The sequence below is a fragment of the Cetorhinus maximus genome, chromosome 1, assembly GCF_964194155.1.
Source record: "Cetorhinus maximus chromosome 1, sCetMax3.hap1.1, whole genome shotgun sequence".
Taxonomy (NCBI): Eukaryota; Metazoa; Chordata; class Chondrichthyes; order Lamniformes; family Cetorhinidae; genus Cetorhinus; species Cetorhinus maximus.
In genome coordinates, this window is record NC_135879.1 from 67,020,103 (window position 1) to 67,092,191 (window position 72,089).

Genomic DNA, 72,089 nt, shown 5'->3' on the forward strand with positions numbered 1-72,089 from the left:
TGACTGTGATAAAAGCAAAATCCTGCAGATGCTGAAAATCTGAAATAAAAACAGAAATTGCTGGAAAAACTCATCAGGTCTGACAGAATCTGTGGAGAGAGAAACAGAGTTAATGTTTTGAGTCCGTTTGACTCTTCTTCAGCATTTTCTGTTCTTAGTTCTGTCTGACTGTGTGAGTCTGTGCATACCAGTGTGTATATCTGCCATTCTGTGTGCTCGCCTTTGTGTGTTTGTGGACACGATTTCTCTCTGTGGACTGTGTGCGCACGTGTCTCGCTCTATGTGTCCTGTGAGTGAGAGTGGACTCTCTGTGAATGAGTCTCACACTATCTGTGTGTCTCTCAGTTTGTATATGCCGCTATTTCTCTATCTCTCTGTCTCGTGTGTCTCTATGGATTTCTGTGTCATTGTGTGTTACTGTGTGTGTCTCTGTATTTCTATCTGTCTCTGAGCCTCTCTTGCATGCTCTCTCTCTCTCAGTGTTTCTCTGTGCCTCTGTATGTTTCTCTCCCTTCACTGTTTTTCTGTCTGAGATGATTGACCTCCAACAATTACAAGCATCTTCCCATACCTAGCACAAAGGAAGGTGGTTGTGGTTGTTGGAGGTCAATCATCTCAGTTCCAGGACATTGCTGCAGGAGTTCCTCAGGGTAGTGTCATCGGCAGAACCATCTTCAGCTGCTTCATCAATGACCTTCCTTCCATCATAAGGTCAGAAGTGGGGATGTTCGCTGATGATTGCACGATGTTCAGCACCATTCGCGACTCCTCATATACTGAAGCAGGCCATTTCCAAATGCAGCAAGATCTGGACAATGTCCGCGGCTTGGGCTGACAAGTGGCAAGTAACATTCGTGCCATACAAGTGCCAGGTAACATCCCTCTCCAGCAAGAGAGAATCCAACCATCACCCCTTACATTCAATGGCATTACCAATGCTGAATCCCCCACTATCAACATCCTGTGGGTTACCATTGACCAGAAACTGAACTGGACTAGCCATATAAATACAGTAGCTACAAGAGCAGGTCAAAGGCTGGGAATCCAATGGTGAATAACTCACCTCCTGACTCCCCAAAGCCTATCCACATCTACAAGGCGCAAGTCAGGAGTGTGATGGAATACTCCCCACTTGCCTGGATGAGTGCAGCTGCAACAACACTCAAGAAGCTCGACACCATCCAGGACAAAGCAGCCCGCTTGATTGGCACCCCATCCACAAACATTCACTCCCTCCACCACTGATGCACAGTAGCAACAGTGTGTACCATCTACAAGATGCACTGCAGCAACTCACCAAGCATACTTAGACGGCACCTTCCAAACCCACAACCACTACCATCTAGAAGGACAAGGCAGCAGACACGTGGGAGCACCACCACCTGTAAATTCCCCTCCAAGCCACTCAGTATCCTGACTTGGAACTATATCGCCGTTCCTTCAGTGTCGCTGGGTCAAAATCCTGGAACTCCCTCCCTAACAGCACTGTGGGTGTACCTACACTACATGGACTGTAGCGGTTCAAGAAGGCAGCTCATCACCATATTCTCAGGGACAATTAGGGATGGGCAACAAATGCTGGCCTAGTCAGTGATGCCCCCATCCCAGCAATGAATTAAAAAAATGTCCGTCTCTGTTTGTGTCTCTCTCAAGGGATGTCTATGTCTTATGGTCTTATCGGGGAGAAGGCGGGAAAATGGGGTTGAGAAACCTATCAGCCATAATTGAATGGCGGAGCAGACTCGATGGGCTGAATGGCCTAATTTCTGCTCCTATGTCTTATGGTCTTATGGATGGACTCCCTGAGTGAATGTCTCTTTCTCTGTCTCTTTGAATGTGAATAGACTCTTTCTCCCTGTGTGTGTCCTTGTGTTTCTCTGTGTCTCTGAGTGTGTGTTTCCCTCTCCCCATGTGTGTATGTCTCACCGGGCTGAATTATCCCCCCATCGGGGGGGGAGTTGAATGGCAGGCGGGCGTTCCGATCGGCGCCCCGGAGCCATTTTACGTGGGCGGGTCAGTTAAGGCCCACCCAATGACGTCCGCACAGAAGCACTATGCGCCCCCTGTGCGGGCGGGAGGGAATCCCAAAATCGAGAGTGCGCTCTTTCGTGCATGCGCACGAAAGAGCGCACTCATCTCCCTGAGGCTGCACTTAGCCTCAGGGAGATCAGCTGTAAATGTCAAAAACCTTAAAATAGAAAAATAAAATTTCCCTAACATGTCCCCTCTTGTGACAATCAGTTGGGACATGTCCATAATTTTCAAAAAAATTATTTATTAAAATTTTTTAAAAGCTACATGAAATCTCATCCCGCCCATGGATGAGGTTTCATGCTTTTTCTAGTTGCTGCCGGGGCTCCTGGCCTGCCCGCCAACCTTAGGGTTGTACGGGTAGGTCCTTTATTACTTAATTAACCCTATCAATGGCCTCAATTGGTCATTGACAGGTCGGCGGGCGTGCAGCTGATTTCGCTGCACCCCCGCCTTCCTGAAAATTTAAATGGGGCACGGTGATGTCGGGAGTTCCCCCCAACTTTACCGCACATCATTTCACGCATAGGCGAGCGGGCCCCGCCCCCGCTCGCCGACACATCTGAGTGTGGTTGGACTCCCTGTCTGTTTATGTCTCTCTCTTTGTCGAGGGACTCTGCCTCTTCGTGTTTTTGTGTGTGTGTGTATCTCACAGGATCACAGAATTTTAACAGCACAGTAGGAGGCCATTTGGTCCATCGTGTCTGCACCAGCTCTCCAAATGAGCATTATGACCTAGTGCATTTTCCCCGTACCTCTGCACATTGGATGATTATTTGAATAGAAACAATGCCCTCTTGAATGCCTTGATTGAACCTGCCTCCACCACACTTTCAGGCAGTGCATTCCAGACTCGAACCACTTGCTGAGTGAGAAAGTTTTTTCTCACGTCACATTTGCTTCTTTTGCAAATCAATTTAAAACTGTGCCCTCTCATTCTTGATCCTTTTATGAGCAGGAACAGCTTCTCCCTATCTACTCTGTCCAGCCCCCTCATGATTTTGAACACGTCTATCAAATCCTCTCTCAGCCTTCTCTCTCCAAGGAGAACAGTCCCAACCTCTCCAATCTATCTTCGTAACTGAAGTTTCTCATCTCTTGAACCATTCTTGGAAATCTCTTCTGCACTCTCTCCAATGTGTTCACATCCTTCCTATAATGTGGCACCCAGAACTGGACACAATACTCCAGCTGAGGTCTAACAAGTGTCTTATATAAATTCACCGTAACCTCCTTGCTCTTGTACTCTATGCCACTATTAATAAAGCCCAGGATACTATATGCTTCATTAACTGCTCTCTACCTGTCCTGCCACCTTCAATGATCTATGCACACATACACCCAGGTCATTCCTTTCAAAATTTCACCCCTTATTTTATATTGTATCTCCATGTTCTTCCTACTAAAATGCATCACCTCACACTTCTCCACATTGAACTTCATCTGCCACCTATCTGCCCACTCCACCAACTTGTCTATGTCCTCTTGAAGTTCTACACTGTTCTGCTCACATTTGACAAGACTCCTAAGCTTCGTATCATCCGCAAACTTTGAAATTGTCCCCTATACACCAAGGTCAAGATCATTAATATATCTCAGGAAAAGCAAGTGTCCCAATACCGACCCTGGGGAACTCCACCACAAACCTTCCTCCAGTCCGAAAAACATACATTGACCATTACTCGCTGCTTCCAATTTTTCAGCCAATTTTGTATCCATGTTGCTACTGTCCCTTTTATTCCATGAGCAATAACTTTTCCCACAAATCTGCTGTGTTGCACTATATCAAATGCCTTTTGAAAGTCCATGTACACCACATCAACAACATTACCCTCATCGACCTTTTCTGTTACCTCTTCAAAAAACTCCAGCAAGTTAGTCAAACACAATTTCCCTTTTAGAAATCCATGCTGGCTCTTCCTTATCAACCCGTACTTTTCCATGTGACTACTAATTCTATCCTGAATAATTGTTTCTAGAATCATGCCCACTACTGAAGTTAAACTAACTGGTCTGTAATTGCTGGGCTTATCCTTACAACCTTTTTTGAACATAGGCATAATGTTTGCAATTCTCCAGTCCTCTGGCACCTTCCCTGAGTCTAGGGAAGACTGAAAAATTATGGCCAGTGCCCCTGCAATTTCTACTCTCACTTCCTTCAATATCCTTGGACACATCTCGTCAGTACTTAAAGCCTTGTCAGCTTTAGGTACTGACAGTATATTCGACACATCCTCCTTATCAATTTTGAACCCTTCCAATGACAGAGTTTCCTCGTCTGTCACCATGGCCTGGGTAGCATCTACCTCCTTGATAAAGACGGATGCAAAGTATTAATTTAATACCTCAGCCATAGCCCCTTCGTCCATGTGTAAATTTCCTTTTAGGTCCCTAATTGGCCCTACTCCTCCTCCTACCCCCCTTTTACTATTTATATGCCTATAGAAGACTTTAGGATTCCCCTTTATGTTGGCTGCCAGTCTTTTCTCATAATCCCTCTTCGCTTCCCAATATGCTTTTTCACCTTCCCTCTGAGCCTTCAGTATTCCTCTTGGTTCTCAATTGTATTTTCTATCTGACACCTGTTATAAGCTCACTTTTTCTTCTTAATTTCTATCTCCTTTTTCACCCAGGGAGCTCTGGATTTGTTTGCCCTATCTTCCCCTTTCGATGGAATGTACCTTGACTGTGCCTGAACCAATTCTTTTTTGAAGGTAGCCCATTGTTCAACCACAGTTTTTCCTGCCAATCTTTCATTCCAGTCTACCTGGCCCAATCCTGTTCTTACCCCATTGAAGTCAGCTCTCGTCCAGTTAATTATTCTTACTCTGAATTGCTTCTGGTCCTTTTCTATCATCACCATAAATACAATACAATAATCACTGTCTCCTAAATGTTCCCCCACTGACACTTGATTTACTTGGCCCACCTCATTTCCAAGAACCAGGTCCAACTGTGTGTCTTTTCTTGTTGGATTGGACACATACTGCTGTAGAAAATTTTCCTGAACACAATCTAGGAACTTTTGCCCCTCTCCACCCTTTATACTATCACTGTCCCAGTCTACATTCAGATAATTAAAGTCACCCGTTATAACTACTCTATAATGCTTGCATCTCTCCATAATTTCCCTGCAGATTTGTTCATCCATGTCCTTCTCACTAGTTGGCAGTCTATAGACTACACCGAGCAATGTCATTGCATCCTTTTTGTTCCTTAGCTCCAGCCAAATTGATTCTGTCTTTGAACCCACTGGGACATCCTCTTTCTCCGGCACTGCAATGCTCTTCTTAACCAATACTACCATCCCTCCTCCTTTCCTTCCTTTCCTATCTTTTCTGAACAGCTTGTACCCGGGAATATTTAACACCCAGTTCTGTCCTTCCTTGAGCCAGGTCTCTGTTATCGCCACAACTTCATGGCCTGAATTTTTCAGGCTGCGGGCGGGGTCGGCGAGTGTGGTCGCGGAGCCGATCACCGCCCGCGATTGGCTCCACACCGCCATTTTACGCGGGCAGGCCAATTAAGGTCCGCCCTGCGTAAGAGGTGAGCCATAGCGCTCAGCGCTACCTGTGCAGGAGGGAGAGTCGCATGTACGCGAAGGCGCGCTTCAATCTCCCTGAGGCAGGGAGCTGCCTCAGGGAGATTGAATCACTATTGTAATTAATGAATAAATGGTTTAAAAATGTATTTAAACATGTCCCCTCATGTGATTGTATCACATTAGATAGGATATGTTTTTATATTTAGGAAAATTTATTTATTTACTTAATTAAAGCTTCAGGAAACCTCATCCCACTCGTGAATGAGGTTTCCTAAAAAATATGAAGGCTGCTTGGTCTTTTCGACTGCCCACCAACCTTAAGGTTGGACAGGCAGCATTAACAATTACATTAATCACTTCCTTAATGGATCGTTTACATGTTGGTGGGTGCACAGCCAACTCCAGCGCGCGCACGCCGAACGAAACATCGCGAGATAGCGCAATGATGTTGGGACGCACGCCCGACGTCATCGCGCATCATTTTATGCGTCGACTTGTCGGGCCCGCCCCCGCACACCGACTGAAAACTCCTGCCCCATATTTCCACATGGCAATCTGCACTTGTAACTCTCCAATATTATTTACTATACTCTGTGCATTCACATACATGCACAGTAACCCTGATTTGGGTTTTGTTACTTTCTACCTCATCCCGACTCCACCTATGATCTTACTATTCTCTATACTAGTGCTATCTGTCGCTCCCAGTATTTTGTGCACCCTGGTATTCATCTCTAATATTTTCCCTTGGTTCCTACACCCCTGCTGAATTAGTTTAAAGCCCTCCCAACAGCACTAGCAAAACGCCCCGCAAGGTACTCAGTCCCAGCTCTGTTCAGGTACAACCCATCCGGCTTGTACGGTTGCCATCTCCCCCAGAGCCAGTCCCAACGTCCCAGGAAACTAAAGTCCTCCCCTCCTGCACCATCTTTGCAGCCACGTATTTATCTGCCTTATCCTCCTATTTCTGTACTCACTGGCATGGGGCACTGGGAGTAAGCCGGAGATTACTATATTTGAGGTCCTGCTTGCTAACTTTCTACCTAGCTCCCTAAATTCTATCTGCAGGACCACATCCCCCTTCCTACCTAAGTCAATGGTACCAATGTGGATCACGACCTCTGGCTGTTCACCATCCCTCAGAAGAATGTCCTGCAGCTGCCCTGTGAAATCCTTGACCCTGGCACCAGGGATGCAACATACCATCCTGGAGTCAGGTCTACAGCCACAGAAACGCCTGTCTGTTCCCCTGACCAAAGAATCCCCTATCATTATTACTCCTTCTTCCTCCCGTCCTGTACAGCTGAGCCGCTTGTGGTGCCACAAACTTGGCTCTGACTGCACTCCTCTGAAGAACCAACACCCTCACCAGCTTCCAAAATGGAAAACCGATTTGCAAGCAGGACCCCAGAGGACTCCTGCACTACCTGCCTATTTGTCTTAGACTGCCTGGTGGTCACCCATTCCCTCTCTGTCTCCAGGCCCCTTAAGCTGTGGTGTGACCACCTCTCTGAACATGCTATCCACATAGCTCTCAGCCTCGCATCACGGTGACTCCAGCTGCTGCTCGAGCTCTGAAACCTGGAGCTCAAGTTTCTGCAGCTGACGGCGCTTCCTGCACATGTGGTTGTCTAGGACACCGGTAGTGTCCATGAATTGGCATATATTACAGGACAAGCATTCCACTCGACTGAGCTGCCCAGCTATGTCTTAACTCTACTTCCCTTGTGTTAACTTTATTCTACTTGGGGTTATCTATATTGCTTTATTATATTGAACCTAAATTTCCCTTATTCCTGGCAATTCTCAGTTAAATCCAAGTACAGCAACTTGTTTAAAAATATTACACTTTTCTAACTTGCTCACTAGGTCCTGCTTACTGAGGCTGCCGCTCTTCTTTCTGAGGAAAGGTAGAAAAGGACAGGAGCACCTCCTTCCTCCTCACCGGACTCCCTCAGTCACCTCTGTTCTTGAACTCCCGCCACATCTCGCGCTGTTTTTATAGCTCTTCTGCTCTCCTCTAAGCGCTGCTGACTGCCTGTCCCAGGGTCCTCCTCTCACATTCTCCACTAGGTGCTGCTGACTACCCTGTCGGAGGGTCCTCCTCTCATACTCTCCTCTAGGTGCTGCTGACTACCCTGTCGGAGGATCCTCCTCTCACACCCTCCTCTAGGTGTTCCTGTCTACCCTGTCGGAGGGTCCTCCTTTCATACTCTCCTCTAGGTGCTGCTGACTACCCTGTCGGAGGCTCCTCCTCTCACACTCTCCCCTAGGTGCTGCTGACTACCCTGTCGGAGGGTCCTCCTTTCCTATTCTCCTCTAGGTGCTGCTGACTACCCTGTTGCAGGGTCCTCCTCTAGCACTTTCCTCTCAGTATCTCTCTATATGGATGGAGTTTCTCCGTGTCTCTGTGTGAATGGGCTCTCTCTGTCTCTCTCTGTGAGGATGAACTCTCTCTGTGCCTCTCTGTGTGAATGGACACTCTCTCTGTGTGTCTCTCTCTGTGAGGATGGACTCTCTCTCTGTATCTTTCTACATGGATGGACTCTCTCTTTCTCTCTCTGTGAGGATGGACTCCCTCTGTTTCTCTCTTTGTGAGGATGTACTCTTGCTGTGAAGATGGACTTTCTATGTGTTTCTCTGTGTGAATGGACCCTCCGTCTGGATGGACACTCTCTGTGTCTCTCTGTCTGGATGGGCTCTCTCTGTGTCTCTCTGTGAGGATGGACTCTCTCTGTTTCTTTCTGTGTGAATGGACTCTCTCCATGTCTCTCTGTGAGGATGAACTCTCTCTGTGAGGATGGGCTCTCCCTGTGTCTCTCTCTGTAAGGATGGGCTCTCTCTGTGTCTCTCTCTGTGAATGGACTCTCCCTGTGTCTCTCTCTGTGAATGGACCCTGTGTCTCTCTATGAGGATGGACAGTCTCTGTGAGGATGGACTCTCTCTGTGTCTCTCTATGAGGATGGACAGTCTCTGTGAGGATGGACTCTCTCTGTGTCTCTCTGTGTGAATGGACTCTCTCCGTGTCTCTCTGTGAGGATGAACTCTCTCTGTTTCTCCCTCTTTGAGGATGGGCTCTCTATGTGTCTCTCTCTGTGAATGGACTCTGTGTCACTCTGTGAGGATGGACAGTCTCTGTGAGGATAGACTCTCTCTGTGTCTCTCTATGAGGATGGACAGTCTCTATGAGGATGGACTCTCTCTGTGTCTCTCTATGAGGATGGACAGTCTCTGTGAGGATGGACTCTCTCTGTGTCTCTCTATGAGGATGGACAGTCTCTGTGAGGATGGACTCTCTCTGTGTCTCTCTGTGTGAATGGACTCTCTCCATGTCTCTCTGTGAGGATGAACTCTCTCTGTTTCTCCCTCTTTGAGGATGGGCTCTCTATGTGTCTCTCTCTGTGAATGGACTCTGTGTCACTCTGTGAGGATGGACAGTCTCTGTGAGGATGGACTCTCTCTGTGTCTCTCTATGAGGATGGACAGTCTCTATGAGGATGGACTCTCTCTGTGTCTCTCTATGAGGATGGACAGTCTCTATGAGGATGGACTCTCTCTGTGTCTCTCTATGAGGATGGACAGTCTCTATGAGGATGGACTCTCTCTGTGTCTCTCTGTGAGGATGGACAGTCTCTGTGAGGATGGACTCTCTCTGTGTCTCTCTATGAGGATGGACAGTCTCTATGAGGATGGACTCTCGCTGTATCTCTCTATGAGGATGGACAGTCTCTGTGAGGATGGACTCTCTCTGTGTCTCTCTATGAGGATGGACAGTCTCTATGAGGATGGACTCTCTCTGTGTTTCTCTATGAGGATGGACAGTCTCTATGAGGATGGACTCTCTCTGTATCTCTCTATGAGGATGGACAGTCTCTGTGAGGATGGACTCTCTCTGTGTCTCTCTGTGAGGAAGCATGAAATCAATTTCTTTTTGTACTTGTGATAACTTTGCCGGATTTAATCCAAAAGAATGTTGCCTTATTGAAGATGACATTTCTATATGTAAAGCTAAATTTGTCTTTCCCAGCTTATTTCTACCAATCAGGTTTTGTGACTGCAATAGCTTTTCCAAATCACTTTGACACTTGCTTGGAAGGTAACTCAATATTTCATTTAAAATTTCAAGCACCCCCTCATTATCCAATTTGATTAGACGAAAATCAATTTCAGAGTCCAGCACTGCTACCTCTTTCTCCTCATCCACTAACACTATTACCTCTTTTTGTTCCTCTTCCCTGTCAAAATACTTTTTAAGCATATTTACATGACACACCCTCTGCTTCTTTCTTCTATCTGGAGTATTTATCAAATAATTTACTTCACTCAACTTCTTTTCAATCCTGCAAGGCCCACTAAATTTTGCATTTAATGAATCACCTAGAACTGGTAACAAAACTAGTACTTTCTCTCCAGAAACAAACTGCGAGTTTTAGCTTTCTTATCTGCTTTCACTTTCGTCACTTGCTGTGATATTTTTAAATGTTCCCCAGCCAACTCACATGCTTTATTCAATATTTACCTGAAATTTGATAGGTAATCCAGGAAAGTAGTTTTTGAACTTTGACCCACCAATTCTCATGAATCAACTTCAGTAGTCCCCTTACCTCATGACCATAAACTAGTTCAAAAGAGTTAAAACCAGTCATTGCATTAGGAGCGTCTCTAATAGCAAATAACAAGAATGGAATTCCTGTATCCCAATCCTGTGCATAATCCTGACAGTATGCTTTCATCATAGTTTTTAAAGTTTGATGCCATTTTTCCAAAGCTCCTTGTGACTCTGGATGATAAGCTGTTGACTTAAACTGTTCTATCCCCAAACTGTTCATTACTTCCTTCAACAACACGGACATGAAACTTGACCCCTGAGCTGATTGTATTTCCTTATTTAAAGCATATCTTGTAAAAAATTTAATTAACCCCTCCACAATCTTCTTAGTTGTAATATTTCTTAAAGGTATCACTTCAGGGAACCTGGTAGACACATCCATTATTGTCAATAAATATTGATTTCCACTTTTAGTCTTAGGAAGGGGTCCTACATAGTCAATCATGACCCTGGTAAAAAGGTTCTTCAAATGCTGTTATTGGGATTAAAGGACCCGGCTTAATCACTGCTTGTGGTTTTCCTGTTATTTGACATGTATAATAGGTTTTACAGAATTTGACTACATCCCTATGCAATCCTGGCCAAAGAAAAAACCCCTGTATCTTTTTCTGTGTTTTCCTAATTCCTAAATGTCCCCCCATTGAAATTTCATGAGCAATCCTCAGAATCTCATTTCTATTCCCTAATGGGATAACAATCTGATGCGCCTCCCTCCAGCTTTCATTTGCTGAGACATGATCCAACCACCACTTTCTCATCAAAATACTTTCTGGAAGATAATAACATACTGGAATATATTTTGCTTCTGTTTCTGAATAAGCTTTCTGCTATAACTGTTTTAATTGCAAATCATTTTTTCTGTAATTCCACTAACCTCTTTGAGTTAAACACTTCAGCTGAATTGTCCTGCATTCCTTCCTCCTGAACAATGTTATCAAATACAATGCCAGCTAATTGGATTTTGACACCTTCTTCTTGCTCCTGAACTGCCTGCTTATCATGCTTGTCTTGTTCTTCCCTATGAGCCTTTGATCTCATTACGACACAATCAGGAAACACTCCAGGATATTCCTTCTGTAACACCTCTGTTCAAAATGCTTCTACAGGCTGCGAAACTACCATAGGCATCACCCACGTTTGAGATCCAGCTATATCATTACCCAGAATAAATTGAATCCCTGCAATGGGAAATTGTTCCACCACTCCAACTATAACTTCACCTGTCTTCCATTTGCTCTTTAAATTTCCCTTCCACAATGGAATAGATTTAGCATCTCCATGAACCCCACTTCTCCTTCAATACTCCCTTTGAACAACAAATATCACTATCCCACAACATTAAGGATTGACTAGCTCCTGTGTCTCTTAAAATTTTAACTTCTTTACCTACTCCACCCTGTACACATAAAAGACTTTCCCTTCACATACAAAGTCTTTAAACATTTCTGCAACCTGTTCTTCAGAATTCTCTTGAGTAAACTGTGAACACATTCCCACTTCTTCACCTTTCACTGATTCTTCCTGTTTCACCTGTACACAAACCACTGGTTTCTCCTGTGCCTGAACCTCAGAACCCACAGTACTTTTACTTCCAGAGCTTTTCTGTACCCCAACAGTTCCAACAAATTTTTCCTGCAATCTCCAACACACTGACTTTGTGTGCCCCACTTTATTACAATGAAAACACCTCAATTTTCGAATGTCACTTCTACCTTCAGCTCCTTCCTTTTTATTCTGAGAAAAAACTTCCTGGGAACTTCCAGCTACTCCTTCTCTTCCCTGACAACCTACCCTCCTTTCGCCTTCCCATTTTTTATCCTTTTCCGATTTGAAAGGGTGACGAAAAAGGTTTAGCTCTATGAACTAACTCATAATCATCAGCTATCTCTGCTGCTTGTCTTACAGAATCAACCCTCTGTTCTTCCACAAGTTCTCACTACCGAAGCGATTAAATCTTTAAATTCTTCCAAAATAATTACTTCCCTGAGAGCTGCATAGGTTGTCTATTTTTAACACTTGGATCCACCAGTCAAAATTATTTTGTTTTACTCTTTCAAATTCAATCTAAGTTTGCTCGGGCTGTTTTCTCATATTACTACATTTCTGCCTATATGCTTCAGGGATCAAATCATATGCACTCAAAATCATCACATCATAATTCACTGACATTTCTTCTGAAAGCAAAGCATATAACTCAAGCACCTGACCTAACAACTTAGACTGTAATAATAACATCCAATTTTCCTGTGGCCATTTCATCTCTTTAGCTAGCTCCTCAAATGAAATACAGAATGCTTCAATATTTTTTTCCTCGAACTTTGGAAGAGCTTATACAAATTTAAGCATCTCCTCACTGGGTTCTACTCTAGAAATAAATCCTTCCTCAACTACTGGCATCTCTTTTTTAACTGCTAACAGTTTCAGTTGGAATTCTCTCTCTCTTTCTTTTTCTCTTTCCTCCTTCTTTATCTTCACAATTTCTAATTCCCTTTTAAAAGACATTTCTCTGTCCTTTGCTTCTAATTCAAGCTATTTCATTTGCAACTGAAGTCTCACTACTTCCAGCGGTGACTCACTCTTGTCAGGTTTCACTTCCACTTTTCTTTCACTTGCTGTGCTATACTTGTAATTATATCTGACTTCCTAGGCCCCGCAGGTAATCCCAATTTTAACTTATCTGCTAACTTACTTTTGGTTATTTTTTCCAACCCAATCAGAGTTATCTCTTCTACTCCCAGACAAGTCTTAGCAATTGCCAAAGCCATCTTGCAGTCTCACCACATCTAAAATACCTCATCAACTTCTGAATTCAAAGTGCTTCTCGTACTCGTAACCTTAAGATTCACCAGTTTCAAACCAATGAAAGAATTGAAATATTTTTATCCTGGACGAGCCCCCAATTGTTAAGAGGCAGCCATTTGGTAAAGCTGAGTTATTTAAAAATCCCAAAGGGAAACTTTAAACAACTGTCATTACCTATATTTGAAGTGGTGTGTTCGAGATGCAACTCTAAATTCAGGAATCAGATCACCAGTTCACGAGAGGTTTTATATTAAACAAAATAAGACATTTCATTAAGTTACAACACATTAACATGGCTACAAATCACTACTGTCATAACTTAGAACAAATTCCCAAACTAATCTCCATTAAGGCAACAACAGCCCATAGATTTTTAAGCAGACACCAGGCAAAACATTTTCACCTTCCGAATTCAAAATGAGGTTTCTTTCACTTTGGTTCCTGTGGAGACAGTTGTAGGCTTACAGCTACTTTGATCTTATATTGCCTCTGCTCTGCACACACGAAAACTGCTAAAGTTATACCTAGCACAGCTCACTGAATGTAAATTCTCATTGTATCCCCAGCCTCTTCTAACAATAAAACCCCTTTCATATCACCAATTTCATTAGTAATATAAACATATTGCTTGGTCTCTGTTAGCTAGGTGCCAGGTTTCACTCGCCTTCTGGTATGCTCCAGTCAAAAAAATGCAAATGCACTCTACCTCTCGTACATCTCAAAACTAGTACACATCAAAGCACCCAGATTAGCTGGCTTTAATCCAATTAAGACACACCTACAGATTTAACCTCTATTTTAAAAGGAAAATATTTTCCAATATCATATACATTAATAGCTTCAAGACGCTGTGTCTCTCGGTGAGGATGCACTCTCTCTGTGTCTCTCTGTGAAGATGGACACACTCTGTCCCCCTCTCTGAGTGAATGGACTCTCTATGTCTCTCTGCGAGGATGGGTTCTCTCTATGTTTCTCTGTGCTGATGGACTCTCTCTGTGACTCTCTGTATGAGGATGGGCTCACTCTGTGTCTCTCTGTGTGAATGCACTCGCTCTGTGTTTCTTTCTGTGAGGATTGAGTCTCTCTGTGTCTCTGACTGAGGATGGACTCTCTCTATGCCTCTCTGTGACGATGGACCCTCTCTGTTCCTCTCTCTGTGAAGATGCACTCTCTCTATGTCTCTCTGTGAGGATTGATTCTCTCTGCATCTCTCTCTGTAGGAATGGACTCTCTCTTGTCTTCTCTCTCTGAGGATGGATACTCTCTGCCCCTCTCTCTGTGCGACTAGATTCTCTCTATGTCTCTCTGTGACAATGGACCCCCTCTGTCTCGCGCTGTGTGAGGATGGGCTCTCTCTGTGGCTCTCTGTGAGGATGGGCAATCTCTGTATCTCTCCGTGTGGATCAACTCTCTGGCTCGCTGTGTGGATGGACTCTCCCTGGGAATGGACTCTCCCTGTGTCTCTCTGTGTGGATGGACTCTCCCTGTGTTACTCGGCCTGAAAGGAGTCCTTCTGTTTCCGTCTGTGAGTTGGACACTCTCTGTGGAGATGAACTCTCTCTGTGGCTCTCTGTGGGGATGGACTCTTTCTGTGGCTCTCTGTGATGATGGAGTCTCTCTGTGTCTCTGTGGGGATGGACTCTCTCTGTCATCTTTCTGTGAGGATGGATACTCTCTATCTCTCTGTGTGGGTGGACTCTCTCTGTATCTCCTCTGAAATGGTGGACTCTCTCTGTGTCTCTCTGTGAGGATGGACTCTCTCTATGTCCCTCTGTGACGATGGACCCTCTCTGTGTATCTCGGCCTGAAAGGATTCCCTCTGTTTCTGTCTGTGGGGGTGGACACGCTCTGTGTCTCTCTGTGACGATGGGCTCTCTCTGTGTCTCTCTGTGTGAATGGACTCTCTCTGTGTCTCTCTGAGTGAATGGACTCTCTCTGTGTCTCTCTGGGTAAATGGACTCTCTCTTGTCTTCTCTCTGTGAGGATGGATACTCTCTGTCCCTCTCTCTGTGTGACTAGACTCTCTCTATGTCTCTGTGACAATGAAGCCTCTCTGCCTCATTCTGTGTGAGGATGGACTCTCTCCATGTCTCTCTGTGTGGATGGGCTCTCCCTGTACCTCTTTGTGAGGATGGACACTCTCTGTGTCTCTCTGTGAGGATGGACACTCTCTGCGTCTCTCTGTGGGGATGGACTCTCCCTGTGTCTCTCAGCGTGGATGGACTCTCCCTGTACCTCTCTGTGAGGATGGACTCTCTCTGTGTCTTTCTGTGAGGATGGGCTCTCTCTCAGCGAATGGACTTTCTGTGTCTCTGTGTGACTGGACTCTCTCAATGTCCGTCTGTGACAATGGACCCTCTCTGTCTCACTCTGTGTGAGGATGGACTCTCTCTCTGTCTCTCTGTGTGGATGGACTCTCCCTGTGTGGATGCATCTCTCTGTATCTTCTCTGTGAGGATGGACTCTGTTAGAATGGACTTTCTCTGTGCCTCTATGTAGAAATGGACTCTCTCTGTGAGGATGGATACTTTCTGTCCCTCTCTCTGTGTGACTAGACTCTCTCTATGTCTCTCTGTGACAATGGACCCTCTCTGTCCCACTCTGTGTGGATGGACTTTCCCTGTGTCTCTCTGTGTGGGTGGACTCGCTCTGTCTCTCTCTGTCTGAAGGCACTCTCTCTCTCTCTCTGTGTGTGAGTGGACTCTCTCTATGTCCCTCTGTGATGATGGGCCCTCTCTGTGTTTGTCGGCCTGAAAGGAGTCCCTCTGTTTCTCTCCTTGGGGATGGACACTCTCTGTGTCTCTCTGTGAGGATGGATTCTCGCAGTCTCTCTGTGGGAATGGACTCTCTTTGTCTCTCTCTGTATGAAAGGACTCTCTCTATGTCTCTCAGTATGGATGGATGCTCTCTGTGTCTCTCTCTGAGACTGGTCTCCCTCGGTGTCTCTTAGTGAGGATGCACTCTCTCTGTGTCTCTCTGTGTAAATGGACTCTCTCTGTGAGGATGGATTCTCTTTGTGTCACTCTGTGAATAGGCTCCCTCTTTCTCTCTCTGTGAGGGTGGACTCTCTCTGTGTTTCTCCATGAGGATGGACACTCTCTGTCTCTCTCTGTGAGGACGGACTCTCTGGCTCTCTGTGAGGATGGACCCTTTCTAGGTCTCTCTGTGATGATGTACCTTCTCTGTGTCTCTATGAGGATGGAGTCTCTCTGTGTCTCTTTGTGACAATGCACTCTCTCTGCGTCTCTCTGTGAGGATGGACTCTCCCTGTGTCTCTCTGTAGGAATGGACTCTCTCTGTCTCTCTCTATGAGGATGGATACTCTTTGTCCCTCTCTCTGTGTGGCTAGACGTTCTCTATATCTCTGTAACAATGGACCCTCTCTGTCCTGCTCTGTGTGAGAATGGACTCTCTCTCTGTCTCTCTGTGTGGATAGACTCTCTGTCTCTCTGTGTGGATGGACTCTCTGTGTTTGTGTGGATGAACTGTGTGTATGTCTCTCTCTTTCTGAGTGTGTGTGGATGAATTGTGTGTGTGTGTGTGTGTGTGTGTTTCTCTGTCTCTCCGTGTGTGGATGAACTGCGTGTGTATGTCTCTCCATGTCTGTGTGTGTGTAAATGAACTCTGTGTGTGTCTCTCTCTGTGTCGATGTGTGTGTGGATGAATTGTATGTCTCTCTATATGTGTATTGGGTGAACTCTGTGTGTGTCTCTCTGTCTCTGTGTGTGGATGAACTCTCTGTGTGTGACTCTCTCTGTCTATGTGTGTGTGGATGAACTGTGTGAATGTCTCTCTCTTTCTCTGTGTGTGTGTGGATGAACTGTGTGTGTGTGTCTCTCCCTGTCTATGTGTGTGTGTGTGGATGAACTCTCTGTGAGTGTCTCTCTCTGTCTATGTGTGTGCAGATGAACTGTGTTTGTCTCTCTCTCTCTTTCTCCTTGTGTGTGGATGAACTGCGTGTGTCTCTTTCTCTGTGTTTGGATGAACTGTGTGTCACTCTCTGTCTATGTGTGTGGGGATGAACTGTGTGTAAGTCTCTCTGTCTATGTGTTGGTGTGTGATGAACTCTGTGTGTGTGTGTGTGTGTGTGTGTCTCTCTCTCTCTGTCTATGTGTTTATATGTGGATGAACTCTGTGTGTGTCCCACTTTCTACGTGTGTTTGGATGAATTGTGTGTATGTGTGTGTGTGGATGAAATGTGTGTTTGTGGATGAACTCTTTGTGTGTGTTTGTTTCTCTCTATGTGCGTGTGGATGAACTCTGTGTGTGTATGTGTCTCTCTGTCTCTGTTTGTGGATGAACTGTGCGTGTTTCTCTCTCTGTCTATGTGCCTGTGTGTGGATGAACTCTGTGTGTGTCTCTTTCTGTCTCTGTGTGTGGAAGTGTGTTTGTCTCTCTCTCTTTATGTGTGTGTGGATGAACTGTGTGTCTCCCTCTTTTTCTATGTGCTTGTGTGGTTGAACTTTCTGTGTGTCTCTGTCTACGTGTTTGTGTGGATGAGCTGGTGTGTGTCTCTCTATGTGTGTGGATGAACTGTGTGTGTCTCTCTGTCTGTGTGGATGAACTCAGTGTGTGTCTCTCTATGTGTGTGGATGAACTGTGTGTGTCTCTGTCTGTGTGGATGAACTCAGTGTGTGTGTATGTGTGGATGAACTCTGTGTGTCTGTCTGTGTGTGGATGAACTCAGTGTGTCTCTCTATGTGTGTGGATGAACTGTGTGTGTCTCCATGTCTGTGTGGATGAACTCAGTGTGTGTGTGTGTGTGTGGATGAACTCTGTGTGTCTGTCTGTCTATGTGGATGAACTCAGTGTGTGTGTGTGTGTGGATGAACTCTGTGTGTCTGTCTGTGTGGATGAACTCAGTGTATGTGTGTGTGTGTGGATGAACTCTGTGTGTGGATGAACTGTGCGTGTCTCTCTGTCTGTGTGGGTGAACTCAGTGTGTGTCTCTGTGTGTGTGGATGAACTGTGTGTGTGTGTGTGTGGATGAACTCTGTGTGTCTGTCTGTCTATGTGTGTGTGCATGGTGTATCCTCTTTCTCTCTCTCTGGATACACTGATGGCACTGACGCCTCAGCTGAGGTTTCCAGTCCCGCCCAGCACGCGTCCCGCAGTCTCCCAGTGGAACACTCACCGCCACCAATGGCAGGCGCCGAAATTCCGGGGACAGCCAATCACTTGTTGTGTTTCGGTGTCCACGCGCCGGCCTGTGATTATAAAAGGCGCTGGGAGGATGGAGCTGAGAGATTGTAACACAGGCTCATGGACAACAGAGGGGAACATCAACCCCTCTCATTGACTGAGAGAATGGCCTCCGAGTCCGACAGCAATGCAAACTTCTGCGACCTATCCTCCCTCAAAAGGGGGGATCTGTTGGAAGTGTCACGGACACTATTCACGCACTATGGCATTTATCTGGGGGATGAGAAAGTTGCTCACCTGATGCCCGACATCCTGCCCTTGTTTACCGACGACAAGAAGCTGATCCGGGACGTGGTGACCAACCAGCGGCTCATCCTGGGCGTCATCTCCAGGAACGCGAGTATCAGAGTGGACTCGGTGGAGGATTTTGCCTACGGAGCCTGCATTATAGTGAACCACATGGACGCACTGTGTAAGAAGCCGGCACTTCCCAATGAAGAGGTTGCAAGGAGAGCAGAGAAACTGGTGGGAAGCACAGAGTACAGCCTCTTGTGGAACAACTGTGAACATTTTGTTACTTACTGTCGATATGGCACCGCGGTGAGCATCCAGACTGACAAGGTAAAGTTGGATTACGTGCTTGTGGACACTTTGGATCTGAACGTTATCCTTCATGTTCTGTATCTTTAAGTTTCTAGCATAAAATGTGTTTTAATTCTTGCAAATCCTTTTTTAAGATTATAGTCTAGGTTACTAATTTGGATCAGCATGTGGTTGGGTTTTAATTCAATTAAGTTTTGTCTATTCCACAAACGGTTGTGGTCTGGGGAATCAATAAAAGACTCTCTCTCTACAGTAAGTACAGGTTTTCTCTTGTAAATGTAATTCAAGATTGGCAAATGTTTTCATTTTAAACTTAAAGTATATGTACTCTTAAAATGGCTTCTGAAAATATCCTTGAATGCTCCTATTACCGGTATGTACGAATGCCCTCCGAAACGTCTGCTTTGGAGTCAGCGGAAACTTCGTATTGACCCCAAATGAGCAACAGAGACTAAGTGGCAGTGCAAGCACATGGTGCAAGCTCCTTGCTTTCTGCTCAGAAAATCCGTGCTAGTTTTAAGGTAGGTCTACAACACCGTGTCAGTTCTTGTATCAATACACTTTTCCAGGCCAGGCCAGAGAGTAAGTTCCCCCGCCCCCGGTCCGCATCTTCAAATGAGTAAATGCGAAGATCTCCTTGAGTATGCCACATGCAAAACATATTTTCCAGAGAATAGCTGGGTTGGCGGCCAGCATTGGTGATCGGTATTGATCATTTAAAAAGGGCAAGAATTTCAAAGTCAGTTGAAGTCACCAGTAACAGAATGAAAGCAAAATACTGCGGATGCTGAAAATCTGAAACAAAAATTTCTGGAAAAACTCAGAAGGTCTGACAGCATCTGACCTGAGTTTTTTTTCAGCAATTTTTGTTTTTGTAACAGAATGGTTTGGCAAAAAGCAATTGATCTGCGTTGGTGCTTCAATAAATATAAACCGTCTCATTCCGACACAGGTCGAACTTGTACTACGGCAGAACATTATCTTCCCGAGCTGCAACTTTTTAAAAAGTAACATTGTGTTTTCCTGCATTTTTCTCCGTACAATTGCAGGGCTTAGTAGAAAAACGTATTGGATTTCTGTCTCTTGGTCTAAATCTTATTGTTCATTTCTAATGTTAATAAGGTTTTCTGTGAAGTTTTTAGTTGCATCATTTTGTGATATTCTTGGACTATTAAATGCAGTTTGGCTATGTGACCATCCAGAGGGGGGAATGATCCGACTAGGGTGTTGCTATTCGGTATCCAACCTTGGACCAAGCAATACCCTTTGAAACCAAGCTTTGGACTTAAGCAGCAGAGTCACAGGCTCTGAATTCAATGACCATTGCATGGGATATACATGTATACGGGACACAAACAGGCCATTCGGCCTAACCAGTCCATGCTGGTAAAAGCAAAATACTGTGGATGCTGGAAATCAAACAAAAACAATGCTGGAACAACTCACCAGGTCTAACAACCATCTGTGGAGAGAAAAACAGCTAACGTTTTGAATCCATATGACTCTTCGGAACATGCTGGTGTTTATGCTCCACTTCAGCCTCCTCCCATCTTTCCTTCTCTAAATCCATCGCCTTCTATTCCCTTCTCCCTCAAGTGCTTTTCTAGTTTCCCCTTAAATGTATCTGTACTATTTGTGTCAATCACTCAGTTCCATATTCTTAATGCTCTTTGGATGAAGTTTCTTCTGACTTCCCGATTGAATTTCTTGGTAACCACCTTATATCGATGGCCTCTAGTTATGCTCTTTCCCACAAGAGGAAACATTCTCTGTCTGTATCCTACTCTTATCAAAACTTTTTTTTAATTTTTAAAGACCTCTAATCGGTCTTTCAGCAGCCTGTCGACCCTCTCCTGATATGAATACTCTAATTTCTGGTATCATTCATGTACATTTTCTCTGCACCATCTCCTGTGCCTCCACACAGTTCAAGTGTGGTCTAACCAAGTTTCAACACTTTAGTGCAACGTCTTACATTTCCATTCTAGTCAAGAAAGGCTTGCATTCATATAGCACTTTTACAACCACCAGTTGTCTCAAAGCACTTTATGGTCAATGAAGTACTTTTTGAAGTGCAGTCACTGTTGTAATGCAGGAAACACAGCAGCTAATTTTCACCCCGTGAGCTCCCAGGATTAGTGGTTTGATAATGGCCAGATAATCTCTTTTTTGTGATGTTGATTGAGGGATAAATATTGGTCAGGACACTGGAGTTAACTCTCCTGCTCTTCTTGAAATAATGCCATGGGATCTTTTACATCCACCTCAGTTTTACATCCCATCTAAAAGCTCTGACAGTGCAACGCTTCCTTGGTATCATATAGAAATTATTCTAAGGGAGGCCTTCTGAAGAGTGCGTAAAAGCCTGATTAGAGTTCCTAAGAGTTTTTAGCAAATGCAAATTGGTTCCATACACAAGTCAACCACTTGTTTTTTTCCTCACCTGGTAATTCCTTTTATAGGTAGCACATAGTGTTGAAATTTGATAACTTGTTGGTGTTTACTACTTTTTAGGATGTTTGATTATCACTGGGTCAGTTTTTTTAGCTTTTGGATTGCCTTTGGCATTTTCACTTTGCATTGGAATAATGTTGCAGTATCATCTCTTCCCACAGCAGTCTGTTTACAGATGCAATTTCACAGTAGGAAGCACATTTATCATCTTAGGAATGTTCAAAAGGAATTCCCATCTATGAGAAAGATATGTACAATTGCATGTGGGATTTGCTCATCCCAGAGTCATATTTGAAGAGATTTGCCTCTTTGTCTAAGAAATGTGCCATTTCCTTAAACAGAACCTCCACACAAGTTCCAGTACATGGAGCTATTACTACAACACTACATTTGTGACCAGGTCCTCCCAAGCCATGATTGGATACATTTTCAGCCCTATCTTTGGTAGACTAACTCATCAAACAACCAGAACTTTGTCAGGAAAAAACACTTAATGGAAAGACAGCAACAGCACTTTTTTTTTCTGCATCAGGTTTTTAAGATTCATAGTGCCCCATTGGTTCACACATGCCTGTCCAGTTCCCTAACAGCAGGAGAATAGAAAAGGATACTGCATGGTGCTGGACCACAAATTAAATCATACAAATGAATTCACAATACCCTAAACAGCCACAATTCCTTCACTTTTGTGGCAATCTATTGCTTGTTCAAGACAGTAAGGAAAGTGGACAATCCTTGTTAGATCAAGGATAGTTGCTGGCTATTGACACTATTTCAGAAACCCATAGATTAATGCAGAACAGACTGTAGCTGGTGCCTCTACCCAGATTCCAATGGACCATCCCATTTTCATGCTGAAGCAGATATGCTGAGATGGCTCAAGTCATCTGTCTGTGCTTATTTCAAAGTCATTATCCAACAAGGAGTAGCCATGGGCAACCAACTGCAATTTAACTGCTGTACATCACCATTAACTCCTTTAGCTCTCACCTTCTGCCTGAGTGAGGTGGTCTCAATTTATTCTGGGTCAAATTTGGACAGACTGACAATCATAAAGTAGTGGCTCTAAACTTTGATTTTAGCACGTGTGGCTCCAATTTCTAATGGACCCATTTTGGGGCTGTTTTGCAGTAAGGGCAGGAGGGATTACTTATTTAAGTGGAGAATAACTCTGAAGCCAGTTTGGGCTAGGAAGCAACAGTGATTTATATAAATGACCTGACAATTGTATAAGCCAGTTTAATATCCACTTGATGTACACATCAAATTTGACTGCAATCTTTTGTTAAAATTACTATCATATTGGGTGAACATTAAGTCCAAGATTCAATAAAACTGCTAAAAATATTTTCAGCTTCTTAGGGGCAATTCAGTTTTGTTCTGGAGACCTAATTAAGTGTGGAGTGCTAGAATAACCACTTCCAGGACCCAGAAAGCCCTAACCAATTTCTAGAATGTTGACTTGCTGGTTGAATTATTATTCTACCTTTACATCTATGCATTTAATTTACTGGTAAACTAAAAGACTTTGATGCAGTGAACCAGATGTTGGAGTTTTGTGATCCATCCCCATTACATTGAATGATATTCTTTCACATCTACATGCTGCCCCTCAGCAACATCAAAGTCAGTTACTACCTGTATGCTAACAACATCCATCTCCATCGACTCTGGAATCCTGCACAGGTGTCTCTAAGTGATCAAACTGCTTGTGCAACATCAAGTAAATATTGGGAAGACCAAAGCCATTGCCACTTAGTCCTGCTACAAATTCAGTTCTTTAGCCACCAATTCAATCTTTCCCTAGCAACTGACTTGAGGTTGAATCAAACTGTTCACAAGCTTGGTATCATTGGACCCTGAGATGAGTTTCCAACCACCTATCTGTGCCATCACTGACCACCTCTGTATAACATTAGCCAATTCCGCTGATGTCTTTGCTCATCTGCTACAGAAGCCCTCATCCATGTCCTTGTTAGCTCCAGACTTGAGTACTCCAGTGCATTCCCGGTCGGCCTCACCAATGCTGCCATCCAAAACTCTGTCCGTTCCCTTACTCTCACCAAGTCTTGTTTTCCCATCACCCCAGTGCTTACTGACATACGTTGGCTCTTGGCTAAGTAACAGCTAGGTTTTTAAAAAGTTCTCATCTTGTTTTCAAATCATGGCCTCACTCCTTCCTATGAATCCTCATCCAGACTGAAACCCTCTTTTTAAAAAAAAAAATCCGTATTCTTCCAAATCTGACCTCTTGAACATCCCTGATTTTAATAGCTCCAGTGTTGGTGTCTGTGCCTAGGCCCTAAGCTCTGGAATTCTCTTCCTAAATCTGTCTCTTGACCTCTCCCTTTAAAAGCCACCTCTTTGACCAAACTTTGTCATCACTGTTAAAATCTTATATGGCTTAGTGTTAAATTTTACTAATGTTCCTGTAAAGTGGTGTGGTATGTTTTGCTATGTTAAAGGCACTACATAAATGCAAGTTGTTCGCTTACAAGGCTTTCAAGGTGATATCAAGCGATATTAAAGTTGAAACAAAACTCAATTGGTAGGTAGATAGTTCCTTCTGGAACTAACTAAATATTCAACACATTTTCAGTTGGTATTTGTAACTAAAGAGCTGGCTTAATTGAATGTGAAAAGGTTAATGATATTATTATTTAAATTAATGCAATGTAACATGAGGTCAGGGGCTGATCAGCAGCTCTGACCTTTTAATTAGACATTAACTAATATTCATCAAAATGGTGGTTACTTTGTCATTTCAGTCCTTTTTTTGCCCGAAGTTAATGTATAAACATTTTAAATCAATTTCTATAAAACTCAAAAGGGTGAATTCAAAGGTTAGTGTTTTATATTTAAGAAAAAATTCAGTACCTTGAAGCTGTTTTTATAAAAATAGATTACATGTTCTCAACTGTCTCTGGACTGCATGCAATAATACACATTTTTACAGTACCAACACAAAAGAAACGATCATACATGGTTGCACAGTTCCATATATTAGGGGATTCTTGGTGACCAGGCTGGGGTCATTCCTGGTCTGGGTTTGTCATACTTTGGAGGATGCTGATATTGGCCATAGTGATACGTGGGCTAAGATGTGTTGCTGTAAAGCTAACAATCTCTATTGTCATTGTGCATTAAGTTTGTCTCAGTAGGTAGCCCTGGGGCTGAAAGTGTTATGGGGGCCTCTTCTGATTTATGAAGTTTACAATTACATTTTTTAAGAGTGCTGATGACAAAGGAACTGGTTTGTATTACAGTTGTATGAGGTAGTTGACCTAACAGTGCAAATAACCAGACTGCAGAAGCATTCTGGTTTCAAACATTAAATTTGACTCCACTTTCTGTTGTACAGTATCTTCAAACAAGGTGCTCTGATGACTTAACTATTCAAGTGTTTTGGCAATTAAAACATGTTACTTCTCGACCTATTTCTTTTGTGGAGGCATGGCTTCACAGCCACTGGAGACCCTTCACAATTTTACTTAAGTAACTGCTTTTCAACTGTGATCCAATATGGTGACTGGTTGAGAAATTTTCAATTATCTACTGTATCATACTGATACTGTTGTGCATTCACACTTCCAGTAGCTGTGACAAGATGGTATTGGGGAATGAAATACATCACTTGGTCAGCAAAACAATTTTGGCATAACCAAACAAAATGGATGATGGGAAAATGAGCTATCGGTGGAGTAACTAGAAGCTTCATCAGAGGTGGGTTTTTAAGGAGGGTTTTGAAAGAAAGGGAGGTGAGAGGTACAAGAGGTTCAGGGAGGTACTTCCAGAGTGTAGGGCCTGGACCACTTATATTCCTGTAAGGAATAATGCTTCTTGAACTGACTGGGAATGGAATGAGTCAGAATTCCCAGAATTTCAGAAGAGGTAATGGCAATCTTAGTCATAGTCCAGTAATTAGAGCACATAATGTGGCAAGATGCAGCAAGTCAACTATTTTCTTTGTCGCACTTGAGCCAGCATAAGGTATGATTTAATGTTACCTATTTTTATAGCATAAATCTAACCGCAGGGTTATGAAGTAAATGCCCCTCCTACAGTATCAGGTTATAATATACAATTTTTGTATAACCAAACAAAATGGATGATGGGAAAAGGAGCTATTAGGTGGAGTAACTAGAAGCTTTCCCTCTGGACCCAAGCTCTGCTGTTTCTTGAGGATCGTCTAATTTTGCTTTTGCCTCTGCTGTTTACACCCCTACCCACATTTGTTCTGAATGGGGTCCTTCTCTGCTCCAAACCTGACTTGAAAGCACTTTATTGCTGGCCACCTCTTTTGCAGCAATCCTAGGCTCTAGTCCCTGGAGATGCACATTGCTTCCCTTGCTACACACAAAACATTATCCACCATATCCATTAAGTTAAGATGAGGGATAATTTTTAAACCCATCTTTTTTCTAGGGGTACAGGCCAGGGAATCACTTAAAATGGAGCATTTTGTGTGAAACCTCACTCTCATTGTAATTGAACTGGTCACCATTTTAACTGCCCACTGCATTTGGGTGGCAAAGGGGCCTCTTAAGAAGCAGGCATGCATAAAGTTTCCTCTAATTTCTCTTTGCTATGCAGTCTGCTTGTTTCACTGTAATTCCTCTAAGATTGCTGTGCATGAGTGCACCTTAAAGGGAATGCTGGTTGTTTGACCTTTTTTTTGTTTCCTGCACTGTACATTCCAGATTGCTGCATAGCTGCACCACCCACCCTGCTTCCTACCCCTCAGCTTGAACCAAACATTTTGTGCAGGTGCCTCATAAATTTATTTGAATAGGACTCCTATTATGTCAAAAGCATTATGGTTGCATTTAACTTGGCCCTGAGCAGGGAATGTTCCCTCCAAACCCCTTGTTCTGGACCCTTCAATCACCTGAAGACTGTTTCCATCAGGGTGTTTCAGGGTGAACCTATGCTGCACCCAAAATTCTGGCCTCAACATACTTTTCTATAAGTTGTAGCCTGAACTGCAAACAGTACTCCAACGGTGTTTTTGCTACTGTATGCTTAAGTATTTATATCACCATTATATCTTCATTTTCTATTTTATACCTCTTGTCAAAAAATCTAATTCCAGGAGTTTTGAATATTGCACACTTTAGATGCTGCTTTTAATATTTTGTAAACACTCACCTCTCAATCCCTCTGAGCTCTTCCACAGTATCCCATGAATTCCCCATTCAAAATATAGTTAATTCTTGTTTATCACTGCCCAGAATCATAATTGCTTTTTTCCTTGCTGAGATGTGCTACCTATTTTGAGTATTCTGTCTAATCACTGAACCTCCTTATGCTCCTTAAGGGTGGATATATTAAGTCAGTGGAAGTGATGGGGACAAATTGGGAGCAGGCAAAGCAACTCCTGAAATTTGGAGCATATTTTGCAAGAGTTATATCGGCTCCTTGGCATCATTTTAGCTGAAAATGTAGACTACTGTGGTTTGGTTGAATTACTTAAGGATGTTACTATGACAAATGGCTTGGATTCAGAACAGTGGACTGTTCTCTTGTATACAGGGCAGCAGCAAAGCTGAAACCAATGCTTTAACTGGTGCAGTAACTTGTGCTAAATGCTTCAATATGTAGCATTTAATTTATTCCTATTTCTTTGAACTGTGGGTTTTCTGTGTTTCACTGCTAGACTGAGTGTGTCCCTTGGGGCACAGTTACCTGGCTAACATTCCAGTCATTATACAAATGGGAGTTCATGGGGTTTTATTTATTTCCTTGCTACCTCATGGAAGCTTTCAGTTTATAAAATTTGTTTCTGATATGACAAACTTTTAACCTTGTTTGCATTTTTGACTGGAGCTCATAAAGAAGCCTTTTGGTGAACAGTCTTGGTTTATGTTCATCCACATTTTAGAAGGAAACCACTGCTGTTTTTCTGGGGAGAAAAAAAGCCTTCAGACACTTTCATGTAATATCAAGGTCCAGGAAATCAATGAGTGCCAGATATTTTATCATAAACTTGCAGCATGGAAGGAAGTTATTTGGCCCATCGTGCAGGTGCTGACTGAGGGAGCTGCCTTTTGTTGATTTAAACCATGTAAGTTCCTCATCCTCCAGTACCTGTCCAACTCCCTTTTAAAATTATTTGTGGAATCGGCATTCCAGATCCTGACAACTGACTAAAAATGTTCTCTTTCCCCCTATATATTTTTCCTATTTTGAATCCATGGTCTTTAGTTATTAATCCATTCGAGGGAATATTTTTCCCCTACTTACTCCAATAAAACCTCTCGGATAAACTTCTTTTTGGTCACCTTGACCTTCTCTTAAGAGTCCTAACAGTCCAATGTTGTCTCAAGGTGAAGTTCTTCATCCCTGATAACACCCTTGTAAACCCCTCCTGTACCCTTCCTAAAGCTTTTAAGTTTTTTTTCCTGAAGTGCGATGTTTAGAATTGTCCATAATACTCCAGCTGAGGCTTAACCATTTATATAAAGTTCTAGCTTGCTTTTCTATTCTGTTCTTCTATTTAGAAACTCAGTCACTCAGATGCTTTTTAACCACCATGACACCTTCTCTGAGGATTTGTCTGGGGTTCACAAAGTTTCTTTGCTCATGTACACTCCCAAGATCATGTCACTTATAGTAGTGTTTTCCATCATTAGTCCTCCTAAAGTGTACCATTTCATTCTTCTCTGCACTAAACTCCATCTGCCACTCCCTGGCCTTTCCATCGTTGTATCTGTTTTCCTGAGGTCCTCCTCATGATCTACTTTACCCAGGTTTAACCATTCAAAACCATACGGTGGCTAAAGTTAATACCACACTTAGAATGAAATAAAGAATGGTCAATAATTTTAAGTATGAAATCTTTTGCAGCAGAATTGTTATTTCATGCATCTAACTGTACAGGTTTGAGCACTTTCTGACTTTTCTCTGCATTCTGAAATGTGGGCAGATTCATAATGCTGTTTATATTCTCAATGACAAGACCAGAATCAGAGGTTCCAATGGGGAAGATTTATTCTAGTGCTGGTTGCAAAAGCAGTTCTGACTCTGGTGAGCTTTAATGTAATCAAGCTGGCCCTAGTGCCTCCAGAGGTATAGGAGGCCCACTCTAGCCAGTGAATTCTCCTTGTACTGCATATGGCACTTTAATTCTGATCTTTTGACCTAACTGTAGAATTTAATTTCTTTGGCCTGTATTGATCATCTATCAATATTTGAAAGTCCATAGTTGGAAACAGACTGACTTTTCTACCTAATTGCTGGTTTAATACTAACCAGCAATGAGATGAGCTGATTGCCTGGCACTGTGGGTTGTTTTGATGAATATTCATTCATAGCAGCTTCTGCATGGAGCCAGCCTAATGGAGGGTGTAAAAGATCTGGCCAGTGGGTCAAATTTAAGCAGATTTGTGCACTTAAAGCCAAGTGTCTACATATGAGAACAAAAAATTTGTTTTGGCATTTTTTCAAATTTAATATATCAAAAACGCATCAAGAAAAGAAGTGAAAAATGCAATGTGAAGGCACAAAGCTGATTCCGTGGGCAATTGAGGGTATAATACTGCATTCCAATTACTATTAGCTGACAAGATGTTCTTGTAGCTGTGTGGTGGATAAGAGGGTTTCCCTACTTGGCACTAGAGGATCCCTTCCCAAGAAGACAGCAGCTCAGCAAGACCAGCAGAAGGTGGTAGCTAGGCTCCATATTGTGCACTACCCATGTGATCTTGGAGGCTTGGAAGAAGATTGCACATTGTAGACACTACCAAATTGTGCTCAGTAGTACCATTTACCAGGAGATGACCTAAGTATATGTACCTCAATGTTTTGCTTGCCAACTTGTTCCGCATTTACTACTTGCTCATGCTAAACCTTCATGCAGTTAATCTTTCATTGCATTTTGTGTATGCATTTTGTGTATGCCTATTTTTCAGTAGACCCTACAAGATGCAGAGTAAATCTGAACTTGGTTATGCATTTGTTTGTCCTCGAAACAAATGTTACTATTTAGCATTTCAAGGCTTTTTTTACAATGAATCTTTTCTACCTTATTAAATATGTTTTCACTTCTTATCCCCTAATCTCCTGAAGGCATTAACTCTTTCCTGTCAGTACTGTGGTACCCACCTCTGTTTTCTTGGCGCGGCCATTCATCATTTATGAACCTTGATGAAGTGTATCAACTGGCTACTCAGTTGTAGGGGCATCACTGCCAAGCTCAATTCTCTCCTCTAATGTTCTCATGGGCATCAGGAACACTGTTTCCCTTGTCTTCCCTTTTTCAACAATTCATCCCTCTGCAGCAGCTAAGTACAATTGTAGCATTCTTACTATTGCTTGAGTAGATAATCTAAGAAGCTGTGGCTGAAACCGGAAACTTCTGCTCCATAAAGTTCTATTACTCACTGAATAAACTTGCAGGGTTTTTGAGGAGCCCTTGTGCACAGTTGGTTCAGTGTCATCACTGGCACTCAGCCATTGGAGTGACCTGTGGTGTGTTATAAGCAACACATGACTCCATTATACTTCAGCTCTTTTTTTTTTAAGTCACCCTACAGAGAATTAATTCAATGGCAACTAACCCTTGTTGAAATGTGGGTACAATTGGCTGATCTCATGCAACTGATGGAGATAGCCCTGCCTCACTGACATGGACCATCTGTTGCCCAGGTAACACTGGCAGATGAATGCAAGCAGTTGGCTAGCAGGGAGCTCACTTTCTTGTGAATGGACTCCTCTATATTGTTCCATGGCTTCCTGAGCAGTTAATTGCATTTACCAAATTGTTCTGCTGATAAATGAGAAACTCCATGTGCTGCACTCGATTGTCCCATTATCATTAGTTGCTGTGGGACCAGTGTTCAGTAGTAAATTTGGAATATTGAACAAGTAAGCTGCTTCCTTCCCTGATTGTTTGAGACTTTCACTGTTTGTTGTTCAAGTTGGTTAACTTAGGACTACTTTCAGCTTTCCAGTTTGGTCTGGAGGTGGTCTTTGTGTGTGGATTAATAAATGGAGCTAAAAGTTGTCTTTGGGTTTTCATACTTTAATGTTTCTAAGTGGATGAACTCTTCCTTTAGTACTACTTGGATGTGGCTAAACTCTACAAACGCTACATTTTCTAACTAAGATGTGAAGCAGGAGACAAACTGCAACTCAACCAAATAGTTTTATTTGGTTGAGTTAGAGGAGATTCTTGAGTTATGGAAAATATTAACAATTAAATCTAAGTCACACAAATCAGCCTGTTTCCAAATAATATGCCATTTAAACACATTGACATCTCCTCAACATCAGTGAAAATGTGACTCTTTCAGATGGAGAGCATGGTCACCAAAAGCTGTTGGTAAATATTTAATAGTTGCATCCTTGCACACTAATACACCAACAAATGGGTCCATGTTTTGGCTAAAGTGAGATTGCACAAGTGACTTTCTAAGGAGTTCCTCACCTTGTCCAGGGGGTGTGGAAATTAATGGTCAAATTAATTGTAGATTTCTTGAACAAGGACATTTTGCTCCAGGTGGTCATCTCCTAATGTAGAAAAGTGAAGGTAGTATCACATTTCTATTACTTAAATAAAAGACCAGATACCATCAGCTACTCAATATTCCACATTTGACTTCTAAGTAGAGTAAATGATTTCATAACAGATGTTGTTTTACATAACTTGTTTATTCCCTTGTCTATTTTTAATCTCTTTAGAAACCTATCCCATTATTTATTTGTAATGCTGCATGCCAATTTCATTTAACACCTTAGTTCAGCCAACTCACTCATGTTTCTAAAATAACCCTAATCCAAACTGATGCCCTTGGTTTTTATACTGATTTTTCCCTTTTTCTTTAAAACTGGCCACCATTCCTGAGGTGTTCACTCATACTTAACACCTCTTCCCTTGTAAGCATACAAACATACTGGTTGAGGAACGAGTCCTATGCACGCTTTAGAAATTTCATTTCCTTTTCATTTTTTTACCCTTTGGCTGTCCCACTCAATGAGTTCCACTGAACTTTTATTTCCCCTTTTTTTTTGCCGTGGTAACTAAGTACGATTAGAGAGGCTTTCCTCACAACAAACGGTGGCTGAATTTGTATGCTGTTGTGTTTTCAGGCCTAGTCGCAGATATAAAATCTTTGCCATTTAATTAAAATGCAAGAATTACGCTTGGACAGTATTCAGAACTCGCTTGTGTTCCCTCTGGTTCACTATAGCAACTAAGTAGTCTAATCAAGGGCAGCCAGACTCTCCACATCAGTGAGTAAATTTACATGGAGTTTAAATAATCCATACTGTGATACTGTGGTTTTTAATAGAATGTTTGTTTGGGTTCTAATTTACTGAGTTTGGAAAAGCAAAGTAGCCTAATCAAGGGCAGCCAGACTCTCCACATCAGTGAGTAAATTTACATGGGGTTTAAATAATCCATACTCTGATACTGTGGTTTTTAATAGAATGTTTGTTTGGGTTCTAATTTACTGAGTTTGAAAAGCAAAGAATGCAATTATCAATCATGAAAAATATTCCTGTGAACAAAGGAACTGCACTAGTTTTTTTTTGATATTTTAAATTCCGTATGAGCGTTACAAGTAACATTACTGGACATTCAATAAAGGCAGTGTCATACTTAAAATTGATATGGCTACTGTAGATTAATCTACAGCAGTGTTTTAAAAGACTTCCCAAATACTCCTAGATTTGAGCACACAACAAACATTAAATTGTAGGCCTTCAAACTAGGATCCCTGGACCACAGTGTCCCAAGGGGATCTTGTTGGGGGATGGAAGTATTTGTTGACTTGTATTTGTTGACTTATTTTGCTGCATATTGAAAATAATACTTGGCTCAATAATAAGACTTTATCCACATTTTGGAGGCTGCATTGTCCTTTGGAATTTAATCCTACCGTGACCTTTTTTTTTATAAATGCAAATGTGCAGAAACATCCATTTTAGTTGACCACTTAACTTTGTAAATTTGAACCTAAGCTGGTTCTGTAATTGTCATAGTTGAACCTTTTTTAGTAACATTACAATTTTTTGTTTTTCAGTTCTGTGAAGCAGTGAAGACTATAATCCGGGACCAGAGGAGCGTTTTTGTCACTGCTGCATTAGGACTGGCTGGGATTTTTTGTCTGGGCTTTGGGCCCTCCACCACTCTCCCCACAGTCCTCATACCATTCTTCCTATGGATGGCTGGCTAATTTGTGCAGTGGCCTCAAATGTAATGTAAATATGTGTTATAGCTTACCAATTATTTACAAAGAGGAGGAATACAATTTATAAATGTTCATCAGTTTCAGAAAAAATAGTTGGCCTTTTTGTGAGATGTAGCTCCATCAATACACAAAATAAAATTGTATTGGGCTTACTGTGTAAGCCCGTCTGACTTTTTAAAATGGAAATTTTTGTATGGAATGGACTCCTAAAATCAAACATTTTAATGTAACTTTCTTACTTTATAACACTAAAGATGTACTATATTTGAAATCTTGAATACTTGCTTTGGAAATGCACCTACGTTCTTGCTTTAACTTGCATATGCTAACTGTTCAGTTTCGGCCACACAGCATCCTCAGTGGATTGAATGTCCAAATGTGTATTTGCTCACAGAACATTAACAGTTCTTTTTTAAATTGGCATCTATAAATACTGTGGGTCCTAAAATATTTTTAGATTAAGAAATAAAACACTTTTTTTTAAAAAAGGACTTTATTAGTAGATTTATTTTATCTGCATGCATAACCTGCACCCCACACAATGTCTATGGTTAAATTACATATATAAAGTGGTCTCCAATTCATAATTAAAATTCACATCTTTTGAACAGAGCAACAATTGTGCCAGAAGAACTAAGCTCACCATCATTGCTTGTTTATCATTAACAAATGAAGTGACTATCTGGTTTCTTTAAAACTGGATGGGATTGCTTCAACTAGTTATCCTTCTGGAATGGAACAAATTCCTTTTAAGAAAGATGGTGACCTTGTTGTGATTAAGGTACAGTGGGAATGAAGCAAACATCTTGGACCAGTTTTTCACCAAATTGGAACATCTCCAGAGCTCTTTAATAACGGTGGGCAGAACCCAATTGAGAGATTCCTGCCCCATTCCCATTTCTGATAATTCTTCCTGGTGCAGGTAGATCACCCACATGCAGCACTTCTATGCTTGTGGGCACTGTTGTGGAGGTGGTAGTTTAACCCCCTTTCCCCCTTCACTCCCAAACACTTTTTTTTAGTGGAGTTCTCCCCAATTCAGTAAGTAGGTGTGATTCAGGGCCTCTTGGAGGCAAGAACCAGTGCCAAGGAAGGAACCAAAAATAAAATGTTCACCTGGCATTTTTTCATTGACAGGCTTTGAAATACAGAAAAGAAGTTCTTTCAGTTTCAGTAGTTCAATGCTGTATTGCAAGTTAGATGTGTTATTTTTTTATTGTAGTGTTTGATTATAGGTCTCTGTCCTGCAACGATAAGTTGACTGTTTCATTGTATATAAGTGTTGAAACGCATGAGAGTATTTTTTACATGAAGTGCTTTTATGCAGTCAAAACTGAAGGGAGCAGTGGGTGGAATCATCCCAGATTTGCACTAAGTGCAGTAGCGGATGGGGAAAAAAGGACATTTGACCTGCAATGGTGTCGTTTCATGCTGTATTGTCCTGATCCTGCCTCATTAATTTTGCATTCCCAGGAAAGACCATTATGGCGGGTGGGCTCCCATTTGTCCACCAAGCCATCACCTCACGCTTCACCATGCTGCGTGCCATATTTAAAGTGCAGTCACATGCACACTGTGCTTCCAGCCCAGAACTGTTGCAAAGAAGGCATAGCCCTGAACGGCAAGAAGACTTGTAGCACCCTGCCACGCTCATCTCCCTCACGCCACTTTAATGATGCGTCCCTCGAGCACCTTGTTTGGACACCAGTGGAGGCCCACTGTGATGTCCACTACCTTACCCATGCCCCCACCCCCCCCACCCCCCACAACCCCTCTGGTTGCAGGAGGGGCAGCAACATCACTAATCAAGTATGGGAGGTAGCGGAAGAGTGGTCAGCACCAAAGTCCACACAAATGAGGATAGCCACCCAGTGCTGAAAAATGATGGATGATCTTGTTCCACCACGGTAAGTCACTCTTCTCATTACTCTCAACTCTCACACTCAAACTTATCACACATCCACAGGGATCTCACTCACTGCAGGTTCAAGGGACATCATCATTCACTCTCATGCACACCTTCATTGTCCACATCCCATCCATGGGACCACTCACCACCCACACATGCCACGCATACTTATCATCTGGCCTGGCAGGTGTCCTGCTCGCACTCTCTCCATCTCCAGTCATGCAGGACAAGCTGGCACACAAGAGGGAGAGGTCGCAGACCGGTGCAGGAATGCCTGAAATCAAGGTCCTCACGGACTTTGAAAACAGAGCCATCCAGCTGGCCGGAGAGGATCTGGACCATTCCAGTGCTGACAGTGAGGTCGGCGGTGCTCTACCAAGAGAGGATCCAGCAGTGCAACATCCATCAGACAACGATGCCATGAGTGATGTATCTGGTTTCACAGGTTACTGCCATGCACTAATTATCTCTCCTTACTTTCGCAGGCATATCTGGGAAACTGCCAAGGGAGTGCATAGTCCAGGGCCTCCAGTCAAGCTCCAAAGAAACCTCTGAAAAGGAATCTGAAGGCACCATAATTGAAGACCTGTCACAGCACGCACCCACATCCCCCACCAGCGCAGAGACACATACCTCTGTGGGACCTCGCTTTAGACTAGCCTCGGGATCGCAACCCGGTGTGCATATCACCCTTTCTGTTCGCAGCAGGCAGCGGCAGGGACTTCCCAGCTTTCTGGCACTCAGAGGACTGCTGGAGGCCAGAAATCTGTTGAATCCAAGACAGATGACAAGCCTCGGGTCTTGGTCATACCTCAGTTGCTGGAGCTGCAAAGGCAAGCTCAGGAACATCAGGAAGGGATGTCTGCTGCACTCCTCAGATTGCAAGGCACGATGGAGGAGTCCGTCCACCTTCAATCTGGGGCGATAGCACTTGCATGCCAACACACCGAGGTCAACACTGGTAGGATGGTGACCGCCATGGAGACCTTGGTCCAGGACAAATCCTGCACTGCTGAGCGAGCTAAACTCCCTCACTGACGCCATAGCTGGCCTCCAACAGTGTGTACATGAGAGGGGTGCGGGGCAACTCGATCTCACTCCAGCTGCCCATTCTCAAGGAGTCCGCCAGGGACCCTCGAGCACCCACAGGGAAGAGGATCAGTAGGTGCACACCCCAGGGCCATCCACCCAGGTGACTCCGCGAGTATCTGGCCTATCCGAGTCCCCTTTTCCTGTGACCCCAACAGTTAAAGCTCCACAGGCCAAGGAGAGTGCCACTGCCACACAGCAGGACATGAAAGCAGGCCAGGGCCCTCCAGGTCTTGGCCCTCGAGAGGACACACGCCAAAGTCAGCACTGACAAGGCATAGCAGTCAGCAGGCTGCCTGCACCTCCACTGTAGATGACTGGGGAGTACTAAGATGGCTCTAAGTACTAAGCACTAAATAGTGGCAGGGTTAGGGAGGTTACGAGGTTGTAACTCTTTTGAGTCAAAACAAATAAACTAACAAATCAAGGGACAAATTAAAAGGCAGCCCCTTAAAGGGAACTGCAGAAACAAAAGACAAAATTTAAAGGAAACTTACAAACATTACACCAAAATATGATTAATGGGGTCAATAAAACCTTATTGGTCTCTGTGACAAAGTTGTAGTTACACAGCCTGGGCAAGGGTGTTACTCACTTGTACAATATGTTCACTATTGCAAATAAACTCCCAAGAATGTCTCCCTGCCTCTTGCTCCTTGATCTGAGCAGTGCTCTTGTCGCTCAGATGTGAAACCTTGGTTACTGCACAAGATAAAGGCAGGTGTCTCAGTCCAGGGCCTCTTCCCTGTGCTTTGTGCAACCTTAAGACCAAAGTGATGGTCCAGCCCTCGCAGTCCCTGGACACATTAGGGATGCCTGCATCTGGATAGTGCTTGTCATTGCTGCCAGAATGTCATGGGCAAGCGTCACAGAGTCCCATCATTCTCTCTGTGTGCCCTCAGCACCTTTAAGGTAGGGCTGTCCCCATCTCGTCAGCTGTGACCAGTGACTTGTGCGCCTGAAGGAGTCAGGTGCTGAAGGCTGAAAAGGAATCAGGTGCATCTAAAGTTTCATGGCTGCATGTCTACGATATGATACTGATCACAGAGTGCAAGTGAGCTGCCCTCAGCCAGCCAGGGGTCAGATATTCACAGGGGCTATGTGAAGATCTATGGAGTGTCCTTATTGCATGTCGTCATCATCCTCCTGGAATCTAGCGACTATTAGGGCCTCTACTGCGTCTTCATGACAGGATCCTTATCACAGAGGGTATACGCGCTGCCATAAGCCAGACTGGAGTCAAACATACACGGATGCAATGTGAGGATCTATGGTGTCTCCTCACTGCATGTCGTCATCATCCTCCACAAACCTAGCAGCTGAGGGCCTCCTGAGCATGCCTGCCTTGTCTGGCCAATGTGAGGGCCTCATCTCCATTATCGTCGCCTTCGAGGACCTCCTCACCCTCATCACCATCGACATCCTCCTTATTGGAGGAGATCTCCAGCTCCTCCATAGCCAGCTCCCCTCCCCATTGCAGCACCAGGCTGTAAATGGTGCAGCAGACGACGACAATGCAGGACTCCCTCTGTGGATGACATTGCAGGGTTCCACCAGACTGGAACCTCATTTTCAGCATCTCGATGGTTTGCTCCACCAGGGTGCGAGTTACAATGAGCCTTGTTGTACCTTCTCTCTGCTGCAGTCTGAGGCCACCGCACAGGTATCATCAGCCACGTCTTTTGCGGATAGCCCTTGTCCCCGAGGAGCCATCCCTGCAGCCTGTGGACCCTGGAAGACATCAGGGATCTGTGACCAGATAGCCCTTGTCCCCGAGGAGCCATCCCTGCAGCCTATGGACCCTGGAAGACATCAGGGATGATCTGTGACCGACTGAGAATGTAGGAGTTGTGGACACTCCCTAGAATCTGAGCGCTGACCTGCAGGATGCGTTTGTGGTGGTCGTACACCAGCTGCACATTCAGCCAATGGAATGCCTTGCAGTTGACATAGTTGACCGTATGTTGTGAGTGAGATCTAAGCGCCATGTGAGTGCAGTTGATGGCACCCTGCACCTGTGGGAAACCTGAGATCTGGGCAAATTCAATTGCTCTTGCATCCTGGCTTTCCTGGTCCTGGGTGAAATGCACAAAGTTGTGTGCCCTCGTAATGATGGCATCCTCATGGATGCATTTGTGGGTGGAGGCTTGTGATATCCCACAGAAGTCACCTGCGGAGCCCTGAAAGGAGCCCTTTGCTGTAAAAATTAAGTGATGTGGTCACTTTCACAGCCCTCCGGCAGTGGATGTCCTCCATGTCCCAGTAGTGCCAAATCCTGCAGCAGCTGGCAGATGTGTCCGACCAGCTCCCTAAACATTTGCAGTCTTTGGCAACACTGGTTCTCAGTCATCTGCAGGAAGAAAAGGCAGCATCAATAGACACTGGGTCTACCAAGGCGCCGACAAGCAACAGCTCTCTGTGACTCTTCAGCGGCATGTGTAGGAGCCCCAGCTGCCCCTTTTTACTGAGTGTGCTGCTCCTCCCTCCTGCACAGCCAGGCCCCTCCATCGCTCTCTTCTCCTTTGACTTCACTAATTCACCAGGCTTCATGCTCCTGATGTTGTACTCCTGCAGGATGAAAGAGAGAGGGATGCGTGGGTTAGCTTGGGTGTACCAAGAACCTCTCTTGGTGAAGTCTGCATCCTGCAGAGTGCTGGCCACCACTTGGATTGCCAGAGTTTAGTGCGCTGCATGGCTGTCCGAAACCCTGACCTCCTCCGCCCCACTCTACCTGACCGATTAGCAGCAGCTTTGCTCACCGGACTGCATGCTGTGCTCTCACCTCAGGCACAGACATTCTCCTAACCTGCACTGCAAGTCTGCACTGTTAGTTTGAACCATGGGGGAGGCGGTTCCAAACCGGGATGATGACATTGCAAGGGGCTGTGAGTGCCTCCACCAGGACTACTCTACGCCAGATTTAACAAGGAGATTGTACAATGCGCCCAGTCATCCACCTGTTCTGCAGTCCACTAAAACACTCATTAGTTTGCAGTCTGTGCCTGAGGGGTGAAAAGCTCTGGAGTACTTGTGGCACTTTGATGCCTCTGTGCTGCTGAGTGGGCAGATAAGCTAAAGACCCAACTCTATGCATGTCAATGTGGCTGAGTCTGAGCTGTCTCAGCTGTGGAGGAATGGTCACTTCATACAAGGTTTCCCTAATGCATGGCCGATTCCCTCCCCCGCACCCACACCCCGCATGTGTTTGTGCACCACCGTCAACCGCAGTGCAGCCCTTGCCCCCCACCACCCCCCAACTCACCTCAACCACAGGGCAGACCTTGTCCCCCCACCCCCACAACTCACCTCAACTGCAGGGCAGCCATTGCCCCCTCTATCCCAGCGTGCCTTAACCTCAAAGTCCAACACGAGCGCTGCGCAATGTTACTGACTATTCATTTCCAAGTTCCTGTTGAAGTGCAGCCCGCCAAGTGCACACCTTTTATATGCTGTTGTGAAACACATCAGCATACAATCACGCCAACATGCTCGGATCATCCAGCATGGGGGGATGAATCTGGCAGGCTGGGCTTATAATGATATGCAGGTGTATTACAATGAGGTTCCCTACATCCGACATGGGGAAACGCAGCCCGTTATTGATGGGCAGAGTGTACGATTCTCAGCTCATGCAACCGATCAGGCCTGATGCCAGCGGGCATAGAAATGGGATTTCTTGTGTAATAATCTAAAGTGATTTAATGTCCAAAATCCTCTTAAAAAGGGAAAACAAAATTTCAGCAGCTATTATTTAGAAAAAAAAGCTCCCAACAGCAGGACATCTGGTTTTCAGTTTCAATAGACTCTACTGTTTACATTTCTCATGGTTTGTTATTATAGCTGAGCCCACTATGAACACTTGGCTGAGTTTCAAAAGATCCAGCATCAGTTATCTCAGCAGGGGGCTGTGTTCACATTTTGAGTTTATGAGGTTATTAAAGTAGTAGTTGTCTTTAGGGTTAGTGAAATAGATGTTTGTTTTTACAATAGATTGACCACTTGAGGGGACTTACGTTTTTTGAAAGCGTTTAATGATTGAGCGTTTTTATTTTCAGTAGAAAGTTTGTTTGAGTGCAAGGTCTATTACATTGCTAAAATCATAATTTTTTTTCATTTCCATTTCAAAGCCATGACTCCTAGCCAGTCTCCACTATGGGCAGACATTGAGTGGCTATGGAGGGTGCATGAGGGAGCATGGAGGGGCCATGGGGAATATTAGGGGGCATGTGGGGTGGTGGGACAGGGTGAGGCGTTGAGGCCTGAAATTCTTCAAACCTGGGCTGATGTCCCAGTAAATGGAGGCAGGCATTCCCGCCATCAGCCTGCCACCATCGCTGCCTTGGCCCTGCTTCCGCAGGTGGTGGACCCCACTCGTTCCCTATCCCATCAACATGAAAATATAGTGGGCGGAGGCCTTTTTAAAGGAGGCGAGGCTGCTGGGTCGTGAAGTTTCCAGACTTGACCTGCCTGCCCCCTCCACGAAATCCAGTCCGTTTAACTGAATGGGTTGGAAAAAAGAATATAAATATTTGCTATTGTGATGCTGTGAAGAAGCATCCTGCCAAAGGAATGGTATGACTGTCTTCATCCGGTAAAGTGAATTTGAGACATGGTTGGTCAACACTCTTTCCATGCCTGTATAACTTCCCACAAATGATGGGCACCTTAAACCAAGATGTTTAAGGGCAAAATTTTCTGCCTGTCGGGCGGGCGGAGCAGGAGCTACCGCTGACCCGATCGGCGCCTGCGATCAGGGCCGCGCCGCCATTTTGCGCAGGCGGGCCAATTAAGGCCCGCCCAACGCATTTCCAACTCCCGTGAATAGCGGGAGAGTGCGGGCTGCGGTGGGCGTGTACAGACCTCTGGGTCAATGGCGACCCAGCAGTCTGTTTAAAGGAAGGCCTGGCAGCCTCCTGTAGGCTGCTCACAATGGCCACGTCGAGGTCACACCACAGGGGGTCTGCTGAGCACGGCATGCTGGAGGGAAGGGCAGGGGAGCAGGGCAGGCTGCAGGGTAGGCCAGCGGGGAGCCAATGCACCCCTCGCTTTTCTGATGACTGCCTTGCTGCCCTCCTCCAGGAGGTGGCAGCACGGCGGGAGGTGTTGGTCCCCTAGGATGGGAAGAGGACGCCCCCCCCCACATGACCAAACATGCCTGGGTGGAGGTGGTGGAGGTGCTGAGCTCCCGCGACGTGGTGCAGTGCACCTGGATCCAGTGCCATAAGCGCTTCAACGATTTGTTGCGCTCTGGAAGGGTGAGTACCATGTTGGCATTGGGCATTTAACCCAGCAGGTATCCTTAGCCTTTGAGGGCCCCCCCAAAGTCTTACTGTCGTGACTACGTTGAATCATGTTGGGCATTTCTCATATGCTGAATGGGCAAGCAGATAATGCCCATGCTTACATCAACATGAGTGGTTCATGAGGAGATGAGTTCTCCCCCGCACCATATGTTGCTCTTAGTCACACATGACTAGTCTGGGGGCAACCTGCAGGAGATGCAGCTAGGCGCATACTCAGAACTCCAACGCCTGTCCTATTCATGGTGATGAGATTGTGGAAGGGGAGCCTCAAGGTCTCGTGGCCAAGAGCCATCTGCTGCCCTCAACGCTGCACGTAGTTGCGCCTCCTTGCTATGAGAGCTAAGACCGTGTGTTTCCTAAAGTGATGGACGCAGAATGTGTCCAAGGTGGTCGTTAGGGGGTTATTGGGAGCAGGCGTACTATCTTTGTGTGACTGATCAGCAGTAGCGGGGAGAGGAGGCACTGGAGGTCTGATATGGGCCACTGTGGTTAGGGTGTGGCGTGCGCGTGCAGAGTTCATGTGCGAATTGCCGCAATGAATGGTCTCTGTTTTTCGGGAGAAGAATGCTCACAATGCCTGTGAGCATTCATGGACTGGAGGCAGCCAGGCCCAGCTCATGATGTTAAGCCATTTCGAGCAGGAGGCCCTGGAGCTTGAGAGGCGCCATGCGCCCAGGTCCACTAGTGTCGGTGAGGCTGGGGTGGAACAGCCAGGTATTTGAGGCCAACAGTGGCATTTGCTATGTCTTCCCACCATCCATAGCACTGATGATTGTTTGATTTGTTATTGTTGCAACATTGCTCATTCACAGACTGATAGAGTCAGAGGTGTGGGTTATAGACAAAGGTGTCTTGGCCCTTCAAAGATGCGCGTGTCAACCACCTTCCAAAGTTGCCTTATCCCATTTCCCACCACTATCCCCATGGCCTTGTATGTCATGGCATCACAACTGCACATCCAAATGCTTATTGCATGTTAGGAGGGTTTCTGCGTCCACCACCCTTTCAGGCAGTGCGTACCACATTCCCAACACACTCTGTGTGCAAAAGTTGGTCATCACATCACCTGTCAACCTCATGCCCCTTACCTTAAATCGATGCCACCTGGTTACTCATCCTCTGCCAAGAGGAAAAGTTCCTTTCTGTCAACCTTATCTGTGCCCCTCATAATGTTGTAAACCTCAATAATGTGACCCCTCAATCTCCTCTGCTCCAGGGGAAATAACCCCAGACTATGCTATATCTCCTCATAAGTTAAACTCTCCAGCCCAGCCAGCATCCTGGTCAACGAGCTCTGCACTCTCTCAACTCCAATCACATCCCTCTCGTGAAGCGCATTTCACAACTGCACGCAGAACTATAGCTATGACCTAAGCTGCATTTTCTGCACTTGGAACATGACCTCCCTGTTCCTATATTCTATTCCTCCACTAATAAAGGCAAGTGTGGCATTTACCTTCTTCAACACCTTATGTACCTGACCCGCTACCTTAACGGGCCTGTCGACATGCACAGCAAGGTCCCTCTGATCCTCCTTACTTTTCACGGTCCTACCATTCCTCGTGTATTCCCGCGCCTTGTTTCTCCTGCCCAAGTGCAGCACCTCACACTTATCCACATAACATTCCATTTGGCATTCCTTAGGCCATCTGACCAGCCCGTCTGTATCCACCTGTAATGTAATGTATCCTCCTGACTATTTGCCACCCCACCAATATTCATGTCCATAGTTTCTGGAAGGTTGAGCGCATAATGAGCCAGAGGGAAAGGGATGAAGTCTGTCACTGTGTGCACACTAACTGATCCACTGTCCTTGTTGTTAATTTCAGCATCATCAGAGCCTGTCCGCCAGGAGGAATTCCAGATGCCCCCTCTAACACCTGAGGGCCCTCAACTGATTCCTGTGTCACACCATTTCCGCGAGGCAGGCACCAGTGCAGATACTAGCACCTCGGTGGGCATTGCAACATCGGCTAGTGTCCCGGGGCACAGTGGAGAGGGCACTTCACATTCGCTGGAGGAGCTGGCAGAGACAGAGTGCCGATGGCGCCAGCAGTCGGAGGACTGCAGGGGACCAGGCACATGCTCAATCAGTGCGTGATGATGAGCCTCTGGAGTCATCCGCAACGCAGCAGCTGCAGGAAATGCGGCCGGGTGCGCGGGAGCATCCGGAGTGTTACATGAGACTATGCTTCACTTGGTGTCCGTGGTGGAGGAGTCCACACGGAGCATCAGTGATGCAATGAGCCTCATAGCAGAGCGTTATGCTTCCTCCATGGAGAGAGTGGTGACTCTTGTGGAGAGGGGCCTCCAGGAGAACAAGCACCTTCTCCTGGGGATATGCTCAGGCCTGCAAGCCCTCACAGCACCAGTGGCCACAGCTGGTCATTGCCAATGTGGGAGATGGTGTGGGCTTCAAGCTTCCCAGCTCGTTGCCCATCCATCGATGGTGAGCAGGGAGGTCTGAGGCGACCTCAAATCGACGGAGCAGCTGCCTGTCGTATCTGTGGGCTCCTCTCACTGCGCTCCGGATGAGGGCACCAGCTGCTCCGCCCCTCTCCCAGTGACCGCTTCATCAGATGAGGCTGCGACGACTGGGGAGATGCCAGCTGTGGAACTGGTAGATCCCTCCCAGGTGGGGTCAGCACAGGCTCCATGGGCCAGAGGACGTCTGCCAAAGTCATCGAGGCCAACAGGACAGCAGAGTCAGCAGGCTGTCTCAGAAGCCACTCCGAGCAATGGGGCAGCACCAAGACGTAGCACCCGTAAACGTAAGCAGAAGGCACCTTAGGCACCCCACGGGTTTCTCACTGGTGCTTTTGTGTTGGCCCGAGATTAGGGAATTGTTATTTGTTTCTGCTTGAATAACATTTTGTTTTGACTTTGTGAGAACTTCTGATGGTGAAAATTAAAACCAGATGTGTTACCATGGCTGAGGGTGGCTCCTTTGTTCTGCATTTGTATGTTTTACATACCTGTCAGGAGTGTTTGAGCGGACATTGAAATTTATGTCCAAAGCCCTTAGTTGCAGCTGATGACATGGCAGATTTAGCACTTATGCGGCGAGTATGGAAGCGCCAGGCAAGGCTGGTCCTCCTGATTCATTTGTGTGGAGCTGGCTGGAGGTTGGTTGGATTGATGTCTCCCGGGTGTCCCTGCCTCCTTGGCGTAGTCCTGGGTCAGCGTTTAGCCCCTCATCATTGCCCTATGCCTTCCTCATCCTCAGAATCAGTGCTGGACTCATTGTGTGCAGCCACATCCACTGCGTCAACGTCTTCATCGTCCACTGCGTCCCCCTTTCCAGCGCAAGATTGTGGAGAGCGCAGCACGCAACCACTATCACCGACACACAATCTGGGGGGTACTAGAGTGTGCCCCCTGAGTGGTCCAGGCATCAGAAGTGCATCCTGAGAAGACCCGATGGCTCTCTCCATAGGCTCCTATTGTAGCACTGCTCAGCTTCTGTTCTTGATGGCGGAGCGGCATCATGAGCCACCTTCTGAGGGGATAGCCCTTGTCACCCAGCAGCCATCCATCAAGCCGAGCCGCAGCACTGAAGAGCCCCAGCACTTGGGAGTGTCTGAGGATGTAGGCATCATGGGAGCTGCCTGGGTACCTTGCACAAACTTGCAGAATCAGCATCCTGTGGTCACATACTATCTGCACGTTCATGGAGTGGAAGCCCTTCCTGTTGACGAAGGCATCGGGCTCACCTGCTGGCGCCTTGATGGCCACGTGTACAGTCTATTGCACCCTGGATGCGGGGGAAGCCAGCAATGGCCGCAAAGCCTCTGGCTTGCAGTGCCTGGCGGGCGGTCTCAACAGAAGTGGATGAAGGTCATTGCACACCTGAACAGAGCGTCAGTGACCTGCTTGACACAAGTGTGCACAGCTGATTGGGAGACACCGCAAAGATCACCCACCGAGCCCTGGAAGGAACCAGAGGCATAGAAGTTGAGGGCAACTGTGACCTTCAGAGCCACTGGCATGGGGTGTCTGCCCACACAGTTAGGAGAGATCTCAGGGCCAATCATCTGACAGATATAGTGTACTGTCTCCCTTGACAGTCGAAGCCTCCTTCGGCATTACATCTCAGTCATATTGAGGTAGCTGCTTTGCCACGTATACCCTGGCAGCAGGATAGTGGCGTCATGTGAGGCCCCTTCCACCTTGGGCTACCTCTTGGCCCTGCGCCCCTTGTGCATGTGCCTGTACTCCCAAAGGCAGCTCCCTGGAGGCTGATTGTGCAGCCCTGGCCTCCTCATTCTAGCCCTCCCTTCCTCCTCAGATGAGCTGCCTCCAGTGGTCATGTCAGAACCCATACCCAGGCTAAAGGGAGGCCTCCGGAAAGCTGCAGGCCCGATAAAGATTACTGACTGCAGAGTGCTGACCTGAAGGTTCAAAGTACACAGAAAGCTGCTGGAATTCGTTCTGAACTGCTCCATATCACACAAACAAGTTTAAAATATTTTCTGCAATAAATACTCACAGACCAGATTGACAATCCCACTGGGCCCTCTTATCCCACCCGTGGATGAGTTTGATTAAAAAGTCTCTTACCCGCCTGCCTGTTGCGCCCATGTGCCAACCTGAAAATCGTACGGGCGGCTGAAAATCAGCATCGATTGACGATTTAAGGGCCTTAACTAGCCCATTAATTAATGGCGGCCGCGCTTTGAACTTCATCGCGCACCCACCCAGCAAAATATCGCAATGGCCCGATGTCACTGCCCATCATTTTACGTGCTGATGTGCGGTGGGCGGGCCCCACTGAAGCAGAAAATTCTGGCCTAAGTTTTGGCCTCTGATCATTTCAGGAAATTGCAAGTTGTAAAAGTGCAATTAAATGGTTCACAGTTTAAATATAATATTTGTCCTTTCACCATTCAATATGCCAGCTGATGTCTAACTGCTGAAGTTATGTTCATAGAAAATGACTATGTGACACATAAATGATCCTTATCCCAAACCGGATGTTGTAGAAGCTGGAAAATTAATGGGGGTTTAGGATGGTGATGGTGATTGCCATGAGCGATGGCAACCTTACAGTGTAAGTTAGAGTTGCCAACTCTTGACAGATTCTTGAGGTTTGAGGAAGTGACATTTGATCATGTGATGTCAGAGGCTGCTGACCACTATTAGAGATAGCATTAACCACTTTTGCATCAAGATGTCAAAATTAGGTAAACTGAAAATGTTATTTTGGAGATGTTATGAATTTCAGAAAGCTTTTGACAAGATTCCATGCTGATTAAAGAGCAATATAAGAAATCACAGATGAGAACCCAGCCACTGGTACAGGCAAGCCAGTGTGTATCAGTGCCAGTCCCCAGCCTGGAGAAATGGGGAGGGTTGGCGGCAGGAAACTTGGGTGTCAGTGTAAAACCACTCACCAAATCTGAAAGGAATGATGATTGATATGAAGCTAATCAACCAGCATTGTGGCGACCCCATACCACATGAGGAAAAGCTGTAAGAGAGAGGATCAGAAGTCAAAGTCAGGAGGCTGAATTTTCAACCTGGATCAGGAACCTGACAGCCAGATCATTTCCAGACCTTGACCCCACACTGTGTCAGTGTCTGTGATGTGATTTTTAAATGAGAAGGCCCTAATTGATTGAGAGGCAATTTCAGCACCCAATTAGCAGTGAAGGAATGGCCTGGAATCAGGACCTCATTACAAAGGGTAGTTTGAAAAGAAAACAGCAGCTCTGACTGGGTACACTGTTGCCAGGAGGAATGGAGCAGCAGGTTGCTCAGAGGGCCAGTGCTGGAACGGGCCCCACACTTTTATCATACTAATTTGAGATTTTGACGGACACTGTCTCCATGAGGAGTGATGCATTCTTCTCTCCATGCAGAAGAAGAAATCCTCTGAGTCAGACAAAGAAGGCATGGATGGAGGTGACTGTGGAGGTCAGCAGCATAGCAATCATTCGGAGGACATTGGTGCAGTATGAAAATACTTCAATGATCTGCTAAGGTCTGGAAGGGTGAGTAGCCAGCAACACCAGGATGACAGCCCTCTAACTCTATACATAAGCAGTCACATGAGCTGAGCAGACTGATTGCTCATAGTTCTCATTAACATTGTCAGATCAAGTAGCCAATTGCATCAGCGAGATGCCCGTAAGCCTCACACATGGGGCACAATTGAGCAGGGGCATCGCTGAGGTAACAACATCTCATGTGCAAGTTAAGTTGGAATGGGTGAGGGAGGGCAGCTCTCTCATAAATCTTTCGTTATCAAATAGAAGAAAGCACATAATTCAAGAGAAATATATTGATGTGGTTGTGGTGTGCCACGGCTCGGTATACTGATGCCTATGGAGGAGGCAGCCCTAGAGGTGGAAGGGGTACCATTGTGGCAAGCTGTGAGCGATGGTGAGATGGGAGGTTGTCCGAAACACAGTGATTTGAAAGCTCAATCTACAGGTGAAGGGCATGGAGGTCACTCCTGTGAAATGCACGCTGTGGCTATACAACCACTGTATTTTATTGGGTTGGTTGTGCTGAGCACCTGCTGGGTAGCCCGAGTTCTCATGGTGTCTTCTTGTGTTTCTCTCATGTCCAGTTGTGGAGGGGGAGCAAGATGTAGCAGCCCAATCTTCACTGGCCTTCTCAGCGAGAAGAGATGTCCCTGAGGCAACACCATCACATCATCCTCCTGTACATTCCACCAGCGCAGTCACGCTCTCCTCGGTTGAGCTTCAGTCTAGCTTAGAACGGGGAGTATTGGGTGAACCACACCTCACAGGTGATCAGGAAGAGGCTGAGGCAGAGTTAGCTGTGGGAAAACCCCATGGAGAACAGAGGCCATGACAATATCATGCTCCTCAGGCCTCGTTTATCTCAGACAAGGAGCATCAGAGGCAGATGAGTTCCCAAATGTCGGACATCCCTGAGGCACTGCAGAGCCATGGGCAAACAATGGAGGAGTGTGTGCAGCCTATGTGCTGGGTAATATCTTAGGGTTTTGAGCGCATGAGCTCCTCATTGATGGAGTGGCCAACCTCTTGGAGAGCCATATGCAACATCACTCTGAGGATCAGCGTGCTGATTTTTAAAAAAATTCATTTGCAGCATGTGGGCATCGCTGGCTAGGCCAACATTTCTTGCCCATCCCTAATTGCCCTTGAAACAGCACAGAAAGACTGAAACTTTTTGTAGCATTAACTGCTCAGTGTTGCTGATGCTGCAGAGATGATTGGAGTGGATGCCAAGTGTTCCCCAGCCATGGGCTCATCTGGCATTCAAAGGCACGATGAAAGGACTGAAGCAGTCCATGAGGCTGATGGGGGGGGGGCCACCCCTAAGGGTGCACCACTGTTAGTACTTGCCTCCTTGACCCATCTGATTGATGAACCATCAATGCAGCAAGGTCCTGAGACAGAGATTGTTCCTGCTACGATGCTGGCTCAGCAGACTGCGGAGGAGCCCCCACAGGCACTTTCACATGAAGACAGAGGAGGAAAGCCATGGGGATCTCAGCTGCTAGCAGAGACAAAGGAGGATGCAGCCTCCAGCTCACCCTCAGCCACAGAGGGAGCACCTCGTAGTAGCAGAAAGGAACCGAAGACGCTATGTCATTAGGTACACTATGTGGGTGATATTTTTTGAGTCTGTAAGTTGACTTTTTGTTTATTAATTTATTGATTATGCCAATGAGCAGACTTTTATGTTATCACTGCTTGATGTTAAAAGGGCCACAGAGTGAAGGGCCAGGTTGGAAGGGGCATAGAGTGAAGGGCCGGGGTGGAAGGGCCGTAGAGTGAAGGGCTGGGATTGGGTGGCGGGGTGGGTGGGTGGGCAGAGGTGTTGGGTTTCATGTGGTGCTAAGGTCTGTGTTGGGGAATAAAGAGGTTGAGGATGTGATTATTCAGATGTGATGTTTGGATAATTTCTCTCTCTGATGGAAGGTAAGTTACAGGATCACCTGTCATAAGGTCTGGGAGCTGTTCAGGTCAAATGTTGATGAATTAGCATGGCCCTTGTGGCCATGCCAGTCTGTCAATTGCTGTGAGCCCTGGGGCAGCCTCAGTGAACTTCCTCCAGTGCCTGGGCAGCAAGCTCCTCTTCATCATCCTCTTCTTCCTCCCTAAAATTCACATTGATTGAATCCTACAAGAATGTGAAACACATCATGATGAAGAGTCCTGCAATGGCCATCTCTACAATATGATAATAGTTACTCAAGCATTGATAATGGAATTGCATAGTTGGCCATTTTGTTAGTGGTGGAACATGAAATGCTTTGATGGTAGTTCCTGGGGATCATCTTCATGTTGCAAACTTTACTGTTTCTGCCATGCTGTTCAGATTGGAAGAGTGTAAGCCAGGCAGTTCAACCAAAGAGAAAGGAAACAAAAAAAAAAATACATTGCACAAATACAGCAAGCAGCTCTAAAAAGGGACTGCCTGGATCGTGGGAACATTGCTTGCCTACTTGGCTAAGGAAAGGTACTTGCATAGGGTGAAATTTAAGAAATCATTTTCTGAAATAAAGATTCAAGCTAAATTTTGCATTTCTTCATCAATGTATGAAATGTCATCACAGTATTAAAGAGATTGATCTTTGCCTGAGAGTTCCATTGTTTTGTCACAAGTGTCTAGAATTTCAACATTGGAAGTAGGAGGTCAAGGAATCCCAACAGGAGGGTGGCTCGGAAAATCCCACTGGGAGCAGGGTCGGAGACTCCCGGTGAATGCAAGGGCTAGAAAGTCCTCGTGGGAGTGAGCATTGGAGACTTGCGTACATTTTTACTTCTGTGAACTCACCATGCTGTATGTGCATGAACTAACCGCTGGATGGTGCAAAATTATAATTTCAGCAAAAAATAACTTAAAATCCTAATTAAGTAACCAAAATTTCTAAAGTCCAAAGTAAGGATTTAAACAAAGGAAAACATTTGAAAAGTTACATTTTTCACAATAATATAACTAAATTTATTCATTGAATTGTCTTGTATCTTTTAATTTCTTCACTGAAGTTTTAAAGGTGTCAGACTTGCATTCTACATCAGAAGATTATGGGTTCGCACCCCATTACTTCAGAACATAGGCTCGAATCTTTGCAGAGACAGAAGGGCTCTATACCTTAGCCATCTAATCTGGAATCTAGAAGACTCTGCAATCCCCCCGTATCCAGCACCCACCATTTTTACTGGGCCGGCAGGAGGAATGGAATGGGGGAAGGACATATTTAACACATCCACGATTCACAGAGACTGCAGCATATTTAAAAGTGCAGCTGCATGCACGCAGAAGTAAATTTCATCACTGAGGTTTTTGAAAGACGACTTGGGTGTTTACGATTTTGAGGAATAGGTCTATACTTGCTACAGTCCTTTGGTGAGGTCAGGTAACCCATTGGGATTGTTAACAGTCGACATGCATGTGCATAAAAAGTGGATAAGATCGGTGGAACTGTTAAGCTTTCAAGTCATTTAAATCTCCCACTCTTTAAATTTTGAAAAAAAAATCAGATTACAGTTTAAAAAAAACAGGTGTTTGCAATTTCAATGAGGGCTATCATTATAGTATTGGTACTCCTTGATTGCTTCTACAACCTGTTATTATCACAGTGGGGATCCTTAAATTCACAGTTTGATTGACAGCTCCAAGTGGTTAGAAAGGAATTAGCTGTCTTTGATGTAGGCTGATGAATTCAAATGTTTGTTTTATTATTGGATTAAATACTTGAAGGGATTTAAATGTATTGAATTGCCTTTTATCAATGAGTGGTTTTTTTTATAATGAAATCTGTAATAGATACTTAGAACTTTATTTTATTTCATCTCAACATGGCAACCGAGATCTGACCATGGTGGATACTGGGTGAGTTGGAATGGAGGTTATAATGACAAAGGGTTGTGGGTGGCAGCATGGGTTGGCATGATTTGACACCAAGTTGGCACAGGAGCTACAAAGAACCAGGGGGATGAGTGGGGATCATGGGTTGGCATGGAATGTATGAGGGGCCATGGGGATGGGTAGAGGGGCATAGGTTGGCATGGAGGGTATGAGGCTGGGCGTTAGGTGACATGAGTAATTTGACAAGGAAGTATTCAATGAATGGCATGACACTAGGAAGTTCTGAGGAACAAAGGGACCTTGGCGTGTGTGTCCATAGATCTCTGAAGGCAGAAGGACATGTTAGTGGGGTGGTCAAAAAGGCATATGGGACACTTGCCTTTATCAATCGAGGCATAGGTTACAAAAGTAGGGAGATCATGTTGGAGTTGTATAGAACCTTGGTGAGGCCACAGCTGGAGTACTGTATGCAGTTCTGGTCGCCACATTATAGGAAGGATGTGATTGCACTGGAGAGGGTGCAGAGGAGATTCACCAGGATGTTGCCTGGGATGAAACATTTAAGTTATGAAGAGAGGTTGGATAGACTTGGGTTGTTTTCGTTGGAGCAGAGAAGACTGAGGGGCGACCTGATTGAGGTGTACAAGATTATGAGGGGCATGGACAGGGTGGATAGGGAGCAGCTATTCCCCTTACTTGAAGGGTCAGTCACGAGGGGACATAAGTTCAAAGTGAGGGGCAGGAGGTTTAGGGAGGATGTGAGGAAAAACCTTTTTACCCAGAGGGTGGTGACGGTCTGGAATGCGCTGCCTTGGAGGGTGGTGGAGGCGGGCTGCCTCACATCCTTTAAGAAGTACCTGGATGAACACTTGGCATGTCATAACATTCAAGGCTATGGGCTAAGTGCTGGTAAATTGGATTAGGTAGGTAGGTCAGGTGTTTCTCATGTGTCGGTGCAGACTCGATGGGCCGAAGGGCCTCTTCTGCACTGTGAGATTCTGTGATTTGGCATGGATAGGGAATGGGGAGTGCGGAGGGTGAGAGAGCTGTGAAGGATAAGGGCTAGAGGGCCTTACTGTTCATATTGTAACTGCAACAAAGTCACAGAGCAGCAAGGTAGGCCACTTAGACAGCCCACCTTGGCACTTGGCAGTCCCCGTGGCTGCTTTGGCATTGTTTCGGTGGGGGGGGGGGGGGAGGGGCGGCAGACCCGATTCCAGCTAGTGCCCACCCCCAGCCCCAGAACGAAAATCTGGTCATTCAGGGAAGTTTCTCCTGAGCCAGGTTTGTGCAGTCAGGAAATTTCCAGATCCTGCACAACTGACTCAGGAGCGAAAATTTGGGCCATAGTCTTGGCTGATGCTCCAGTGCAGCATTGAGAGAGTGCTACACTGGCAGAGATGCAGTCTTTCGGATGAGACATTAAACAGAGGTCCGCTTGCCCTCATCATGTGTATGTAAAATATCCTGTAGCACTATTCAAACCGCTGGGGAGTTCTCCTGCTGTCCTGGCCAACAATTATCCATCAACCAACATTACAGCTTAGTTAGTCATTCAAAATAAATTGAAATAATGGAAACATTCAGCAGGTCAGGCAGCATCAGCAGAGAGGAATCTAAGGTTAACATTTCATGTTAAAACCTATTGTTGAACCCCCATTGGTCAATTATCTCATTGAGGTTTGTGGGAGTATGCTGTGTATAAATTGGCTATTGGGTTTTTCCACATTACAACAGTACCTACACTTCAAAAGTACTCCATTAGCTATAACTTTCTTTTTTTACATGGTAAGAATTTTTGGGTCGGCGAGTGGGATGGGGCCTACTCGCCAACATGTAAAATGACGCGCAGTGACATCAGGCGGGCATCCCGATGTCACCACGCGTTATTTAGATTTTCAGTTCGGCGGGCACGCAGCCAAGTCGGCTGCGCACCCGCCAAACTGTCAAAGGCCTATTATAGCCATTAAGGAAGTAATTAAAGTTGTTAAGAATGCTGCCCGTCCAACCTTAAGGTTGGCGGGCAGGCGAAGAGCCCAGGCGGCCTTCACATTTTTCATGAAACCTCATCCACGGGTGGGATGAGGTTTCATAAAGGGTTCATTAATTAAATTTAAAAATTTCAAACATTTGATAAACACGTCACATGAGGGGACATGTCTAAATAATTTTTCTCTGTCTTTATAATAAAAACTTTCATTCCGAACTTAATCTCCCTGAGGCACGAAGCTGCCTCAGGGAGATTTCTGCGCTCTTTCACGCGCAGGCCCCGACTCAGGGAATCCCCCCCCCCCCGATCTGCACAGGGAGCACTCAGCGCTTTCAGGCGCACGTCATGCTGGGCAGGCCGATTCGGGGCGCTGATTGGGTTCGCGCCCGACCCCACCTGCAACCGCCCCCCCCCCGACCCGATGGGGGGAAATTTCTTCCCCATGAAGGCCTTAGTCAAAAACCTAACTTAAAATTTTTCCCCCAGAATTGTGACTTTTGAATTATGCATTTTAAGTAAATGTAATGTATCTAACTTAACCAATGGTTCAGATGTATTCTGGAACATTTGGTATGGTATGCATGCTGTGCCCAAAGGCAGATCCTTTACTCATTGTCTGCTGATACATCATCCTGAGATGGTTTTTTCAGTGATGTTTAAAGAAAGTATTCAGTATAAGCTTTATCTAAATAAAGCTTTAAAGTTCATCCTCCAGTTTTTCTTCCAATAATTTTGAAAAGCTGTTATGTAGAAACTACTAGCGCATAAGCTCAATTTACATAAAAGTAGCCTTTGAAACCAACTAATTATCTCCTTTAGCAAGAACCACCACCATTGGCCTTTTGTCCATGACATCTTTGGCAATCTCTCCTTTGCCTCCACCTATCACTGGCCTTCTATCCAGCTTCACCTACTCCAACCCCCTTAAACAGTATAAATTTTACCAAATTTTTACTTCTCTTAGCTCTGAAGAAGAGTCATAAGAACTAGAAATGTTAACTCTGTCTTTCTCTCCACAGGTGCTGTCAGACCTGCTGAATTTTTCCAGCATTTTTTGTTTTTATTTCAGATTTCCAGCATCTGTAGTATTAACTCACCAGTGGGTTATTCAGTTAGAAAAGGCAAATATTCTGTGAGAAAGATATCCTAGTTACTAACATTTATAAGGCAAAGAGACACACACACAAATAGAGAGTGTCTTTTCTTATCCTAATTTATTTTTTTAAGAGAAAAGCCAAAAGCAAACAAAGCCTGTCTTGGGGAAAAAGAAATAAAGAAGAGCAGGAAGAATGGAATCCATGGCTTCTTATCACCAAACATAGAATAGCATGAGTGAGATTGGTGAGAATGGAAGGACTGTTGAGGGTGAAGTGAATGATAGCAAAGCCAGTGGAAGGAAAGGATACAACGGGTGGGTTTCTCAGGTTAGAAAATTAGAAATTTGCAGGACAGAAAGAGACCATTCAGCCCATCATGGCTGCTCTTCGAGAGAACTCTCTAATTAGTCCCACTCCCCTGTAGGAGTGTAGAGATCAAAGGAAAGGGTAGAGATAGAAAGAAAACATAAGTGATGGGGAAGAGAATGGGACAGGACTTCCCGAAGATCACATTTACCCCCATAACTGACGCTCCAAAATCAACCTGCAGCTGTAGATGACCCTTTCACTTAACATACTACGCAATAAAAACATACAAAATTAGTACAGGATTAGGGCATACAGCCCCTTGAGTTTGCTCCGCCATTCAATAAGATCATGCTGAACTTCTACATCAGCTACACTTTCCTACATTGTTCCTTTTCGCCATAGCCTTAGTGGGGCTGTTGGCATTGTCTTGCTGCTTCTCTAGCTTTCTTAAAGCCCCCCTCAGTCCATGTCTCACTGTTATCCACTCATCCGATTTCTCTTCTATTTTTACCCTCAACTTCTCCTTCAATTGTTACCGGGACAAGGTCTTTGTTTCTAATGTCCGTACTTAGGTATCATTCTCTCTCGAACTGAATTTAGCAATCCTTTTGATTCCTGAACTTCTACTCTTTATCTAATCCATTCATTTGTCTTTCTGTCCATCCAGCTGATTCTGACTATCCCCCGCCACACCATTTCAAAAACTGTTCCCCTTCTCTCATCCTCTTTCTTGCATCCATAGAGGGCAACAATCCACACTAGTGATTGTACTAGATGTTTTTTCAGCTTCATGTTGATGGTTTTGGAATTCCACAAATTAAGTCAAAGGTCATGCCTCTTGCTGTAGCTAATCTAACATAGATTTTGTTGTTGGCTGTAACTTTGGTGTTTATCATCAAAACTTAGGTACAAGAATTTGTCTACTGTCTCTAACTCAATGTTTCCAATTTTGACTTTTCTATTCTTGACTTTTCTACTCTATCCCCATAGCCTTGAATTCACTTAGTGCCCACAGATCTATCGATCCCAGTCTCGACTATGCTCATCTGTACATCCACAGGCCTCTGAGGTATACAATTCCAAAGACCTAGTCACCGGAAACGACAACGGCAAACTCAGCCCTGTGACCCTGCAAAGTCCTCCTTACTAACGCCTGGGGGCTAGTGCCAAAATTGGGAGAGCTGTCTCACAGACTGGTCAAGCAGCAGCCAGACACAATCATCCTCACGGAATTATGATTCCAGACATCACCATCACCATCCCTAGGTATGTCCTGTCCCACAAGCAGGGCAGACCCAGCAGAGGTGGCGGCACAGTGGTATACCGTCAGGAGAGAGTTGCCCTCGGTGTCCTCAACATTGACTCTGGACCCCATGAAGTCTCATGGCATCAGGTCAAACATGAGCAAGGAAACCTCCTGCTGATTACCACGTACCGCCCTCCCTCAGCTGATGAATCAGTGCTCCTCCATGTTGAACACTATTTGGAGGAAGCACTGAGGGTGACAAGGGTGCAGAATGTACTCTAGGTGGGGGACTTCAATGTCCATCACCTGGAGTGGCTCGATTGCACCACTACTGACTGAGCTGGCCGAGTCCTAAAGGACATAGCAGCTAGACTGGGTCTCTGGCAGGTGGTGAGGGAACCAACATTAGGGAGAAACATACTTGACCTCATCCTCACCAGCAGGCCTGCTGCAGATTCATCTGTCCATGACAATGCGGTTGGAGTGACCACCGCACAGTCGTTGTGCAGACTACCTCCACCGTGTTGTGTGGCATGACCACTGTGCTAAATGGGATAGATTTCGAATAGATCTAGCAACTCAAGACTGGGCATCCATGAGGCACTGTGGGCCATCAGCAGAAGCAGAACTGTACTTGAACACAATCTATAACCTCATGGCCGGGCATATCACCCACTCTACCATTACCATCAAGCCAGGGATCAACCCTGGTTCAATGAAGAATGCAGGAGGGCATGCCAGGAGCAGCACCAGGCATACCTAAAAATGAGGTGTCACTTGGCGAAGCTATAACACAGGACTACTTGCATGCCAAACAGCATAAGCAGCAAGTGTTTGACAGGGCTAAGCGATCCCACAACCAACGGATCAGATCTAAGCTGTGCAGTCCTGCCACATCCAGTCATGAATGGTGATGGACAATCAAACAACTCACTGGAGGAGGAGGCGCCACAAATATCCCCATCCTCAATGATAGGGGAGCCCAGCACATCAGTGCAAAAGATAAAGCTGAAGCATTTGCTACAATCTTCAGCCAGAAGTTTTTTTTTTATTCATTCATGGGATGTGGGCTTCGCTGGGTGGGCCAGCATTTATTGCCCATCCCTAATTGCCCTTGAGAAGGTGGTGGTGAGCTGCCTTCTTGAACCGCTGCAGTCCTTGTGCCGAGTGGATGATCCATCTCGGCCTCCTCCGGAGGTCCCCAGCATCACAGGTGCCAGTCTTCAACCAATTCGATTCACTCCACGTGATATCAAGAAACGGCTGAAGGCACTGGTTAGTGCAAAGACTATGGACTCTGACAATATTCCAGCAATAGTACTGGAGACTGTGCTCCAGAACTTGTTGCGCCCCTAGCCAAGTTGTTCCAGTACAGATACAACATTGGCATCTACCCAGCTATGTGGAAAATTGCCCAGGTACGTACTTTACACAAAAAGCAGGACGAATCCAACCCGGCCAAATACCGTCCCATCAGTCTACTCTCCATCATCAGTAGAGTGACGGAAGGGGTAATTAACAGTGCTATCAAGTGGAACTTGCTTAGCAATAACCTGCTAACTGATGCTCAGTTTGGGTTCCGCTAGGGCCACTCAGCTCCTGACCTCATTACAGCCTTGGTTCAAACATGGACAAAAGAGCTGAACTGCAGAGGTGAGGTGACAGTGACTGCCCTTGACATCAAGGCTGCATTTGACCGAGTGCGGCATCAAGCAGCTCTAGCAAAACTGGAGTCAATGGAAATCGGGGGAAAACTCTCCACTGGTTGGAGTCATACCTAGGACAAAGGAAGATGGTTGTGGTGGTTGGAAGTCAGTCATCTCAGCTCCAGGACATCATTGCAGGAGTTCCTCAGGGTAGCGCACTCGGCCCAACCATCTTCAGTTGCTTCATCAGTGACCTTCCTTCCATCATAAGGTCAGAATTGGGGATATTCACTGATAATTGCACAATGTTCAGCACCATACACGACTGCTCTGGTACTGAAGCAGTCCATGTCCAAATGCAGCAAGACCTGGACAATATCCAGGCTTGGGCTGACAAGTGGCAAGCAACATTTGTGTCACACAAGTGCCAGGCAATGACCATCTGCAACAAGAGGGGATCTAACCATCACTCCTTGGCATTCGATGGCAATACCATCACTGAATCCCTCTCTATCAACATTCTGGGCGTTACCATTGACCAGAAACTGAACTGGACTAGCCATATAAATACTGTGGCTACAAGAGCAGGTCAGAGGCTAGGAATCCTGTGATGAATAAATCACCTCCTGATTCCCCAAAGCCTGTCCACCATCTACAAGGCACAAGTCAGGAGTGTGATGGAATGCTCCCCACTTGCCTGGATGAGTGCAGCTTCCATAACACTCAAGAAGCTTGACACCGTCCAGGACAAAGTAGCCAGCTTGATTGGCACCTCATTCACAAACATTCACTCCCTCCACCACCAACGCACAGTAGCAGCAGTGTGTACCATCTACAAGATGCACTGCAGAGTTCACCAAGGCTCCTTAGACAGCACCTTCCAAACCCACGACCATTACCATCTAGAAGGACAAGGGCAGCAGATAGATGGGAACACCACCATCTGGAAGTTCCCCTCCAAGTCACTCACAATCCTGACTTGAGAATATATCGCCGTTCTTTCACTACTGATGGGTTAAAATCCTAGAACTCCCTCCCTAACAGCACTGTGGGTGTACCTACACCACATGGACTGCAGTGGTTCAAGAAGGAAGCTCACTGCCACCTTCTCAAGGGCAACTAGGGATTGGCAATAAATGCTGGTCCAGCCAGCGAAGCTCACATCCCGTGAATGAACAAAAAAAAATTCATAATCCTCTGAGTGAATAAATTCCTCACCTTAGACCTAAATGACTGACCCCTTATCTGAGGCTATAACTCCTAGCTTTAGACTCTCCAGCCAGGGGAAACAGTCTCTCAGCACCTACCCTGTTAAACCCTCTAACAATGTTTTACTTTTCAATTAGATCAACTTTTAGTCTTCTACATTGACTAGAATAGGCCAATATTCTCTGCAATCTCTCATAAGACAACCCTGTGATCCCAGGAATCAATCAGGTGAACCTCCGCTGCTACCCCCACTCCTTTCCACTGCTGCCCTCCCAAGAAAGCAAGTATATTCTTCTTTAGGCAAGGAGACTAAATTGTACTCAATACTTCAGGTGTGGTCTTACCAGAGCCCTATATAATTGCAGCAAGACTTCCTTACCTCAACATCCCCTTTCAGTAAAGATTAGCTTACCTTTTGCCTTCTTAATTGTGTGCTGTACCTGCATGTTAACTTTGTGAGTAATTTTAAGGACTCCTAAATGCCTCTGCATATCAACACTAACTTGTGTCTCAACCTTTTAAAAAGACTTCATCTATTGGTGCTGCAACACTAGGGGGAGCACATGTGCACTCCATGGTTAGACAAATGAACCACTTAATAAATGTTGCTGTTTAAAACCTCTCAACTACATCCCCAGCAACAAGACATCATAAATCTGTGACATTTGCAGCTTTTAGTGCAATGCAACAAGTTACTTTTAAAATCCTTTCTCAGGATCTTTCATTTAATTGATTCTCATATAAAGTTGAGATCTGCTAAGTAATTAAACCAGATTTCTCTGAGAAAGGATGGAATTGAAATGCTGAAATGCAGTGCTAAACATAATTACGAGTTTTCGCAAAGAATTGGATTTCACGCTTCGATGGTGATGAAGAGAGAGATTTATTATTGTGATTTTAGCACCAGCTTTTACTGCAATTGTCAAAACATATCACTAAACACAACTGTTTGTCAGTCAGTTGAAACACTAATTAAGAGTGGTGACAAAATATTAGAGGTCACGAAGACTTAGTAAATAAATCCAGGTTTTAAATCAGCAATTGTTGAGGTGAAGGGCAGCAGGGGAATCCTCCCCTCTTGTGTTGAAAGAACATTCTGTGGCCAAGACCAAGAGAAACTGCATAAGCACCAACAACCTTGGTATGTGCCGAGTGCAAATGCACAATTGTTCCTCACGGCTGGCCAGTGTCAGGAGTTACAGTACTAAAACTATTCTGCTTCTCCATTCTTCCTACTAAAGTGAATAACTTTAGACTTCCCTATACTATACTCCGTTGTCACCTTCTTGACCAATCAATTTATCCCTTTGTAGCTCTTCACATCCTCCTCACAGCTCACCTTGTAGCTTGGTATTGTTGGCAAGCTTGAATACAAAGCACTCAGTCTGCATACCTACCTCCTTGTATATATATATATCCTTGTGTGTATTCTTGAGACCCAAGCACTGATCCTTGAGGAATCCACTAGTTACGCTCGTTTATTCCAAAAATGACCATTTATTCCTACTCCTCTTGCTTTCTGTCCATTATTGAATTCTTAATCCATGCTAATATTGATTCACCCCAATTACGAGGCCTAATCTTGTGTAAAAACCTCTTTCAAACACCTCCTGAAAATCCAAATATAATATATCAAGTGGTTCTTCCTTATCTGCCCTAGTTACAGCCTCAAAAAACTTGAATGGGTTTGTCAATCATGATTTCCCTCGTTAATAAAACCATATTAACTCTGCCTTATCATATTGTGATGTTCGAAGTGCCCTGTTACTATGTCTTTGATAATAACTTCTAGTATTTTCCCTATTACTGACATCCAGCTAACTGACCTATAGTCCCCTGTTTCCTCTCTTTCCCTCCCATCTTGATAAGAAGGATTACATTTGCTACCTTGCAGTCCACAGGGATTCTTCTAGAATCTAATTCTAGGAATTCTGCAAGACCAACACCAATGCATCTGTTGTCTCTTCCACCACCTCTTTTAAAATCATACGATGTATGGCATCAGGTCCAGGGATTTTTCGGCTTTTTAGTTTCATTAATTTCTCTCTTTTTTTTCCTTTACTCATGTTAATTACTTTAAATTCCTCACTCTCATTGTCCCCAATGATTTCCAGTATGTTCTTTGAAGATATACCAAAATGTTTGTTAAACAATGCCTTGCCATTTCCCATTTGAAAGGGAAGTAAATAAGAAAATATGAACATATGAATTAGGAGCAGGAGTAGGCCACTTGGCCCCTTGAGCCTGCTCTTCCATTCAACAAGATCATGACTGATCTGATTGTAACCTCAACCCCACATTCCTGCCTACTCCTAATAACCTTTCACCCTCTTGCTTATCAAGAATCTATCTACTGATTAGCTGATTATTAAAAGATTAGCAAGTAAAGTTAAAGATAACCCAAAGATGTTTTACCATTACATTAATGCTAAAAGGTTAGTTAAGGAAAAAGTGGGACCTATCAGAGATGAAGATGGAAACTTGTGTGTAGATGCAGAGGCTGTGGGAAGAGTTTTGCATGAATATTTGGTCTCCATGTTTACAAAGGAAAGGGAGGATGTAGATATAGTAGTCCAGGAGGAACACTGCGAGATATTGGACGGGATAGTCATAAAGAGAGAGGAGGTACTCGAAGGGTTGAAATCCTTGAAAGTTAAAGTCACCAGGGCCAGATGGATTGTTTCTGAGGCTGCTGAAGGAAGTCAGGGAGGAGATAGCAGATGCTCTGAGAATGATTTTCCAATCTTCATTAGATACAGGGGAGGTACCAGAGGACTGGAGAAATGCAAACGTAGTTCCATTGTTTAAAAAGGGATCAAAGGAAATACCAAACAATTATAGGTCAGTTAGTCTTACATCGGTGGTGAGAAAATTAGTAGAATCAATCCTGAGAGATAGGATTAACTGTCATGTGGAAAGGCATGGACTAGTCAGGGATGGTCAGCATGGATTTATTAAAGGAAGGCCTTGCCTCACAAGTTTAATTGAATTCTTTGAGGAAGTGACAAGAAGGGCTGATGAAGGTAGTGCAGTGGATGTTGTGTACAGGGATTTTAGTAAGGCATTTGACAAGGTCCCACATGGCAGACTGGTCAGGAAAGTAAAAGCCCATGGGATTCAGGGTATGTGGCAAACTGGATCAAAGGTTGGCTTTGTAACAGGAAACAAAGGGTAATAGTCGATGGATGCCCTTGCGAATGGAAAGTTGTCTCAAGTGGTGTTCCACAGGGCTCGGTGTTGGGACCCTTGTTGTTTGTGTTATATAGTAACGATTTGGACGTGAACGTGGCAGGCACGATTTGGAAATTTGCAGATGACACAAAGATTGGCCGAGTAGTGGATAATGTAGAGGATAGTCATAATCTCCAAAACGATATAGATGGGTTGGTGGAGTGGGCGGTAAAGTGGCAGATGGATTTTAACATAGAGAAGTGTGAGGTCATACATTTAGGGAGGTCAAACAGTTACAGGGATTACACAATAAATGGGAATATACTAAGAGGGGTAGATGAAGTGAGAGATCTTGGCGTACACAGGTCCCTGAAGGCAGCAGTTCAAGTAGACAAGGTTGTAAAGAAGGCATATGGAATGCTCTCCTTCATTGGCAGAGGTATAGAATATAAAAGTAAGGATATAATGTTGGAATTGTATAAAACACTGGTGAGGCCACAACTGGAGTATTGTGTCCAGTTCTGGTCACCACATTACAGGAAGGACGTAATAGCTCTGGAGAGAGTGCAGAGGAGGTTTACAAGAATGTTGCCAGAGTTAGAAAAGTGTAGCTAGGAGGAGAGATTGGATAGGTTGGGGTTATTTTCCTTGGAACAAAGGAGGCTCAGAGGTGACTTGATTGAGGTGTACAAAATTATGAGGGGAATAGATAAAGTGGACAGGATGAAATTGTTTTCCTTGGTGGAGAATTCTAGAGCCAGGGGACATAGATTCAAGATAAGTGGCAGAAGGTGTAGGGAGGACATGGGGAGGAACTTTTTTACGCATAGGGTAGTGGGTGTCTGGAATTCGCTGCCCAAGTTGGTGGTAGAGGCAGAAACTCTAAACTCTTTTAAAAAGTACCTGGATCTGCACCTTAAGTGCTGTAAGCTGCAGGGCTATGGGCCGGGTGCAGGAAGGTGGGATTAGAAAGGGCACCTGGGTGTCCTCGGGCTGGCATGGACAAGATGGGCTGAATGGCCTCCTTCTGTGCTGTAACTTTTCTATGGTTCTATTTCTGCCTTAAAAATATTCAAAGACTGCTTCCATCACCTTTCGAGAAAGATAGTTTCAAAGACTCACGACCCTCTGAGATAAAAAAAACTTCTCCTCATCTCTGCCTTTAATGGGCGACCCCTTATTTTTAAACAGAGACCCCTAGTTCTAGATACTCCCACAAGAGGAAACATCCTTTCCACATCTGTCAAGACCCCTCAGGATCTCATATGTTTCAATCAAGTCACCTCTTACTCTTCTAAACTCCAGTGGATACAAGCCTAGCCTGACCAACCTTTCCTCATAAGACAACAGGGCCATTCCAGGTATTAGTCTAGTAAACCTTCTCTGAACTGCTTCCAACGCATTTACATCCTTCCTTAAATGAGACCAATACTGTATACAGTACTCCAGATGTATGGTCTCACTATTGCCCTGTATAACTGAAGCATAACCTCCCTACTTTTGTATTCAGTTCCCTTTGCAATAAACAATAGCATTCTATTAACTTTCCTAATTACTTGGTGCACCTGCATACTAACCTTTTGTGAATCATGCACTAGGACACCCAGATCCCTCTGCATCTCAGAGCTCCACAACCTCTCACCATTTTGATAATATGCTTTTATATTCTTCCTACCAAAATAGACAATTTCACATTTTCCCACATTATACTCCATTTGTCAGATCTTTTCTCCCTCACTTAACCTATCTATTTCCTTGTGTAGCCTCCTTATGCCCTCTTCACAACTTACTTTCCTACCTATCTTTGTGTCATCAGCAAATATAGCAACCATACCTTCAGTCCCTTCATCCAATTCATTTATATAAATTGTAAAGAGTTGAGGCCCCAGCACTGATCCCTGTGACACAACACTCGTTACATCTTGCCAACCAGAAAATGACCCATTTATGCCTACTCTCTGCTTCCTGTTAGCTAGCCAATATTCTATCCATGCCAATATGTTACCCCCTACACTATGACCTTTTATTTTTCGCAATAACCTTTGATGTGGCACCTTATCAAATGCCTTCTGGAAAGTAAAGTATATCCACCGGTTCCCCTTTATCCACAGCATATGTTACTTTTTCAAAGAACTCCAATAAATTAGTTAAACATGATTTCCCTTTCACAAAACCATGTTGACTCTGCCTGATTACCTTGAATTTTTCTAAGTGCCCTGCTATAATGTCTTTAATAATAGCTTCTAAAATTTTCCTTATGACAGATGTTAAGCTAGTGGCCTCTATTTTCCTCCTTTCTGTCTCCTTCCCTTTTTGAGTGCTTTTGCTATTTTCCAATCTAGTGGAACTTTCTCTGAATCTAGGGAATTTGGGAAAATTAAAACCAACGCATCAACTATCTCACTAGCCACTTCTTTTAAGACCCTAGGATAAAGTCCATCAGGATCTAGGCACTTGTCAGCCCTCAGCTCCAACATTTGCTCAGTACCACTTCCCTAGTGACTGTGATTTTTTTGAGTTATTCCCTCCCTTCCTTTCCTGATTTACAGCTATTTCTGGGATATTACTTGTATCCTCTATAGTGAAGACCGATGCAAAATACTTATTCATCTGCCATTTCCTTATTTTCCACTCTTAATTCCCCAGATTCACTTTCTATTGAACTTACTTTGTTAACTCTTTTCTTTTTAAAATATCTATGGAAACACTTTACTATTTGTTTTTATATTTCTGGCTAGCTTTCTCTCATACTCTAATTTTTCCTTCCTTATTAATCTTTTAGTCATTCTTTGCTGTTTTTTATATTCTGTCCAGTCTTCTAATCTGACACCCATTCTTTGCATAATTATTTGCTTTTACTTTAAGTTTGATACTATCTTTAACTTTCTTAGTTAACCACAGATGGTGGGTCCTCCCCTTGAAATTGTTCTTTCTTATTGGAATGTATCTATTCTGTGTATTCTGAAATAGCCCCTTAAATGTCTGCCACTACTTCTCTATTGGCCTATCCCTTAACTTAATTTGCCAGTTCATTTTAGCTAGCTCTGCTTTCATAGCTGCCCTTATTTAAGTTTAGAATACTAGTCTTAGACCCAGTCTTCTTTCCCTCAAACGGAATATAAAATTCAATCACATTATGATCGCTGCTACCTTGGTGCACCTTTAGTATGAGATCATTAATTAATCCTACCTCGTTGCAAAATACCAGGTCTAGTATAGCCTGCTCTCTGGTTGTTGCCAGAATGTGCTGTTCTAAGGAACTATCCTGAAAACATTCCTCATCTAGGCTATCTTTGCCCGTCTGATTTTTCCAGTCTATACATACATTGAAACTCCCCATGATTATCACCATACCTTTCTGACAAGCTCCATTATTTCTTCCTTTATACCCCATCATACCATGTGGTTACTCTTAGGGGGCCTGTACACCACTCCCACAAATGACTTATTGTCTTTATCATTTCTCATCTCTACCCAAATTGCTTCAACATCCTGGTTTCCTGAACTTAGGTCATCCTTTTCTATTGTGCTATCATTGCCTGTTGTGATAGGCTCCAACTCCCCACAACCCTGAATTGGATGAAGCGGTTCTGGAAAAGTGAGTGAGAACAGAGGAAATGAACCAGAAAAAGACAGGAAAACAAAATGCAGAGATAAGGGGTGAGAAGTGACAGGGAAGAAGACAGAAGTTAAAGAGGGGAGGCAGAAAAAGTAAAACAGCAATACAAAAACAACAGACAGGTAAGGTGACCGTATTCTCGGATTTAATTGGGGTTAGTTTGACAAGTAAATTGGTATATTGTTTTACCTAAGTCCCAATTTTTATTTCCTTTGCCAATTCATTATTAACTGTTTTATAATATCGCACAGTTAAGTTACCAGTGCCCCTAGCACACATTGCAAACCACTGGAGATTAGTATATATTTTTTTATTCCTTCACAAGATGTGGCATTGCTGATAAAGCAATTGCTGTTGGGGAGGGAGTTCCAGGATTTTGACCTAATGGTGGTGAAGGAATGGTGATATAGTTCCAAGTCATAAAGGAATGTGGCCTGGAGGGGAACTCACAGGCGATGGTGTTCCCATGCATCAGCTGCCCTTGTCCTTCTAGGTGGTAGAGGTTGTGGGTTTGGAAGGTCCTGTCGAGGGGGGCTTGGCGGGTTGCTGCAGTGCATTTTGTAGATACAAAATTACAACAATGTTCTTGCAAGAAGTGCTGGCCTTACTTAGCAACTTTCACATTCCATTTAGTGAGACAGATTCCTCAAAAATGTGCCCTAAGATGAAAACGATCTCCTTTGAGAACCTCACTGTAGTATTCGGATGTGTAATATGCCTTTAAGACAAATGTTGTAATGGGAGATCACATGACCTTGGTACCCAATAGCAGAGTAGCACGGGCTACCTCTCTGTGGAGTAGTCCTGAGTTAGTCACTGATGAGTGAAGACAGAGTTTTATGTTGTGAGCACACAAGTGTAGCTACTGAGTTTAATTTGTAAATAAACAGCATGTGTTTATTCTAACAACGATCTCCTAATGTTCTCTGTCCCTGTACCAACTCGGTCACCCAGATACAAGCGTGAAACCCAGATCCTTTAGCCTCAACAAAGATAAGGGCACTGGATCCAATAAACCGGTGACGAGTGTAAAAGCAAGTACTGCCATGGAAAGAACGAGGTAAAAAGCGAGAAACAACGAAGGAAATCAGAAGAACCGAAATCGAGCCATATCTCACACGGTAGTTATAAATAAAAGAAAATTTCCTTGTGAGCTTCGAAGCAATCCCCTCAGAGCATGCCACAATTTGGATGGGTGGAGCCTTTCAATCCAACCTTGGACGACTGGTCTCACTATGTTGAACACCTCGCATTCTTCTTCCAGGCGAACGACATTGCGGGGGAGGAGAAGCGAGGCATTATCCTTCTGTCCATGTGTGGGAGTAAGACACATGGACTAATTTGATTCCCAAATTTGAAAAGTTTTAATGATTTAGTGAACCTTGTAAAGAATCATTACCAGCCCAAACCTTCAGCTCAAATTTAACTCAAGAAATAGAGCTGCAGGGGAGACAGTTGCTTGTTATATGAAACAATTAACTGAATATTGCGAGTTTGGTACGTCAATCAATGGTATGCTTAAAGATTGTTTGGTCTGCGGTATAAATGAAAATGCGATTCAGAAAAGATTACTTGCTGAAACAAATCTAGATTTTCAGAAGGCACTGGAAATTGCTCTGGCAATAGAAGGCGCAGTGCGAGACTCAGTAGCCATTCGAGGAGTGCAAAATGCCACCATCCTCCATGTTGGGTGGGGAGCCTCAACCAAGAAGAGCGCATAAGTGCCAAGCATTGTTCCGAAGCAGGAAGCAGCCACTGCTAGCAGACAAATTAAAAGGGATAATTCAGCAGCAAAAACAGGGGAAAATAGTGACAGAGGTGGAAGCAGACAACCTTGTAATGAATCACAGTTTAAAAAGATCAAATGTTTCTTCTGCCAAAGAAATGGACACCTCACGAGACATTGTAAAGATAGAATCAGACTTTCAGACAAAAGCAAAAACTCAATGAGGTTAAGAGTGTTGAAAAGCTTGAAGTAATAGATTCTGATATCTATTCGTTATATAATTTAAAGGTAGGAAGAATAGAGCATATCTATGTAACCATGAAAGTGAACGTGAAGCCTATCAGAATGGAGATGGATACTGGTGCAGCCACTATGGCAATTGGTGAGCATACTTTCAAATACCTGAATCATGGAGAACGTGAGCTGAATTTAGAAGAAACTGATGCCAAATTAAAACTTACACAGGAGAAGACAGACAAGTCAAGGATATATGTAAAGTCACAGTGCATTATGGAGGTCAAACAGTGAGATTACCCTTGATGGCAGTAGCAGGCTAGGGTCCTAGTCTCCTTGGATGAAACTGGCTGAAAGAAATTAAATTGGAATGGACTGAAATCTTCCAACTGAGAATTAATGGGCTATCAGAGCTACTACAAGAATATACCTCAGTTTTCAAGGATGAACTTGTAAAGATTGAGGGGCTGAAAGGCAAAAATTCATGTAGATCCAAAGGCAACACCAAGATTCATCAGGGCAAGGCGGGAAAAGATAGAAGCCAAACTGGAAAGATTAGAAAAACTGGGAGTGATACAACCAGTACAATTTTCAGAGTGGGCAGCTCCAATTGTACCTGTTCTCAAACCTGATCGAAGCATTAGAATACGTGGGGACTACAAATTAACAGTTAACAAAGTCGCAAAATTGGATAGATACCCCACACCTAAAATAGAAGATTCATACGCTAAATTGGCAGGTGGAACAGCATACACAAAGTTAGATATGAGTTATGCCTACCAGCAATTGGAATCACAGAAGGCATCCTGGAAGTTTGTCACCATAAATACATACAGGGGATTGTATCAATACACCCGTTCACCTTTTGGCGTATCTGCTTGAGCCATATTCCAAAGAACCATAGACAATTTACTACAAGGATTGCCCCACATTGTAGTTTATTTGGTTGACGTTCTCATGACTGGACTCACTGAAAAGGAACATTTGATGAATTTGGAAGAAGATTTGCAACGTTTTTCATAAATTGGAATGAGATTGAAAAAGGAAAAGTGCACATTCCAGGCAAAAGAGGTAACTTACCTAGGTCACAAGGTAGATTCACAAGATCTACATCCAGTTGAAGACAAAGTGAAAGCCATTAAAGAAGCCCCAGCACCAAAGAATACATCTGAACTGAAATCATTCTTGGGGATGATCAATTACTATGGACGCTTTCCGCCCAATTTGTCGACAGAACTGGCACCACTGTATTACTTGCTCAAGAAAAACCAGAGATGGTCATGGCAAACACCACAGGAAGAAGCTTTCACAAAAATGAAGAAGTTGCTACAATCTTCTACAATGCTAGTACATTTTGACTCAGAGGCAGAGTTGATATTAACATGTGACGCTTCACCTTATGGAGTGGGAGCAGTGCTGTCCCATCGAATGAATGATGGATCAGAATGACCTATAGGATATGTGTCGAGAACACTCAGTACTGTAGAGAAAAAGTACTCGCAAATTGAAAAAGAAGGCCTGTCAATCATTTTCGGTGTTAAAAAGTTTAATCAATATGTACATGGTCGTCATTTTACTATCATAACGGACCACAAGCCATTATTGGGATTGTTCAGCAAAGACAAGGCTATACCGCCAATAGCCTCAGTGAGAATACAAAGATGGGCATTGATTTTAGCGGCCTATGAGTATACTTTCATTCATTGACCCGGAAGTCAAATTGAAAATGCTGATGCATTCAGTTGTTTACCCTTGCAAATAAAAGATGAGGATGTTCCAATTCCTCAAAAATTCGTTTTATTGTTGAGCTTCCTGAACTCATCACCAATATATACCAGACAAATTAAAGATTGGACAAACCAAGACCCAGTCTTAATCCAAAGTGCGAACTCAAGTTCTTTATGGTTGGTCACAAACACAAGATTCTGATAAAATGAAACCGTATTTCCTGAGAAGATACAACATTACCAGCCAGGAAGGTATTTTTTTGTGGGGAGCATAAGTGATTGTTTCTCCACAAGGACGCCATTGTTATCCAAACTTCATAGTACACATCCCGGAATTTCCAAAATGAAGTCAATAGCACGTAGCTATATGTGGTGGCCGAGAATGGACGGAGAAATAGAATACTTAGTGAGAAGTTGTATGCAGTGTCAACAAGTGCAAGAATTACCTGCAACAGTTCCGTTACACCCTTGGGAGTGGCCAGGAAGGCCATGGGTGTGAGTACACACCGACTATGTGGGACCTTTTATGGGAACAATGTTTCTACTTAGAGACATCCATTCAAAATGGATGGACCATATACAAATTGAGGTCGCCCACACCTTCAGTGACAATAGACAAGCTACGACAAAGCTTCGCTATAAATGGATTACCCGAAGTGCTAGTTTCAGATAATGGAACAGTATTCACAAGTGCTGAATTTAACCAATTTACAAGCCTCAATGGTATTGTTCATGTGAAAACATCTCTATAGCACCCTTCTTCAAATGGTCTGGCTGAGCGAGCGATTCAGACGTTCAAATCTGGTATGAAGAATTTGTCTGGAGATTCTAAAGTGGCTAAATTAGCACATTTTCTGTTCCATTATAGAACCACCCCTCATTTGACAACAGGTGTCACACCTGCGGAATTGTCGATGAAGCTCTGTCTCCGATCGAGATTGAGCCTAATCATGCCAAACTTGGGGGGGAAGGTAGAAAGAAGGCAGGAAAGTCAGAAAATGGGACACGATTGTCATAGTCGGGACAGAACACAACGTAGGAGAGAAGGTATTTGTGAAAACATTTATTGAAGGACCAGCATGGTTGTTCGGTGAAATAAATGTAACGGGACCTCTTTCCTACCACCTGAAAATTGGAGATCGAATAATAAGGAGACATGTGGATCACATATGAAGGGGAGAAACTGAATATCCAGAAGTGATTCCACCAGCGTTCGAGACTGAATGAACATTTCCTATTGAAAGAACTCAGCCAAGTACAAATGCATTTGAAGGGCCGACTGTACCTGAAATAATCAAACAAACAAATTTACAGGTATTTGCTGTAGAACCTGATGTTCAGACGACTTCAGTAAGGGAAACTCCAAAGCAAACTTTAGAAGCTGTAGAGCTGAGACATTCTACACGCATAAGGAAACCCCCAGAGAGACTTACTTTGCAAATAATTGATCTGTGTAAATAACTTGATATATTGAAAAATTGTAAAATGTATTTTTCAGTAAAGGGGAAGGGATGTGGTAACCTGGTGTGTAATATACCTTTAAGACAAATGTTGTAATGGGAGATCACATGACCTTAATACCCAATAGCAGAGTAGCATGGGCTACCTCTCTGTAAGAGAGTCTTGAGTTAGTCACTGAAGAGTGAAGACAGAGTTTAATGTGAGCACACAAGTGTAGCTGCTCAGTTTAGTTTGTAAATAAACAGAATGTGTTTATTCTAACAATGATTTCCTGATGTTCTCTGTCTCTGTACCAACTCGGTCATCCCAAAACAAGTGTGCAACACGGATCCTTTTGCCCCAACAAACCAAGGGTACTGAATCCAACACTCACCCTCTTCCTTTCACCTTTTATTTAAAATCCTTATCACACTCTGTCCTCTCAAACCCAATGGTCAATTATTGCCTCAACACCTTCTCCATTCTGTCTTCCAAAGCTCTCCACTTTGATGCTAGCTGACATTGCATTGTTCCTCTTCCATTCAAAAACACCATTACCTTCAAAAAAAGCCTTCACCTTACAAATTTGCCAGTTATTGCCCATCCTCAACCTTTCTCTTTCTCCAAGTTATTTGAATGTGTAATCACATCCTCATTTCTTGTATGCCTCTCCTAAAACTGCCTATTTGAATTCTTCCACTCCAATTTCCAGTGATTTAAATCTTTACCTGAATTGTTCTAATCCCTCGCCTTTGAATTCATACCATCCTATGCTCTGTTATTCTCACTTTCCCTATAAACTCTTGTATTAATTCTCCTGACCATCCCGTTGACCTCAACATCTCATGTGGTTTCCCTCCTGTGGTCTTGATCTCTGACAAGATTAGACCTGACCACTTCCTTTTTCCCTTACCATCCATGACACCATTCCTTTCATCAGTCCCACTATGTTCATCTTCAGTCCATCAGTAATCTCTTCCTCAGATCACTTATAACTTAATTCTCAAGTTCAATTCTTTTGCCCTGCCAGTTGTTTGGACAGGCCCATTGCTTTCTAGTTGTTTAACCAATCCTTTACCTTTATCTACAATCATTTTGTTCTCATAAAAATAATTACTGTCGCTCATCTCTATTGCAAGAAATTGGGGTCTTTAATAAACTGGTATTTTCTGCATAGTATAGAACTCTTATGAGATTAACTAACAGCATTGATTCTCTCTCTGGAAAGGCAATTTCTAAACACTTCGACTTCTAAACAGTCCCTGGAAATGGCAAGGTCACTTGGTTCAGGCTGCCATATTGACATTCCTAAGTTGGAAGGATGCCGTCTTGTGTACCTCCTTATCTAAGCATGTGTTTAGAAAGAGTCAGGACATGACCCTCAGCATGATGCAAACTAAAAGGCTGACCTCCAGCAGGGTGATGAACAGTGGAGGTGGTAACCACCCTGACATTTTTGAGTATCTGTCCTGTCAGATTGGTCAGAAGGGTTTGAACAGATGATTGACACTGGGTAAGCTAGCCCCCAGAAAAAGGGTTTATTGACAAGTGTTCAGGTTCAGGGGGCAGTGCTGGCAAGGTGTCATGCTCATCAGGCAGCCACCTTCTTCAGATGGAAGAGGAAGAAGGGGAGGAGGAAGGCCGAGGGAATAGTTCCCTAACACTTCAACTAGAGAGCAGAATGCTGCTATCACAAGCTATTGAGATCAACCCACTCTATGTCAACCGTCCATTTATCACAGAATCACAGAATTGTTATGGTGCAGAAGGAGGCCATTTGGCCCATGGTGTCTGCACTGGCTCCGAGCATTTTAACAGTGCCAATCTCCTGCCTTTTCCCCGTAACCCTGCACATTGTTTCTATTTAAATAATCATCCAATGCCCTCTTGAATGCCTCAATTGAACTTGCCTCCACCACAATTCCAGGCAGTGCATTCGAAACCCTAACTACTCACTGTGAAAAGTTTTCTCTTACCTTGCATTTGCTTTTTTTGCAAAACACTTTAAAACTGTGCCCTCTGGTTCTCAATCCTTTTACGAGCGGGAACAGCTTCTCCCTATCTACTCTGTCCAGACCCATGATTTTGAAAACTTCTATCAAGTCACCTCTTAGCCTTCTCCTCTCCAAGGAAAGCAGTCCCAACTTCTCCAATCTTTCCTCATAACTGAAGTGTCTCATC

General features: G+C 44.3%; 1 protein-coding gene across 1 annotated transcript; it reads left to right on the plus strand.

Moving 5' to 3' along the window:
* Window positions 1-17,398: 17,398 nt before the first annotated feature.
* LOC144680583 (lecithin retinol acyltransferase-like) lies at window positions 17,399-32,871 on the plus strand. The gene is made up of 2 exons (XM_078541737.1): window positions 17,399-18,749; window positions 32,213-32,871. The coding sequence occupies exons 1-2, from the start codon at window positions 18,249-18,251 to the stop codon at window positions 32,363-32,365; spliced, it is 654 nt and encodes a 217-aa protein (XP_078397863.1). The 5' UTR covers window positions 17,399-18,248; the 3' UTR covers window positions 32,366-32,871.
* The last annotated feature ends 39,218 nt before the right edge of the window (window positions 32,872-72,089 follow it).

Bases quoted from the DNA above. Each gene is read 5' to 3' on its own strand.
- LOC144680583 (XM_078541737.1), top strand. From the start codon at position 18,249: ATGGACAACAGAGGGGAACATCAACCCCTCTCATTGACTGAGAGAATG. The intron at 18,750-32,212 runs GTAAAGTTGGAT...TTTGTTTTTCAG, and splicing joins TGAGCATCCAGACTGACAAG to TTCTGTGAAGCAGTGAAGAC.